This window comes from Glycine max, chromosome 17 (genome assembly GCF_000004515.6).
Source record: "Glycine max cultivar Williams 82 chromosome 17, Glycine_max_v4.0, whole genome shotgun sequence".
In the NCBI taxonomy this organism is placed as follows: domain Eukaryota; kingdom Viridiplantae; phylum Streptophyta; class Magnoliopsida; order Fabales; family Fabaceae; genus Glycine; species Glycine max.
The window spans coordinates 6,901,032-6,966,585 of NC_038253.2; the positions used below are offsets into that span (position 1 = coordinate 6,901,032).

The 65,554-nt window shown below is 33.4% G+C and overlaps 6 protein-coding genes across 12 annotated transcripts; 3 read left to right on the forward strand and 3 right to left on the reverse strand.

Moving 5' to 3' along the window:
• The first annotated feature begins 1,475 nt into the window (after positions 1–1,475).
• Positions 1,476–3,241, forward strand: LOC100526856 (uncharacterized). The gene is made up of 3 exons (NM_001248146.2): positions 1,476–1,804; positions 1,897–1,951; positions 2,934–3,241. The coding sequence occupies exons 1-3, from the start codon at positions 1,522–1,524 to the stop codon at positions 3,091–3,093; spliced, it is 498 nt and encodes a 165-aa protein (NP_001235075.1). The 5' UTR covers positions 1,476–1,521; the 3' UTR covers positions 3,094–3,241.
• Positions 3,242–4,273: 1,032 nt separating this feature from the next.
• On the reverse strand, positions 4,274–5,433 carry ITPK2 (inositol phosphate kinase). The gene has a single exon (NM_001250537.2). It carries the CDS (start codon positions 5,396–5,398, stop codon positions 4,451–4,453), a length of 948 nt encoding a protein of 315 aa, NP_001237466.1. The 5' UTR covers positions 5,399–5,433; the 3' UTR covers positions 4,274–4,450.
• An 849-nt stretch (positions 5,434–6,282) lies between these two features.
• On the reverse strand, positions 6,283–20,334 carry LOC100783244 (transducin beta-like protein 3). 2 transcript variants are annotated; one of them, XR_419043.4, is made up of 15 exons: positions 19,925–20,334; positions 19,659–19,841; positions 18,836–19,006; positions 18,521–18,735; positions 17,691–17,973; positions 16,646–16,780; positions 16,320–16,438; positions 15,317–15,473; positions 14,824–15,070; positions 14,676–14,752; positions 8,740–8,859; positions 7,650–7,780; positions 7,411–7,585; positions 6,502–6,937; positions 6,283–6,417 (listed from the first exon to the last, which is right to left on the reverse strand). XR_419043.4 is itself a non-coding variant. In XM_003549573.5 (14 exons), exons 1-14 carry the CDS (start codon positions 20,219–20,221, stop codon positions 6,608–6,610), a joined length of 2,640 nt encoding a protein of 879 aa, XP_003549621.1. In that variant the 5' UTR covers positions 20,222–20,334; the 3' UTR covers positions 6,283–6,607. The 2 variants fall into 2 exon arrangements, 1 of the variants encoding a protein (XP_003549621.1); XM_003549573.5 differs by having other exon boundaries at positions 6,283–6,937.
• A 5,092-nt stretch (positions 20,335–25,426) lies between these two features.
• Positions 25,427–37,042, forward strand: LOC100783082 (pantothenate kinase 2). Of its 2 annotated transcripts, none has more exons than XM_006600576.4 (22): positions 25,427–25,797; positions 26,378–26,596; positions 26,773–26,825; positions 27,203–27,319; positions 27,515–27,634; positions 27,743–27,837; positions 27,927–28,020; positions 28,180–28,311; positions 28,924–29,036; positions 29,138–29,330; positions 30,297–30,505; positions 30,588–30,632; positions 30,738–30,786; positions 31,845–31,927; positions 32,199–32,315; positions 33,509–33,572; positions 33,882–34,028; positions 34,117–34,275; positions 34,547–34,630; positions 35,243–35,437; positions 35,529–35,600; positions 36,738–37,042. In XM_006600576.4, exons 1-22 carry the CDS (start codon positions 25,539–25,541, stop codon positions 36,825–36,827), a joined length of 2,709 nt encoding a protein of 902 aa, XP_006600639.1. In that variant the 5' UTR covers positions 25,427–25,538; the 3' UTR covers positions 36,828–37,042. The 2 variants fall into 2 exon arrangements, with proteins under 2 accessions (XP_006600639.1, XP_006600640.1); XM_006600577.4 differs by having other exon boundaries at positions 26,378–26,593.
• Positions 37,043–38,252: 1,210 nt separating this feature from the next.
• LOC100783782 (dof zinc finger protein DOF5.6) lies at positions 38,253–41,119 on the reverse strand. 2 transcript variants are annotated; one of them, XM_003549574.5, is made up of 2 exons: positions 40,587–41,119; positions 38,253–39,578 (listed from the first exon to the last, which is right to left on the reverse strand). In XM_003549574.5, the coding sequence occupies exons 1-2, from the start codon at positions 40,638–40,640 to the stop codon at positions 38,640–38,642; spliced, it is 993 nt and encodes a 330-aa protein (XP_003549622.1). In that variant the 5' UTR covers positions 40,641–41,119; the 3' UTR covers positions 38,253–38,639. The 2 variants fall into 2 exon arrangements, with proteins under 2 accessions (XP_003549622.1, XP_040867052.1); XM_041011118.1 differs by lacking the exon at positions 40,587–41,119 and adding an exon at positions 39,815–39,920.
• Positions 41,120–53,443: 12,324 nt separating this feature from the next.
• Positions 53,444–57,666, forward strand: LOC100784311 (probable inactive poly [ADP-ribose] polymerase SRO5). 4 transcript variants are annotated; one of them, XR_005889305.1, is made up of 7 exons: positions 53,449–54,138; positions 54,234–54,475; positions 54,588–54,721; positions 54,814–54,909; positions 56,372–56,439; positions 57,067–57,171; positions 57,338–57,666. XR_005889305.1 is itself a non-coding variant. In XM_041011119.1 (6 exons), the coding sequence occupies exons 1-6, from the start codon at positions 53,714–53,716 to the stop codon at positions 57,357–57,359; spliced, it is 987 nt and encodes a 328-aa protein (XP_040867053.1). In that variant the 5' UTR covers positions 53,449–53,713; the 3' UTR covers positions 57,360–57,666. The 4 variants fall into 4 exon arrangements, 3 of the variants coding, with proteins under 3 accessions (XP_006600642.1, XP_040867053.1, XP_040867054.1); XM_041011119.1 differs by lacking the exon at positions 57,067–57,171; XM_041011120.1 differs by lacking the exons at positions 57,067–57,171; positions 57,338–57,666 and adding an exon at positions 56,689–56,723.
• Positions 57,667–65,554: the final 7,888 nt, after the last annotated feature.

Consider the following 65,554-nt stretch of genomic DNA (forward strand, 5'->3'; position numbering starts at 1 on the left):
TCATAATTGAGCTATTGATAAAAAAAAAAGTCATAATTGAGCTTTTTTATAAACAATTAGACGATGAATTCCAGCTGGATCTGGACCATTACCACTGTACTTCTCTAGACATGGCCTTAAGGTGTGATGATATACACAATGAAATTCATTTGTTGTAACCTTGATACGTTAACCAACAGGAATGGAACATACAAGTTTTAATACACGTGGAAAATCATGAATATATAGCATCCCAAATACTTAATTAAACCTTTACTTCTGATAATTCCTTTCTAGTCTGGCCATCTTGTCCAACCCAGTTGTATCTGTCATTTTTAGCTGATGCAGCTGGAGTTGTGAGACTTCGTTTGTAATCTGCTTTTACCTTTCGGACGCATAAAAAAAAATTGTATACTTCTTCTAGGTGGATTTTTGCTAATAGTCATAATCTAATAGTATTAAGGTGTCTTTCTATTTTATCACTTAAAAAAAAACTTCGTATACTCCTAATTGTCACTCAAATTTAGTATCTATTATAGAATTTTACTGGTTGGTGCATTATCTCCTTCTCAAATTTATCTAAAAAATCACTGTTCTTGTTTGTCTAGTTATATTATTAAAATTATCATTATTTTTCATCTATCTAGTTTCTACCATTTTGTTCATCACGATGCTCTATACTACTATTAGAAGTCATAAAGTCACCCTTTTAATAAAACATTTACATTTATTTTTTCTTTTGGTCAACAAACATTTGCAATTCTGGACCCATGACAACCTACTTCCTGCATTTGCAATTCTATAGAATGAGCGTTATTTGAATTTTAGAATGGGTGCAGGAAACAACGGCACTTAGGGGCTGTTGCTATGCACACCCATCATAATTGGTGGTACACCCAGAAAAACTATGAAATTTCATTTTTTGCCCTCATAAAAATCATACATGTAAACAAATTAATTATTAGATCAAAATTAATTGTCATAAAATTTATTATCTAAATTTACATGTGCATTAAATATATATTAAAACTTTTATTTTTATATATAACGATATTAATTATTTTATAACATAATTGACCTATTAAATCAATTGGTTATATACAGATTGGACAATTCATATGAGACTTATGGATTAACCAATTTGTATTGGGTTTACATATTTACCAATCCATATGAGACTTATAGATTGACAATTCGCATTGGGCTTATGGATTCATCAATTCGTATCAGTTTTATGGAAGGGTGAAAATGAAATTTTACTGTTTTGCTGGGTGTATCAGCAATTGTCAGAGTGCGCATAGCAACAGCCCCATTAGGGACTTGGAAGAGCCCAGCCCATTCTGAAATTAAGAATAGGCCCAAAATAACTCTAAGCAAAGCATCTTCCTAGTTAGCGGTTCATATCCACAATTTTATTAATTAAATTAATTTAGTTCCTTGCAAAAAAAAACAAAATAAAATAAGCGAGTTGTTATTATTTTCCTTCCCATTTTCGTGGCATTCCTCTCTCTCGTGTCGGGTGAAGGGAAAAATCAAATCAACATGCTGAGAGTGGGCGCAAAGAGGGTTTTGGAAACGACGTTGTTTGGGGTTAGGGTTCCGGCGAGGCTGTACCACGAGAGGGTTGTGGATCACTACGACAACCCCCGGAACGTTGGATCGTTTGACAAGAACGACCCGAGCGTGGGGACGGGTTTGGTGGGGGCCCCGGCGTGCGGCGATGTGATGAAGCTCCAGATTAAGGTCGACGACAAAACCGGAAAAATCGTCGATGCTCGATTCAAAACTTTCGGCTGTGGCTCCGCCATTGCTTCTTCCTCCGTCGGTAACGAACATTGCTCTCTGTTTTCTGATCTTCATTTTGTTCTATTCTTTCACCATTGAGCTTGTTTCTGATGTATCTGTATGTATATGCAGCTACTGAGTGGGTGAAGGGAAGGCAAATGGAGGAAGTTCTGACTATAAAAAATACGTAAGTATACATAACATTATACATACACTTATGTAGTGTTTCTCTAAGATACAATGTCGCATAATATGATATTTGATGATGCATTGGATAACAGTATAACACTGGATAGGGTAAAGTTTTATATTTTTTTACAGTAACTTTTATATACTATATTCATCTATGTTTGTTATGTTGTGCTAATCTTCTGGGTAAGACAACAGAACACAGCTTACGTTTTGTATAAAAGAAAAACCTTTGTGGAGCGATGGGGTAGTGATTGAAGATGTGTTGTTTTTAAGTATGTGCTGATCACTTTTGCCTCTGCTTGTAGCTTATTTCAGAATTACTTACACCTTCTGTTTTTTTTTGCTTTTTTTTTTTGTCCTTTGCTATGTACTGGCTTTAGGAGTTTAGTACTGCCAGATAGTCTATCAAGCACTAACACTTTAATTTACTTCATATATCTGCATCCAATATGCATTTTATACCAATACTCTTGGATATTTCACACATACATATATGTGAAGTATCCAAGCCTTCAATGTTGTGAAAATTCAATTACTACATACAACTATTCAAGTCATAGAAGCATCTATAATTAAAAACATAGAAAACTGTCCCTTGATGAATCAACAAAGGAAATTGTCCTCTTTAAGGATAATTTCAAGAAAGGAATGAGATTAATATTAATATATTATTCCTATTTGTAGACGATGGGAAGTGATTTATCAAGACTGATTTATAATTTTTATTTTATTTAGTAATATCCAAGAAGTACGTTTTAAATTTATTATCTTTTATGAATTTGTATACATATTTATATGTGTATATATGGTACCCTATAAAAATTTTGAATAATCGAATCAGATACATATTTTATCAGATAAACGTATCCTCTTTAGGCATCATGGCAAAATAGTTATAGTTTTGGTTATGCTTTCATGATGGATAGTTCTGGTTTGTTGTTGAGATCTTGATGTGGCAAATAAGCAATGTCCTGCAGTGAAATTGCAAAGCATCTTTCACTTCCACCAGTTAAGCTCCACTGCAGCATGCTTGCTGAAGATGCTATCAAAGCGGCCGTTAAAGACTATGAAGCTAAGCGTGCTAAGGCAACTGCTAGCGGAGAGGCAGCAACAGAAGAGAAGCCTGCCACTGCATGATTTCTTTCATATATAGAAAGAATGATGACGAAAACAACCGTTTGTTTGTTTGTTTATTCTTAATCAGTTTCTTATCGAAGAGCACCTTCACTTGAGACTTTGGGTTGGACTTAGCTGGAGAGTATTCACATTCTGTGAACTAAATATTTGAAATGCCAGCTATGGTTTGTTATCTTCTCGGTTTGTATTTAGTAGTACTGCATTATTAAATGTGTAAGAATGCTATAAAGCAGATTTGAATGTTTGAAAGTTCCCCAATACAATTAAGTGAATAGCATGATATTTTCACAAGTTTTGTTCCCGAAGTCCTATTTTTGTAATATATTTGTTTTTTTTCTTCTTTTTATTTGGTGAATTTGCAATTCGACTTTATTATCTTGAAATGAAAATATAACGTGTCCTTGACTAATATGAAGCTCAAGTGTAAGGGTATTCTATATTTTTTGTTTTAAAATTAGTAGAATTGATTTTGACAAAATTAATTTTAAACTAATCAATCAAGATGTGTGTCCAAATTAATCTCAACTACAGATTTTACTTTACAATGTATAAATGCGTGATGGAACATCTTCTTGCCTAAAGCGTGGCCGAAAAAAACCGGAGAAAATTGAAGATCCGTATGGCAGGCGCGACCTGGGGGATGTGGAATTGTTCAATTAAGTGCAGACAACATGGCAAAAAGATTATTTTCTTTTTTATTATAGACGAATGAAAATTCATGGTGGAGTAGTAGAATAAAGCTTATGCATAAAGTAGCAAAGCATAGAACCAGATTCTGAAGGAACTCCGAGTTGAGGTACTATCAAGAAAGACAAGGTCTAGAAGACTCTTGACCATTAAAAAAACTCGAGAGGCGAATAAACGATGCCTAGGATTAATAAGACTGGAATTTACTGTTCCTAAAAATAAAAATGAGGTTTCTGCATTTAGATGGACTAGTATGTTTTTTTGTCAAATATTTTAAAAATGAATCGAGAAATTATCTTAGAAAAATATCAATTCAGTGGGTTTTGGAGTGTTCCAAAGCGAAGGCAAGGGATTCATCATACCAATACAGTTATCCGAGCAAAAATGAATGTGGTACATTTAACATCCTCGTTCCAAACCAAGTTTTATGCAAGGGCACTGGACACTACAGTTGAGACTAGTGAAACTTCAAATGATCAAAACACCCCAAATCAAATATAACAGGTGCAATATCAATTATCAAGTAACACCACCAATCAATATCATTCTCGAAAACGACATACAAAAGAGGAAGGACTTTAAAACAGCATAACAAAAATGATTAGACAACAGTGTAAATGTGTAATAACATCATCGATCATCCTCGGACTTTCAACTATTTGCCTACGCACTACGCAGTCTTGGAGCGTACAATGTCCAACAAAAAATCGGTGATAAAAGGCTCATAAGAGGGCAATTTCGCATACCCGGGAAAGTAATTGATATCAATAACGAGGTACCTTGTCGGTTCCTTACCATCTCTAATGACATCAACGTTAAAAAGGTTAAGTCCCAATGCCTCCCTCAATCCCCTCGCCAACTCACCCACCAAACTCTGCGGAGGCATTTCAGCGTCCTCAACGGCGCCGCCACCCTCGTCTTCAACCCCCAAACTCGACACACGAGAAAACGGCAGCGACCCCCTTAACACTTTCAGCTTCTCTTCCGTTATGTCACCCAAAGACTTGCGCTTTACGCAATTCACGCGCTGCCCAGCAACGTAAATCTTGAACACGACCCCGCCGTGATTCACGAACTCTTGCAGCACCATGGGAACGCTCAACGCGTGGAGTCCCTCCTCGTCGAAAACCAAACACAGTTCGTGAGAGCCGGCGCCGCCGTCAGCCGCCAGCGGTTTCGCAATCACCGGGAACCGCAAGCCCTGTTCTTCTTCGAATTTGTGCAAATCGAAGGATTTGGGTTCGTTCACAACCACTTGCTTTGGAACCCCAATGGTGGCGTTTTCGAGGGAAAATTGTAAGTGGGTCACTGCGTCGAGCATTGAAACCCGGTTGTGCAGGCGATCCACCAGCTCGGGAGGGTCGATGATTACGGTGTTTGGGTGTTTGGATGAGAATTGTTGGAGGAGGTTTTTCCAGTGTTGGGTGTGGAGTTTGTGAATGATGCAGTGGAAAGGACCTTGTTGTTGTAAGGGTGCGGTGGGGTCGATTTGGACGAGATCGATGCTGTGTTGTTTGGCGTGATCGAGGAGTGAGGGTTGAATGAAGCTTTCGACTTTCTTGCCTTGGAGAGCATAGCCCACACGGTACCTCTGACCTGCTACTTCCGACTCGGACATGTCTGGTTTTTGTGGGAGCTGCTGTGTATCAATTCAATAGCAATGCAAATGAAGTACAGAACATAAATGGTATTACATAAATTGTGAAGTACAAGTCACACGAGGACAATTAAAGTTATTCCTCGCTATGATAAATGTATATCAGAATCAATTACTTATAATGCAAAATTACTAAGAACTACGCGTGGGTTTAGGACATCAAAGATGAAAATATATCTTTGACTATTCACTTTGAATTTGTGAGAAAGACCTAAATTTAATCCTGACAAAATAAAGAGACAAAAAACTTTCAAGTGTATCTAAATCTCAGACCCAAAATTAATCTCATAATCAACTCAAACAATTAAATCTTAAAAGAATACCTTGAAATCCCATCATAAAGTAAAAAATCCTAATTAGGGTGGTTAAAAAAATATGAAATAAAATAAAATAAAAATTAAATTTTAGAATTACAAGTTTTCAATTCTAGAAAAGTTGCACTTAATTTTTAATATCACAAGGTTTCAACTACTAAAAGAGTTCAACTAATGGTAACTGCTATCTGCATACCAAGTTTAGCAATAGAGTTTCCCTCATACTATCCATCTATGCCAGTACAATGTTAATGAAACAGGACACGCACCGTGGCCATTAGAATCTTTGCCTAGCTAGCACTAGAACCACGAAACCACTCGACAAAAGTTTCTATCCAAGTTAGTAACGGCGAAACAAATAAAGCTGGTAACACGATATTGTTGAGAACACGCACAACACATTCAGAACAGAAGAAAAATAATATTACACCCTTTTGAAATATACGGATTTTGCTTATATTTGAAAGCTAAGACAAACCAAAAGGAAGTTAGAGAACAAGGAATTGACAATTGATCATAATAAGAATTATGTGGATCAAAATTACTACGATTGCCTTTTCATGCTATCTTTGCAGCGCCTCAGCGTCTCTCACAATAACTTTCTTTTGTTAAGACAGCTGAAGAAACATTTCTATACCACGTGATGAGCAGGACAGGAAAACCAACCTACATGAAAGAATAAATACTGATACAATTACAGTGGCTGGCTATGCTTACATCTTCTTAATTGACAGCAATACTTCGGCTTACATTTTATCAAATGACAGCAAGATTTCAAAATTTGGATGAATCAAAACAGCTCTTCCATCGATCAACCAACATATGTATACATGAGAAGACGATGAAAGCACCAATCCTATGCCTGTAATTGTATAGATTCGACCTTGTTGTAAGCTACATTCTTAACTTTCTTATGGGAACCATGTTTTGATTTGTTTGATTTCCTTTTCTTTGAAGCGGTAATTTCATTAGTGTCATTTTCTTTGTCCGGATCTGGAATGCCAATTTCAGACTGCAACAGTAACTCAGTCTTTGATTCTGTCAGTTGAGCTTGTGGTTCAATAACAGACATTCCTGATAGAATGTAGTCTAACAAAAATGTGCTTCTAACAAGTCTATCTATCCTGCCAAAATGCCTTTGACTATACGGGATAAGACCTTCAAGATATTCACCAATCCCTTTAATCTGAAATGACCCAAAAAAAATGTCAGTTAAACATGGTGGTTTTTCCTTTCCCCCAAGAAATTTAACTAACACGCACAATAGGCCAAAACCCTTGCAAAAATATAAAAATAAAAAGTTAATGCATGGCCAAATTTTAGCATCAGAATTCAATTTAATATCAGCTTGAAGAACATCAATACAGTTTGACTAGTGCCAACTATCATATATTTCTAGAAGATTTTTTTATTTGCATTAGAATGAACAATATAATCTGGCCAAATAATAGAATCAATATCAATGTCTAACTAAATACTTGAAGCAGCATATGCAGTCTTAAAACAGACAGCAGAATGACAAAACCAGTAAGTATAAGAAGTTCAAAACCATATTCAATAATCAGCCTGAGCAATTCAGTCATTAATCATCATAATATGCAAGAAATGCATGATTAGATGAGCAAAACCTCTAAAAACTTGAAAGAGTAAAAAAAGCACCTGAACAATATCTGTTGGAGGAAAGATGCAGAAAACTCTGAAAAGCACGAACTGAGAAACATAACAAAGCTTTGGTTTTGTATTCCATTCTCGAACATAGTTAAATAATATACGAAGTTCTTCACTATCCAAGCCCTTAAGTGCTCTGTCCATATGATCTTCAGCCTCTCTCTTCCTGCAGAAATATTAGTCAAGTGTATGCCAAAACGATGCAGGCAACAAAATAAACCATTGCTAACCTGCAAAGTTCTGCAAATAGCTCAAAAAGCCTATGAGGCCTGCGCAGTTCAAATGCAATTTGGATTGCTTTAGTATAGTCAGCATCTGAGACAGCATTCTCTAGCTCTTGACCTTTCACAACTCCCTCTTCCTGTATCAACATTAGACATTACAATACTTTCTAACACAAAGAGCACTTGTGATTTGGAAGAGAGGAGTATATAAGAAAATCCTAAAAATTACACATATGGCACAGGTAATGCTTTTGCTTGAAATACTCCATGTCGCTAAAATAAGTTAAATATGTTATAAATAAAATTTAAAAAAATGCCTGAATGAGTTGTCTGGTTATGCGTTTGGTTTGGCTTATTTTGAAGAAACAATTATTTTTGTTGCAGCTTTTTGAGCTTTTGAAAAGAAAAAAAAATCCAAAAAAATAACCTTATATGGATCATACACTTAATGCCAAGGTTATATCACTTGCAAAACCATATAATAGACTCTGTAAAACAACCTAACTCAGCAAGAGATTATTGTGAAAATTAATAATCAATAACGTAACACCACTATATTCAGAAAAGGCAAACCCATAGTAGAAAATGCGTCATTAAATGGTTGGAAAGACTTGGAGATTTATGACCCAACCCCTACACCACCCTTTACCACTTTGCTACAAGAGTAAACTATGATTTCAATCTTGCAACATAACATGTACAAACCACCCTGATAATCTAATTTAATATATCATTAAGGTATTGCTGATTTACAGTTAAAAACATCCTAAACACCTGTTACGTTTTGCAAGATGGTTGACATTAGAAAAAAATGAGCAAGATGCACAAATGCACGACAATTAAACAATGGATGTAATGACTTTTAAATTTTAGTGATAGATGTTTCATTCAGATGACTTCCAAGATTGTGACTGATCTTGGTCCTTCATTGTTTGTCTTAAATTGATAGAAACAGCAACAGAAAAATTGGAGCAATATGTAATAAGGAATAATTGTAGATCTTAGCCATCATTATGAACAACCATGAAACATGACCTTTGATTTAACTTTCATGCTATTATGAGGTCACCGATATTGAACGATTGGTTTAACTCACCTCTTTACGGAAAGCCTCTTCTTTGTCAGCTGCAGTGGAGTCAAACCATAAATTGACAACAGCATCTCCGCCACCCGTTGCAAGCTTTTCTGTTTTCCTGCCTACAGCCAAGGCCCAAACCTGCAGGCCAAATTTTGTCAGCAAAAGAAAAGGGCAGAGAAAAATGAATTATTAGTGTCTGGGAAAATTCAACACCTGTTTTTAGGCTCTTTTTCAAAGAAAGTGTCTATTCAATTAAAAGGTGTTTTCTACAATTTATTATAATTATGTAATTTTTTAAAAGAAAAAACAGTTTTAGTGCTTTGCTCAGTAGCTAAAAATAGTATCTTCTGGGGGGAAAATAACTCTAAAAATAGTTGCAAGTGTATCATAGGATGCCATTTTTCTAAGCTTTAAATAAATGATCCCTTTTTGTGGGAAAAGTGGAAACGAGAACCTTGTACAAACCATATAGTTGCAAGGGTATTTTGGGAAAAGTTATGAATAAAACAAGAATCTTGGTATATAACAGAACAGAGTCTATTTAGATACTTACTCAGTCTCAAACTAATTTTTAAGATCCAAACCAGCTAAAATGTTTACATTAATGGTTAATTGTGTACTTAAATATGTGATGACCAGCTATATTATATAAACTATCTTATCTTAGAGAGCAAGAAGAAAACCAAAGATGTGTCATTGCCAAAATATAATCTACACACTAGTGACAGTACACACTCTTTGTTGAATGTTGAATATTTCTTTTGTATTTTAGCTTTGTTTGGTAGCTTAATCTGTAAGCCTTATTCAGAAGGCAGGAGTGAGATGTCACTGTCATCTCTCCTCTCTCTTTTTTGTATCCTATATATATGTAACATTTTGAATCTAATAAAGCTGAGAGAGAAAGTGAGGTTTTGACTCCTCCTCACCTTCATTTCAAGTTGGCATCAGAGCAGGTGTCATCCGCCGTCGCCCGCCGTCGTCGCAACCGCCGCCGTCTGCCGCCGCCGCCGCCACTTTCCGGCGGCCATTTCTCCGGCGAAGCCAGGGTTAGGCTCGCCTTGGGAAGCGCGAGCCAGCCGGCCAACTCGCGTCGGCAACGGAGCAGCCACGCGCCGCCACCGTCCCGCGCGTCCTCCGGCGCGTGCAGTCCACGCGTCGCTGTCCCGGCGCCGGAATCGCGCCGCGCCTCCGCCGTTCTCTTGGTCGGCTTCTCCTGAGTCCGTTCCAGCCCTTAGTTTCCAGTTTCGTCACCTGGAACGCAACAGCCCTATTCTCTCCACCTTTTTGCTCCCTTAGGGTTTCACCTTGTGGGTCAAAATGGCCCTGGACTTGTTTTCTCCTTCTCCGGGACTCCAACCATCACAGCTGCTAAACTCAATTGGAAAAATTACCCCTCATGGTCTGCTTCCGTAGAACTTTGGTTTCTTGGTCAAGGACACCATGACCACTTGGAGAAAGCTTCCGATTCTGTTTCAAGTGACAAAAGAGCCGAATGGGAGAAGCTTGATTATCAACTGTGTGCTGTGTTATGGCAATCAGTTGAGCCGGATATTTTGGATATCCTTAGATCATTTAAAACGTGTCGTTCCTTTTGGAAGAAGGCTCAAGAAATTTTTGCCAATGATATTCAGAGCTTATTTGATGCAACCATGAAGGTTACAGCCCTCAAGCAAACCAGCCATGACATGATTGCTCATGTGGGTAAGGCTCGGGCTGCCGTGGAAGAGCTGAGAAAGTTTCTTGTGGCTGATTCATTAGAAGAAGTGAACAGGAAACTGGACAAGTTTTACATGGTCCTTATCCTGAGAAGCTTACACTCAAACTTTGATCATGTTCGTGATCAAGTACTCGCTGGGGATCAGGTTCCATCCATGGATTCTCTCATCACTAGGCTTCTCCGTGTGCCTCACTTATCGAAGAATGAAAATCCTACTGATAGTGTAGAGACGTCAGCAATGGTTGCATCACGTGGTAGAGGAGGCGGTCGCAACAGCAGAGGAGGCCGCAATGGAAGGGGTGGACGTCCTCATTGCACCTACTGCAAGAGGATGGGTCACACCCAAGAGAATTGTTATTCGTTGCATGGGTTTCCTGACAAGGTTGCACAGGTTTCTAGATCAGAGAAAGCAGAGTCTAAGTTCTCTGATGAGGAGTATCAGGAGTATTTGAAGCTCAAATCCGAGAGACCCAGCAACTAAGCTCAATCCTCATCTGTACCCTGTTTTTCAACAGCTTGTATCTCTCAATCAATTGAAGGTCCTAGTCCTTGGATACTCGACTCAGGTGCCTCTGACCATATTTCTGGTAATAAGTCTTCCTTTTCATCCTTTTCCTTACCAAAAATTCCTCACCTCGTCACTGTAGCTAATGGCTCCAAGGTTGCGTCTCAAGGAAGTGGTCAAGTTTCATTGTCTCCTTCCTTGAAATTAAACTCTGTTTTATTCCTTCCGCAGTGTCCCTATAATTTAATCTCACTAAGTCAATTAACTCGTTCGTTAAATTGTTCAGTAACCTTTACTGCTAATTCTTTTGTTATTCAGGAACATGGGACGGGGCGACTGATTGGAGAAGGACATGAATCACGAGGACTTTACTATTTGGAATCCAGTCTACCTGGGTCTTGTTTTGCAATCTCAAAATCCAAACTTTTGCATGATCGTCTAGGACACCCAAGTTTATCAAAATTGAAGATGATGGTCCCTAGTCTTAAGAATCTTCGAGTCTTAGATTGTGAGTCTTGTCAACTAGGAAAACATGTCAGGTCGTCATTTCCTCAAACTGTACAAAGATGTAACTCGGCTTTCTCTACCATTCATTCTGATATTTGGGGACCAAGTCGTGTTACATCTTTTGATTTTCGATATTTTGTAACCTTCATTGATGAATTCTCCAGATGTACTTGGGTTTATTTAATGAAAGACAGATCTGAACTTTTGCCTATATTTGTGTCATTCTACAATGAAATTGAGAATCAATTTGGAAAAACAATTAAAATTTTCAGAAGTGATAATGCTAAAGAGTATTTCTCTCATGATCTTTCTTCTTTTCTGTCTTCCAAAGGTATTCTACATCAATCCACATGTCCTCACACACCACAACAAAATGGTATTGCAGAAAGGAAGAATCGTCATCTTCTTGAAACTGCACGCTCCCTAATGCTAAATTCGAATGTTCCGATACATCATTGGGGAGATGCGGTGCTTACTGCTTGTTTCCTAATAAATCGGATGCCTTCTTCTTCTCTTGAAAACCAAATTCCTCACTCACTTGTCTTTCCTCATGATCCTTTATTTCATGTCTCTCCTAAAGTGTTTGGTTGTACCTGTTTTGTTCATGATTTGTCTCCTGGTTTAGATAAACTCTCTGCTAGGTCAGTCAAATGTGTCTTCCTGGGTTATTCTCGTCTTCAAAAGGGTTACAAATGCTACTCTCCAACCATGAGACGATACTACATGTCTGCAGATGTAACCTTCTTTGAAGACACACCTTTCTTTTCACCCTCCGTGGACCATTCTTCATCTCTTCAGGAAGTTCTTCCTATTCCTTCTCCTTATCCCCTAGATAACTCAGGCCAAAATGTCAGTATTGTTCCATCTTCCTCACCAAATTCACCTGAAGTCATCTTACCACCTCTGACTACAGATCAACACAGGACAAGGCAGATTGGATCTTCAGTACCTAAAGCCTCTCCTAGTGATTCTCGTCCTTCTTCAACCAGTCCTCCACTCATGGATCCGCCCTCTCCTTCCACTTCTTCTCCTCATTCTGATTCACATTGGCCCATTGCCATCAGAAAAGGTACTCGTTCTACTCGTAATCCTCATCCTATTTATAATTTCTTAAGCTATCACCGTTTGTCTCCTTCATACAGTTCCTTTGTTTGTTCATTGTCTTCCCTTGCCATTCCTTCCACTGTCCGTGAGGCACTTGATCATCCTGGCTGGAGACAGGCTATGATTGATGAAATGCAGGCCCTTGAAAATAATGGTACTTGGGAGCTTGTTCCTCTTCCCCCTGGTAAGACCCCTGTGGGTTGTAGGTGGGTCTACACTGTTAAAGTTGGGCCCACTGGTGAGGTTGATCGGCTTAAGGCTCGTTTGGTAGCTAAAGGCTACACACAGGTATATGGCATTGATTACTGTGATACTTTCTCTCCTGTCGCCAAACTCACCACTGTTCGTCTGTTTCTTGCTATGGCTGCTATTCGTCACTGGCCCCTCCATCAGCTTGATATTAAGAATGCCTTTCTCCACGGTGATCTTGAGGAGGATATTTATATGGAGCAACCACCTGGGTTTGTTGCTCAGGGGGAGTATGGCCTTGTGTGTAAGCTTCATCGATCTCTCTATGGGTTGAAGCAATCTCCTCGTGCTTGGTTTGGTAAATTTAGTCATGTTGTTCACATGTTTGGACTGAAACGAAGTGAAGCTGATCACTCTGTATTTTATTGTCATACATCTCCTGGAAAATGTGTTTATCTAATGGTCTATGTTGATGATATAGTGATTACAGGGAATGATGCTACTAAGATCAGCCAGCTAAAAGAGCATCTATTCAGTCATTTTCAGACCAAAGATTTGGGATCTTTGAAGTATTTCCTTGGTATTGAAGTGGCTCAATCAGGAGATGGTGTTGTGATCTCTCAGAGGAAGTATGCCCTTGATATTTTAGAAGAAACAGGTATGCAAAATTGTAGACCTGTTGAAAGTCCTATGGATCCTAATTTGAAGCTCATGGCAGATCAAAGTGAAGTTTATCCTGACCCCGAGAGATATAGGAGGCTTGTGGGAAAACTCATTTACCTTACCATCACTAGACCTGATATCTCCTTTGCTGTGGGAGTGGTTAGCCAATTTATGCAAAATCCTCATTTGGACCATTGGAATGCTGTCATGCGTATTTTGAGGTATATTAAGAGAGCTCCTGGACAAGGGTTGTTGTATGAAGACAAAGGTAATACGCAATTATCAGGATATTGTGATGCTGATTGGGCTGGCTGTCCCATGGATAGGAGGTCTACATCAGGCTATTGTGTCTTCATTGGAGGAAATCTTGTTTCTTGGAAAAGCAAGAAACAGACGGTTGTAGCTCGGTCTAGTGCAGAAGCTGAATATCGATCGATGGCTATGGTTACTTGTGAACTCATGTGGATTAAACAATTTCTGCAAGAATTGAGGTTTTGTGAAGAGTTGCAAATGAAGTTGTATTGTGATAATCAGGCTGCTCTTCATATTGCCTCAAACCCAGTCTTTCATGAAAGGACTAAGCATATAGAGATTGATTGTCATTTCATTCGAGAGAAGCTTCTGTCCAAGGAGATTGTCACTGAGTTCATTGGTTCTAATGACCAGCCAGCGGATATTTTGACTAAGTCCCTAAGAGGACCCAGAATTCAGACTATATGTTCCAAGCTTGGTGCATATGATTTATATGCTCCAGCTTGAGGGGGAGTGTTGAATGTTGAATATTTCTTTTGTATTTTAGCTTTGTTTGGTAGCTTAATCTGTAAGCCTTATTCAGAAGGCAGCAGTGAGATGTCACTGTCATCTCTCCTCTCTCTTTTTTGTATCCTATATATATGTAACATTTTGAATCTAATAAAGCTGAGAGAGAAAGTGAGGTTTTGACTCCTCCTCACCTTCATTTCAAGTCTCTTAAAGAATTAATTAAAGTTCAGAAATAGCATGTGACCAAGGAAAGCATAATTTGAATGTTCAGCACCACATAGAATTTGGCATCACTGATATTGATATAATTCACTGGCTGAAAGCTAATTAGATCAAAACGTAAGCTTATTAATAATAAAAGAACTCTCCTATGGAGAACATTAAGCATGCAACAAATTTAAACCATGTTTTTCCAGGTATATACATCTAGAAAGTAAAAAAAGTATGACATTAAGAATTGAAAGAAAAATCATCAGAAAATAAATATATCAAAGGATCAACTGGCACCTTGTCTTCATGATGATCATAAGTAGCAACACATTCATTAGTTTTTACAGTCCACAGCTTTACTAAGCCATCAGCACCTGAACATTAAGTTGATCAAACATGCAATCAAAATGTTATAAACAAAAAACAGCTACAGATAGCCTCATACCACAAGAAACAATTTGTGTTCCACGAGTAACAAACAATGCTCTTAACACACTTGAAGTGTGTCCTTCAAATGTCTTCAAACAGGAGCCATCAGATATAGCCCATATCCTTATTGTCTTATCACCAGATGCTGTTACTACACATTGATCAACAGGAGAAAATTCTACTGACCAAATTCCTCTTTTATGACCTTTAAATACAACTACAGATACTAGATCTGGAAGTCTCCAAACACAAGCTGTACGATCCTGATGGGATACAAGTAAAACATAATAATAATGATAAGTACAGTGAAAACACTAATGTTCCAAAAATAAAAGGAAAGATAAAGGAAGGAAGGCCAGTGAAGTAGCTAGTGACTATTCTTTCTTCACTTGGAAGCCAGAAGAAAACAAGAAACATACAACTAAGGTGGCAGTCCTTTTTTCTGCAAATAATAAGATTACTTGATTTAAAAGCCCAAAGAAAGCTGCAAGTCAGATATAATTACCAACCTGAGAACCACTACATACTAAACTATCATTTGGAGCAACAGCTACAGAATTTATATCTTTATCATGAGCTGCAACAACAGCTTTTGCTTTTAAATTAATTGGCACTGTCATATTGTCCAAGAGACCATCCATACTCCACACCTTAAGAGTATGATCACTGAAAAAACATTGACAAAGATTGATGAGAAATGAATTTAAACACTACTATCTAAAAGTCAGCAAGTTTAAAATCAATCCATTAAACAGTAAACTTGGTAACATTACAATACTCAGTTCATACAGTAGAATGAACAGGAAGGCCAAATTGTAATGTTTGGGTAAAGTGGCCCATAGCTAGCAGAATATCTAAATACTAAATAAAGTTATATAAATGCAGCTGCCTTGCAGGATTCAGGGAAAACAAAAGGGAAGGAACAGGAGATTAAATTCAGCACAAATTTTCTTATATTAATTCCAATGCTGAAACAAGTTGAGGTGAATTCATTTATACTAGTAACCATTGGAAGCTTGCAGGTGTTTCCGCTTCCACTATCTTTAAAAGAGACGACAACACACAAAAGGTCAATCATGACATTATTAACTTCTAAAATCAAATTACCACTGTTGCAGACCAGGAAAAGTGGAAGACAGCAATCAAAACACCAAAAGATTTGGAAGCTGCTTTCTAACTAGTTTAAGTCAAATTTCTTATTGGTGTTAAATAAAATGCTATTATGAGAATAGAAGATGAAAAAGTTAGCAATACAGATAAGGTTACTTATTGTCTTCTTCCCTCGTAACATTATATTTGAGATTTGAGAATAGATATAAAACCCTTGGCATAACACATTTGATGTTACAACTTTAATGCTCTTTTCATTTGATAGTAAATATTACTAAAAGATTGAACATAAGAAAAACCCTGATAAAGGGAATCCAAAGTAAAGGAACTTGTGGAGAGTAAAAAAATAGATAAGTTCTTTCAATTAATAATCAAAATTGAAATATATACATCAATACTTACCTACTGCCACTAACAAAGAAATCTCGCTTTCTTTTTGAAAAGGCAATGGCTCCAACAGCTCCCATGTGACCTATACCAACTCCAATGCAGTTTGCACTTTCTGGTTCCCATAACCTAACCTATTTGGCAAGTAGACATTTGTTGTGTGATTACTAATTCCTATGTACAAGACTTGAACATAGTGCACTACACACATATTATGAACTCAATAGAGCACCCGTTGTTAACCATGTAACATTGAACTGAAGCACCTCAAACACTTTTTCCCATAGAAAAAAATTTAAAGACTTTACAACAATGTTGAGATCAAAGGGGAGAAAACTTACACTGTTGTCTTTACTTCCAGTAACAATCAGTGGTTTCCCAGAACTTGATACACAGGAGTCAAGGCATAGAACAATTTCAGTGTGACCAGATAAGACATACGAACATGACATAGATGAAAGGTCATAAACCCGAATCTGCAAAGCTCCAGTAGGTTTATACATTAAAGACCAAAATCTTAAACAACATTCTTGCTAGACTATAGAATGTAAAACACAACAAATTGAAGGTTGAAGAATCAATGCTGAAGTTTTTATATTCATCAACCATTAACAGGATTCAATGTTTCATTTATTCTTTTTTGATAATCATTGTTTCAAAATATTAAGACATATTGTTTGCTCTTGTGATAGAACAAGTTTTTGCAACATACTGCTAAGATTTCATTTTTGTTCTTTTTTACTGTTCTTATTCTTGATAAAAATGCACAATTGTGTGTTGAATCACTTAGATTAGATTCACTAAGAAGCAACAATTAGATAATATTTCGAAAAGGATAAAATATGTTTGTTGTTTTATCCAAATATAAGATTGTGAGGTATTGTAAAATGCTCTACTGACAGTTGCAAAATCGGAAATGGACACCCAACAAAATATTTTAATCCTTCTTGCTCTAAACATATGGCATTTGTCCAAAAGACAAAGCAAACTTAAAAAACTAATGAGCTTTTCATGTCACATCACAGCTCAAATTCTATCAGTGGAATCTCATCCCCAAATTTTATATTTATTATAAAAAGGGCGCACCACACTCACTATTTTCCATCCATATAAACATAGGCATGGATCATTAACAATCATCATATTCAGCACTAGTTACATTTACTTCAAGAACACACTAAATCAAATTGAGGGAAGTGACAAGAACAAACACCACAAAATTGTGCACCAAACAAAAACAATATCCTGCAGTAAAGAAAGCTTAGCTTTTTTGTTTCAGTATTGATATGTTCATATTGACTGGGTTGCTAAAAAAGCCATACTCTACTTGAATCACAACAGTTTACGAATTTCTAGATAAAAATGCACATCCCCATACAGCCATACCTGTTCAAGATTTGTAGCAAGAGCAAGGAATTTTTCATCATCCCCAATAAACTTCATATCTACAATCTCTTCATTATATCCCACAAGTCTTTTGGTTAGATTTAATTGCAACAACTGTTCAGTGAAGTCCAGAGAGTAAAACAGAAACTGCTGATCTGCAGTTACACAAAGCAATCCTTGATCTGAGGCAAGCATAACAGCAGAAGTGAAACCCCTACGTGAGCCATCCTCATCCATGCCGGCTGTAACATCTGAAGTTTTTTGCTCAAAGATGCAACCTGCACTGTCAATAGAAAAAAGAAAAAAAAACTAATGCGGTTGTGCATAAATTCCATCTCGATTGATGCAATTATGAAATTGATCTTTCACTTTTTTCAGTATACTTACATCACAAATCAGAAATTTAAGTGTGTTAAAATATGTACAAGCTGCCCCCATAAGAAAAAATATCCAGTGGCAAACACATTCTGTTTCCAATTTTTTAACCTGAATCATTGCATAAGAGCTTGTTTGTTTCTTTTTCATTAAAAAACAACTTTTATTTGGAAAAAAAAATACTTTTTAATATTTTTAGTAAGTTTAAGTTTTTGAAAAATATCAGAATCTAAAAAATATCATATTTCAAAATAAAAAGAATCATTTATAATTTCCACCAAACAAAAAATAACTTCTGCTTTACATAAAATCTTTAAAAAACAAATCACTTTTTTACACTATCTTAAGATCACTTTTTTAAAAGCTTAAGCAAACCCAAGCTAAGTGTAACTAATGCAAAATGTCATAGAACTAGAGATATTTATAATGATGATTGAGAAATCTTCATATATTACCCTTTGGAATTCCATATGCGTACAATGCCTCTTTCACCAACTGTAATGAAATAGAATATTTCGGAACCATCATGTATTTTTGCATTTTGCTGATATAAATCGAGAGATGAAGCAAAAGGACTCCCAGCACCAATTACACAAACAGCTTCAACTGCCTCATTTGTAATGACAGTCTTCTTGCCACTATAACCATGAAGATCCCACAATGTTACAACCTGCAAATATTCCGCACAACATTTTGTTAATTCAGTGGACTATATTCATTTGAAAAGGTAAAGTAAAACAAATAGTAAGATGGAGACTAATAGAGCCTGCCTTATCTCTTCCAGCACTAAGCAGTGTCCATCCGTCTTCAGATAATGCCAAAGAAGTCACTGCTGAGCTATGATTATCTAGTGTTGCAATGCAGTTCTTTTTCTTGGTCTTGGAAATATCCCAAACCCTTACAGTTGCATGATCACCACCATCATCACTGCCAGAAAAAAGCTGAGTGCACCAATGAAGAAAGGTCAAATAAAAAATTGGGAATAGTTAAAAATGAGGAATAGGGTAGGGTTAAACAAAATCAGATTTGCATTAAAAGGACTAAAAGCAAACAATCGTGTCAACTCCTTTATGTCAGTGTTATTAACCCCCACCCCCATCAATCACTAGATTCAGTGCACTTATTTGACATTCACACTAATGGATTGTGTCATTTTACACCACAAAAAGTATTTCACTTCTCCATTGGAAAAACAGGAGAACAAGTCCAGTCCTCATTCGATTAAGCTCAGATTATAACAAGTGATATATCAGTGGTCCAAAATTACGATCTAAGATCTGTTTTGATGAATTTCTCGATGAACACTAATGGGAGAAGAAAATAAAGATAAACTTTTTCCGCATGTTAAAATCAACTTATGCACCTCAACTCTTGAAGAAGTTAGATGAGAGTGTTTGTATGAGCATAAGTTAATTTTAACTTGTGAGAGAAGTTTAATTCATTTGATCTTCTTATTTTCTTATCTTATTAAGTACTTGTTGTGAAGTTTATACAAACAGGGACTAATACTTCACTCTTGCACAAACATATCAATCGGTTCAGACAGTAAAATGCTCGCTGGCACAACACAATCAAATAAAAGCATTAACTCACAAGCTGCTTCTCAGGATCGGAATGGAACATAACACAAGAAACAACACCACCGTGACCTTTAAAGTAGTGAGTGCAGTAACCACCATCCACATCCCACACTAGAACCTTCCTATCTGCTCCACCAGTAGCAAGCAACCCTCCAGAAGGGTGACACGTCATGCACATAACCGGACCCTCGTGACCCTACACCAAACGCGCACATTAGCAGACACGAACACATTATTATTAATTGAAAGAAATGAAAGGGGAATAATACGGTGCGGTACCTTCCAGGAGCGGACGCACTTAAGCGTGGACAAGTCCCAGACTCTGATTTGGCGGGAGTGGCCGGAGGAGAAGAGGAGGCGGTCGTCGGGGCTGAGAGCCAAGGCGGTGAAGGATTCAGAGTCGGCATCGAGGGTGGAGCGTATGGCGGCAGTGGCTGAATCGACGATCTTGATGGACTCGCCGCAGGCGCAGGCGATGAAGGAGGAGTCCGATGAGACGACGAAGGGGCCGCCAGTGTAGAACTGCTGCAGAGCGGGGACGCAGCGGTAGTTGGTCTTCAATCGTAGGGGCTCCATTGGGCAAATTGCCGCTACTGTGATTCGAAGACAGTGTTGGTTAGGGTTTAGGGTTTTGTTTTGCTTTGAGTTTTTTATGTACCAGCGTTAGTTCACGGTCGGATCGGATAGGATATGGTGAATCTCTCATTCGACTCGACATAATTATATTAAATTATTTTAAAGTGTTCGAATCGAAAATATGATTCAATTAAGATTTAATCATCGATTGAATAATTAGTTATATTTTTTTAAAACAGATCTAACCTTACCCAATCAAAATAATTAAATTTATTATAATAAATTAACTATTAAATATAAAATTCATTAATTTTTAGCACACATAATTTATTAAATTAAATTACTCATGTTTTTTTTCTTTTTAAATTTTTCCTTTTATCCATGTCTTAGATTTTATTTATGTTTTTCATGTTAATACAATATTTTATTTTTAGAAAAAAAAAATTATATATTAATAGTATAAAAAAAATTATATGTTGTTTAATCACAATTCGTCATTTATAATAAGATTATTTATTTTTATGATAATTACTTTAAAAGATATATCAATAATTTGTAATTGGACGATGATATAAAATTATTTTACACGACTGCATGACTAATAAACTCTTATTTTTATTTAAAATAAAAATATCAAATTAATATCAAAATTAACAATTTTATTAGTATAATATTATCAAAGTATGGTCTCTTGTTAATGTTTTTAGTTATTATATACTTACAAAAGTTTTAAAAAAAAAACAAATTATTATTCTAAACAAAAATAATTTTAACAAAATAAATAATAATTTTAAATATTAAGACTTAGTTAATTCAACTCAACCTAACTTGTTTATGATCAAGCTAGTTTTGGTCGAGTATGTAAAAAAAGTATACAAATTCTACCCAATTCATAAAATTTTGATCGAGTTTGATAATGATTTTAGTCAAATCCAACCCACAAATACTTGTAGTCACCACCCTAGAGTGCTTCCTTTGCCTTTTTAGCCTTGTTTTTGTTATACACGAGAATAAGGTTCTTTTTTTTTATTTATTTATTTTTGAAATATTGTTCAAAAAATTTAAGGGTCATTTGGGATGGTTTTTAATTTTGAGTTTTGATTTTTTTAAAATATAACAACTAGTTTTTAGTTTTAGTTTTGAAAAAAATTAAACCAATTTTTAAAATATAATTAGTTTCAAATAAACTCATTTTGAAAGTTTCACATTGTATTAAAATTAGTATAAAAGTATTTTTGTGTGGTGGTGACGATAATAATGATGGTGATGATTTCAACACTAGCATTAACAATAAAGATATCAATGGTGGTCACAGTGGTAGTGGTGTGGAGGTGGTGATGTAGATGGTGGTGGAAGTAACGATGTGGTGATGATAACTAATAATGGTGACGTTGGTGGTGACAGAGGTGATATTAGTGGCGGTGGTGGTGACAACAAGTGGTGATAGTTGTGTGGTGGTAACAATGACAAAAGTGATATTAGTGGTAGTGACAATATTGATGATGGAGGTGGTAGTGACAACAAAAAAGTGTATCATTGTTAAATATGGGGAATTTATATTTTGTTTAAACTAAAAACCAACTTCGCAAAATCTTTTTTTTCTTGGTTTTGAAAATGAGTGTAAAAATGTTTCAAAAAAAATTTAAAAATCATTTTAGTTTCATTTTTGTCAATATATTTTATTTTAAAAATTGCATTTGAAACTCAAAATAAAAAACTGGCAACTACCCCAAATGGGTTCTAAAATTCTTAAGAGTTTTATAAATGCCAATAATTTATTGAAATTTAAGCACTTGTGGCATAAGTCCTAGCATGATAAGAACTTATTGAATAATTAAGTTGTTTTTTTTTTAACAAGTAGTAGATAGTATATAAAAAAATATAGTAGATAATATATTCTACATCTTGGAGGAGGAAATTTTTTATTAATAATTTTATTATTTTTTATATTATTGCAAAAAATGAATCAATTCAAATTTTCACCATAATTTCATTAATTTGCTTGGACTTATTGAATGTTATCAAGTGACATATCCAAAAATCTTATAAAGGGGTTGATTTTTTTTTCTTCTTTTATAATTGTTTATATGTCTAGATTTTAATAAATAATAGTTTTTAAAAAATTATTATTTTACACATAAAATAGAATCTAATTTTTATATTAAATTATGATAATCTTAATTGTTATTATAATAACAACAAACACACATTAATTTTACACTAGTTATCACTTTAATCATTGCTATAAAACAACAATTATAACTAATTTTACACAATTTTATATTAATTAACATTAATCATTATTATAATAACAACATACAAAATTAATTTTATACCAATTACCTTGAGTTCCTGCTCGTCGTCCCCCCTTCCTGCTTCCTAAATTTGTGGTGGACTTGTTTATCTTCTGCAAATGTTGAAGTTTAGTGAAATGTAACTATATAAACATACACACACGAGGAAGGATCAACTTATTTCAAAATAATTCTTTTAGAGTTATTTTGCATCCTCACCATTCATTATCTTGAAGTGTAACGGTTTAAAGTTACTCTCAGAATACCTCGGTCCCACTTGGTATCAAGTGATCCTATTTCAATACAAAGAAAAGTTCAACTTACACAAAGGAATAACTCTCGTCCTCACCATTCATTTCTTTGGATTCTAACGGATAAGATTAATGACTTATTATAACCATGACATTCAAGGGAAATGAATAATGAGGATGATCACTCCCTATATATGTATGTGTGTGTGTGTGCATACATATATTATGAGACTGAGATGATTAATTAAATCTTAACCCTCCATATACAACGATCCAAATTTATTTCTCTCACTATCATATAAAATACATTCATCTCATATGATATGTCATATATGTATATAAATAATAATAATAATAATAATAATATGCATTCTTAACCAAGAATAGCCTTTTGTGGCTAATGTGTTATATTGTTTTGTCTTCCCATCTACCTGGAAAAAAATAAACAGATAAAATAATTTGAGAATTTGATTTTTAAAAACATATTATATTCAATATTATAATACTTAGTAGATTTTTTTAAGATAAATACAATATTCTTTTCTATCTATCCTTTTCCAAAATTTTCATTTGTTCAATTAATATCTTAAAAACTTCAGCCTTACTAATAAAAATAGTAATATATATATATATATATATATATATATATATATATATATATATAATTCAAATTAGTAATAAATATTTATTTTTAAATATGATTTTTTAAGGTCTTAGATGATATAGAAATTAAGGCAACTACCTATATATATATATATATATATATTCAATCTGAGGCCAAGAAATTAAAGAACTTAGATAACAATAAGAAATTCATTAAATCATCCTATCTCATCTTGAAGAACAAAATGATTCAGGGTGAGGAAAAGGAGGTTAAAAATGAAGATCGAGAAGATCAAAAGTTTATGGGATTAATCAACAAGATTAAAATAAAAAAAATCTATATCAATACTAGAATCATTATAAATGATTTTGTTTTAGATATAATGAGCATATTAGACATTGTGGCTGATTCAAATTGTGTATGTTAGAAGGATTAGTTCCTATAAAATTCTTTGAGAAAACCTCAGAAAAGCTGAGTACGGCGAATGACTCAACATTAAAAAATAATTACAAATTATCAAGCGCAATCATAGAAAATCAAGGTCTTAGGATCGAAACAATTTTTTTTCTGGTAAAAAACCTTAAGAATGAAGTTATCTTAGGAACACCCTTCATTAGATCTTTACCCCCTTCAGATATCCAAGGAAGGAATAACCACTATCCATCTAGGAAGAAAAATTACATTTAACTTTTCTACTAAACCTATTTCAAGGAACATAAACTTCTTAGAAAAGAAGATTAGCCAAATCAATTTTTTTAAAAGAAGAAGTATTTTTTTAACAATATTGGTGGAAAACCCCCAATTAAAAGAGAAAATCCAATCTCTGTTGCAGCATATTCAATCCACTATTTGTTCTGACTTGTCTCATGCATTTTGGAACAAGAAAAAATATATAGTCGATCTCCTTTATGAGTAAGAGTTTAGAGAAAAACAAATTCTCACCAAAGCCAGACCAATTCGAATGAACGAACAACTCCTTCAAGATTGTCAAAAAGAAATTAAAGATCTACTTGATAAAGGTTTAATTAGAAAAAGCAAAAGCCTATGATTTTGCACTGCTTTCTATATCAACAAACAAGCGAAACTTGAACGGGGTACACCTCTTATGGTGATAAATTATAAACTGCTGAATCAAATCTTACAATGGATTAGGTATCATATTCCAAACAAAAATGATTTACTCAATAGATTAAATTCTCCAAAGATATTTTCCAAATTTGATATGAAGTCAAGATTCTGACAAATTCAAATACAAAAATCTCATAGGTACAAAACTGCCTTCACAATACCTTTCAGGCAATATGAATGAAATGTTATATCATTCGGTTTGAAGAACGACCACATATATATATATATATATATATATATATATATATATATATATATATATATATATATATATATATATATATATATATACATTTTCTATAGAGAAAAAATGAAGAAAAAACACTTTTTTTTAAAATTTAAAAACCATATAATATTTATTAAAATAATAAAACATTAAAACATTAAATTTATATTATTATTATTATTTACTTAAAAACGATTAAATTATAAATAGTTACTCTTTAAAAATGACAAAGTTGTCTTCCTTTTTGTTTTGTTTAAACGATAAAAACATATGTGATAGAAATAGAAAAAAAAATATAAAAGATGTGGATAAAAAAATATAATTTATCTCCAATGTTGGTTGTTTTTCTTTCCTTTCCAAACACGCCATAAAAGACTAAAATACATTCTTGTTTTACTTCTCTTTTCTCACTCAAAAAATAAAAAAATAACCATCTCCCACGCATGCTGACATGATAAAGAATCCAACTCCCATACTGCTATGAAATAATTTTAAGTGGATTTTGTTCGGTGTTTGGGTCAAAAACTCAAAATTCCACTGAGAGTATCCAAAATGAACGTTTCATGCATTAATGTGATTGAACGAGAGAAATTTACTATCTGTTACTGCAAAGCGGCTTCACTTGACATTGACATTAGTAACTAAAAATAACTATTTAATTTTGACCAGGAATTAAATTAGGTTAGTGAGGGATAAAAATTACATCGCGTGCGTTTTTTGATTCATTGAGCACGTAAGCTTGCGATCGAGGGAGTGAGTTAGGTGGGGTTATGACTAATGAGCAGATGGTTGACTTGCTTGTCAATATGAATGAATGAATTTTCTTCTACAAAAGGAGGGTTTGGTGAATTTCATTTCATTATTGGATTTGAGGTTGAAACTTGAAACTTTGAGACTCAGAGAGAGAGAGATGGCGCACACGGGCAGCAACAGTTCAATGCACCGGTCGAGTTCACGGCCTCAGCTGGATCTGAGCAAAGCAGAAATTCAAGGAAACTTCGAAGAGAAGTATCCAACCATTTTGCTACCCAATCAGTCTCATGATATATCTCACCTCGCTCTTGATATTGGAGGTATATGCATATTATTATAATAACAATTTCAGATTCTTATTTCGTCTTATGAATTATTTGGCTTCAACCTTTCTTTTATTTGTCAACAAAGGCTAACTATGTTTTATGCCCATCATGACCATTTTATTTTCTATTTTTTTTGTTAAATTTTTGGATGCTGAGATTATTACATATAAAGAATAATAATGTTACGCTGGTCCCTGGACTTCCTCCTTCAACCCAAAAGTAACTGGAACTATAGAGAGCTCATGAATTAACTGGCGGTAGTATACTTAATTGTTTCAAGATTGAACCTTAAATACTTGGAGGAGAGCTTTGTCGTCTAGGGCGATCCTATCCGGTTCAAAGATGATTGTCTCCCATCCTGTGTCGAGGATTTCGTAATCCCCCCTAAATTTCTTTGTTATAGTATTATCCTTTTAGGTGGGTGAAATAAATAAAGAAAAGAGGATTGAACGGTAGCAATGGCAGTTTCTCCCCTCAATGACGTGTGACTGTTAATTTGCTTGTTAATTTCAGAGGAAAAGGTTGGTAATATTTGAAATATGGCTGGAACTTACGATTGAAAATATATGGGCAGGATCTCTTATAAAGTTGGTGTACTTTTCAAGACACCAAGACCAATCAACCTATGACAAAAGGGTGAAAAATGTGAAGAATCGACTGGGATTTCCACCCAATGGTAACAGGAGAAGCTATCCTATTCTTGGTGGAAGGCTTCATTTTGTGAAGTTTGAAACTAGCAAGATTAACGAGTGCCTAGACTTCATTAGCTCAAAGCAGCTTCACTCTGCTGGTGGTATTACTGTCTTGTTCAATTTACTTCTTTTATGTATGCTTTATCTGTCTTTTCAGTACCACATTGGATTGCTAAAAGAGTACTGCATGTTTTGATTTTGAATATCATTTATGTGTTAGTTCAACTACTTTCAGACCTTAATCAATTCAAGATTATGGACTTTTTGTTGTTTATAGGAGGGGAATCACGTTATTCTGATGCCAGGACTGATTCAAATGCCATAATTAAGGTAACTTAGTTTCTCCGACTATTTTTACATTTTCAGAAGCTGAGTTATTTTTTTCTTTAGTTGAAGGGATATATCAAATTTCCAAAATGCAAGTTATTTTATTTTAGCTTGATGCTTGCATGCACAAGTGCCATAATCTATGCCCAGCTATCACATTTGGAAGTAGTTATTGTGAAAATGATAATAAGCCGAGTCTCTTTTCCCTTTTGTATAATAACAACAACAAAGATGCTTCCATTTATTCTATATGTTACTGGTATTGTTTATGACACTATTTTAAGAGTTGTGATTATTATAGATAATTGTGTAATTCATTACTGCTTGTTTAGTGTTAATTTCATTGAACTACTCCGTTAATGGATTCATTTTGTGACAAGGCTACTGGTGGTGGGGCACACAAATTTGCTGACCTTTTCAAAGAAAGACTCGGACTGAGTCTTGACAAAGAAGATGAAATGAGCTGTCTTGTAGCAGGAGCAAATTTCTTGCTGAAGGTGGATCAAACTCATGGAATTATCTGTTTTCTCTTTTATTTTGTTTAATAATGATCTTGATAGTTACAAGACCATCTTGCGAGTTGAAAAATTTGTGCAAGTCTTTATCTCATGCATTTCTTCCTTTCCTTTCAAAATATTCTTGCTAATCTATATTGATAATTGCTAATTAGATGTTGTACCTCTTCTTAGTAGGCAATTCGTCATGAAGCTTTTACACACATGGAGGGCCAGAAAGAGTTTGTTCAAATTGACACTAACGACTTGTTTCCTTATCTTCTAGTTAATATTGGATCTGGTGTTAGTATGATCAAGGTATATTTGTTTAGTTTCCTCTTTTTATTTAACTTGCCGATCCCTTTGGTTTATGTTTTATAAAGACAAACTGGTGGTAATCTATTATTTTAATCTGGGTTAATACAGGTTGATGGGGACGGAAAATATGAGAGGGTCAGTGGGACTAATGTTGGTGGTGGTACTTATTGGGGCTTGGGAAGGCTGTTAACAAAGTGTGAGAGGTCATTTTTCTGATAATTCTCCATTTTTTTCTCTTTATCTACTTCTATATTTGAACTATTGCCAAAGGGTTTCTTAAAATGAGTTCCAGCTTTGATGAATTACTTGAGCTGAGTCAGAAAGGAGATAATAGTAATACTGACATGCTTGTTGGGGACATTTATGGTGGCATGGACTATTCTAAGGTAAATTTTGCAGTTGATCATTGCTGTATGATAATGATATTTATCTGATATAAGAAAATGCTCTAAATTTACTTATTTTCTGGATTAAATTGATATGAGTCATTTGATATGTTTTCTATCAATCACAACTTAGTATTTACCGGTGTTAAATAACCATAGATTGGCCTATCGGCTTCTACCATTGCTTCAAGTTTTGGCAAGGCTACCTCAGAAAAAAAGGGACTTGAAGATTACAGACCTGAAGATATATCGCTCTCTCTTCTACGAATGATTTCATACAATATTGCCCAGGTGAGTTGACAATCGTAATTTTGTCTTTTTTCCAGCAAAAATTCAAGCTGGAAAAGTGCAAGCAGTTTGTGATACATTTATGCTAATGATTCTTCTGTTTCATTCAGCTTTTTGGATAAATTAGATGTGTAAATAATATTCAGTTCTCTGTGTTTACTTATTGAATATTGTTAAATTTCAATTTAAATATACACGTACTGAATGAAAGAATGTATCCTTTATAGAGTTTCTCCATAAAAGTACTTAAACATTTAATTTTTGTTGTAAAATAGCTACTCATTTTATGTTGAAAAGTTCACATTAGTTTTTTCAGAAATTGTAAACCTTTTTTTATTTGGCTAAAATTTAAATGATAGTCTACTGATTTTGAAACATTTTTTTTTCTTTAGAAATATTTTCCAGAAAAAGGTTATTTTGATCCACCTACAATGAGAAAAGACATGAATGGAGACACATCTCTAATAATGAAGATGATCCATGACACTAGTTCAATATCATGCTTTCTGGCATTATCAGGATTATCTTCCATCTGTAGTTTTCATATTCTGTTCCACTATTTGTTCTTCCATTGTGTACCTGACCAATTCTGTTATTTTTGTCTCTTCTGTGTAGATAGCCTACTTAAATGCATTGCGGTTTGGGTTGAAGCGTATCTTTTTTGGAGGATTTTTTATAAGGGGTCATGCCTATACCATGGATGCTATTTCTTTTGCAATTCATTTCTGGTACATAAATTGCCTATTGGTTTGACATAGCAAAAACAATTATTTCTTTGCTTTTGATTTAATTGTTATATTGTGTCAAGATTTACATATTTGTCATGCAGGTCTAATGGGGCTGCACAAGCAATGTTCTTGCGACATGAAGGATTTCTTGGAGCATTAGGTGCATTTATGAGTTATGAAAAGCATGGTTTAGATGACCTAATGGTGCATCAGTTAGTTGAAAGATTCCCAATGGGTGCTCCATATACAGGAGGCAAGATTCATGGCCCCCCACTTAGGGATTTGAATGAGAAGGCAAGTGAGAGGAATTGGAAAACCTTGATGTTTGCTGGTCACTTGTTTAAGGAAAATGATCAAATTAAATGTGTTCTAACTTCTAAGCTATGGTGTAAATTTGAAGTCAAATTAATGGAAATGATTTTTTTGGCTATCAATTTTGGTACCATAAGGAATATTCCACTATATTGTGTTAGGGCTCAGGTATCTCTTGAAGCAATAATAAAATTACTAAAGTAACTCCACTAGTGAGATTCTCTGGAATAATTTGTCATGTCATCCATTGAAAGGAATCATATTCAATGGTGTTCGAATACTTGCTTACCCTCTAAAGACAGAAAATGTTGAATGTAGAAATGAATAATGATAAAACCTTTAAATGTGTAGGAAGTGATTATAGTGTGAATTGAAAAGGAGTGATTTTTTTTTAACCGTGTCAACATCCTTGGTAGTTTGTAAAGAGTTTGTCAAACACTCCTTTTCCTTTTATGTTAAATTTGATTATTATTCTGTTAAATTCCTAAAAATTTTCTGGTTCTTGCCATTTTTGAGGTGGGTGTATTAATTTGACTTTTCTTTCATTAGGCTTTTTACTATCCTGTTTAATACTACTCTAGTGATGTAGTAAGAGGTCTCTGTTTTGTTATACTTTTGAATTTTCCTGTGCTATGGTTCATTTCAAAGCTCTTGAATGAATGAATCAATTAAACAATGGATGGTGACAAACATTGAATTAGAATGTATGAAAAAAAACGGGGGCTAGATTGTAACTGAAAAGTATGCCTATGCAGACAATGAGCAGGGGACTGCTAAACCTTGTTGTTGGTTTTGAATACTTGCCATATTGATTGCATGATATTGAGTGAATTTTAGATGTTTTGGAAACCAGTATGCCATCTAGAGGCATTTTTTAGTTCTTTTTCTTATGCTTGGAAGCAGCTCAATTTGTTAGCAAATATTATGTTTTAAGCAATTCTAGTGCAGATTTCATGGATGGAGAAGTTTCTACAAAAGGTAACTGAGATCACTGCCCCTGTGCCGATGGCTCCTCCTGGAACTACTGGACTCGGGGGTTTTGAAGTTCCTTTGTCAAAAGGAAGTACTCTGCGATCTGATGCTAGTGCTCTAAACGTTGGTGTCCTACATCTAGTACCCACTTTAGAGGTGTTTCCATTGCTAGCAGACCTGAAAATGTATGTATCATACTCAACACACTGGCCTTCTACTGACAGTATTGTATTTCTCTATTTTTTAACATAAATTATGTCTCTACAGGTATGAGCCTAATACTATTGATCTCTCAGATCACAGTGAATTAGAGTGAGCACAATATTTTAAATAAATTTTAACTTATTGCCAATCAAGGCTACCATTGTCTCTAGTGCTTGGCTTCTGTGGCTAATGCAAAATTTGTATTTGATGAAGGTATTGGTTCAAGATTTTGTCAGAGCACTTGCCAGATCTTGTGGACAAGGTAACTGTTCTGTCTTTTAACACCTAGACTTTTATCATTTTTTGTCTCTTCATATGTTACAAAGGCAATAGAAGGAACATCCTAGCACATGATAAGAAATTAATGAATGAAATAACTCTACGTTCTGCTTATAAAAAGTTAAAATGTATTCCTGTAACAAGATGATATTTAATGAGTAATAATATCTTTTACATCAATATATCATATAAAATTTAAGAGACAATAAAGAAAGAACAGTACAAAGCAAAGCATGGGATCAGGCTTTTTCTTTAAACAAACCAAACCAATAAACATAAAAACCAAGGCAAATCTCTCTGTAAAAAACTTGACAACCTTACATTAGCACTATAAAGAGGCCCAAAAAATCATGTGAGCAACTAAAGTCTTAAAATTTGGGTTTGAGCCTAACTCAACCCTAAAAGTTCCTCATGAGGCGAGGGTTACCCCCACTTATATATACCATTTTGGTCACATCACTAGTCAATGTATGATCTCCAATACTCCGTCACATCAAGGATTGAACATCTCAAGCGTAAAGTATATAGAAATGGACATTTGTGGGTGGTCCAATAACGGTTGGTAACAAGACCACCCACAATGTTCGATTCTACAAACTTCACGCTTGAGATGACTATTAGTCTTGGAATTTATGTTATTAGATGGATAGTGAACTATCCAACATATTTTTGTAATTCATTGGGTCAAGTAGTCCAAAGTTCATTGGTTGAGCATAGTCTTTAAGGAATGAGTGCTGAACTCTACAATGTTTGGATTCAAAAATGTGTATAAATATAGAACTTTATCTAATAAAATTTTTTTTTTGAACAAATAAAATATAATATACTTTAAATGGATGGGTTGGATTTCCATCCATAAAAAATGGTTAATGGATGGGTAGGATAGTTTTTTTATTAAATGAGTCATGGATGAATTGGATTTTTTAATACATGTTTAATGGATCATGAATGTATTATTGGTTTATTTTTAACCCATCCAATATAATTCAATTCAAAATTTACCCAATCCAGTCATTTGACACCCCTACTAAAATATGATAGGCTGTAGCAAGTGAAGGTGGGACTGATGATGCCAAGAGAAGGGGTGATGCTTTTGCTCGTGCATTTTCTGCCCACCTGGCTAGGTAATACATGATGTTGCTGTTTTCACGGCTTACTACTGTTATTTAAGTCATGCTATCTATCCTCTTATACTGATGCAAATTTATAAGAACAATTCAAGACTATTTAATTAGTTTATGGTTGATCAGTTGCATTAGTTTTTACTCCTAAAAACCATTTGTTTTGTATCATTTTTGTCAATATAACACTCAATGAGCTCAATAGGTGTTTAAAATTTATTAATTTTGGCTGGCAATACACTTCTCCAACTGATCAACTTGCATAACTGAATAGGTTAATGGAGGAGCCTGCTGCATACGGGAAGTTAGGTCTGGCCAGACTACTGGAAATGAGGGAAGAATGCTTGAGGGAATTTCATTTTTTTGATGCGTATATAAGTATAAAGCAGAGGTAATTATGTTTGAAGAAACCAACACATTCTTTTCCAACACTGGTTTTATTATTAGGTGAAATACATATAGGTTCCATTAGAGTGGGACTCGCATCATTCAGTGGGACCTACATGTATTTCATTCAATTTTAGTTTGTTTGAAAGTGTGTTTTAGAAAAAATTTTACTAGCTTTTCTCATATATCGTCATTGAACCATATGGATGAGATCTTGGAGGACTCTAGATGTAACTGGTTTTTTAAGCCACTATATGTCTATTTACATGTGCAACTTCCACAAAAGCAATTTACTTAGATAAAGAGAGGTTGGCTAGTCGTGTGATATGATGCAATGCCATTATTCTGTCTCACTGAAAGGTGCAGAATGCAATGTTCCTCTCTGTTATCAGATGGTTATCTAAGGAGATAGTGTTCAATTTTAATTTCTTCATTATAATTATAAAAAAACTGGGAGAATAAGGGCTCTTGACCCTTCTGTTGTGTTTACACTTTAGTTTTCTGTTTTTTTTACTCATTCTCCTAATTGGGAGAGGTCTCTTCTTGACAAACCTACCTGAAAATCCAAATCTCCTTCTCAGGTCAAATTGTAAACTTGACCATGGTACTCAATAGGAATAACATCAGGGGCACAACCATTTGGAAATCTGAGTCTCCTAAACCCTATAATAAAAACATTTGGAAATCTAAATATCCTTTTTTTGGTTGATCTAGGGGTCTCACTATCCTGCTTTCTTGTACATCTGTAATGTGTACATCTCTTGATTTTCTTAATTATTTTTTTCCCCTTATTGTTAGGATTTTTCTTATTTAGTTCTCTCAAAAAATTTCAGAGTTATTTGTGTTTCATTACCCAAAACCTGATCATCATGACTAGAGTAGACATGAAAACCTGGATTTTTTTTTTATGTTTATATTTTATCTAAATGGACTAGCAAAGGGTTTAGTTGAAGATAGAAAACAATGGTGTCTTTTGATTTATGCAGCTAGCCTCACCTAGTGAAAAATACTTCATAGCTGCTTCATCATAAAAGATACAAGCTTTAGATACACAACTCAACTCTTAAAACAAAAAGAAGAGAACTTCCCTTCTATCAATGTTAATGTAGTTCATGTCATCTCTAGACCTATATTATCCTCAGAATGTCCTTATTCTTGATCACTTAAATTTGTTATTTGTGTTTATATCTATAATAGGGAAAATGAGGCATCACTTGCTGTCCTACCTGATTTGTTGATGGAGCTTGATAGCATGGATGAGGTATGCCTTACTATTACTATAATCCTCTGAATTTAACATGGTGGGAGGAGTCAATATTTGTTCCTTTTCGTGTAGTACATGAGATGATATATGCAACTAATACATTATTCCTTTTTCAAGTCAATATATGTAAAGTGAGTAGAAGTGACAATGTACCAGTGAGTTTCATTTTCATGGCATGCAGAGTTTAAAACTTTAAATTCAATATGCCAGTAGTCCTTTTTGCATTTTGGTTCATAGCGCCCCTATGCCACTCTAGTTTCTCATAAATCATGTTGGCTATTAATCTGAAAGCCTCATTTCTTTCAGGAAACAAGACTACTTACTCTCATTGAAGGTGTTCTTGCTGCAAACATTTTTGATTGGGGATCTCGTGCATGTGTGGATCTCTATCATAAAGGAACTATTATTGAAATTTACAGAATGAGTCGCAACAAAATGCAGAGACCTTGGCGTGTAGGTGTAGTTCAACATATTCATGATGAGGGTATTGATCTCGTGCATGGTTGATAGTTGAATACTGAGCTAATTTTTTGCCATTCAGGTGGATGATTTTGATGCCTTTAAACAAAGAATGTTAGGAACTGGGGACAAGAAACCACCCCCACATAGAAGAGCTTTACTTTTTGTGGACAATGCAGGTGCTGACATTGTTCTTGGGATGCTTCCCCTGGCACGAGAGCTCCTCCGCCGTGGAACTGAAGTGAGTTTACTTTCTTTATTGAAGAAAATTTGAAGTTACTATATTGGAATGAATTTCCCCACAGGAAAATATTTGATTTTAATTTCAACTATTCACGAATCATGAATTCAATAAACGTTTTGATTGAGTATAGATGTCTGATGTTGTAGAATTACATTTGTTCTCTTGATAGAAAAGTAAACAGTCATCCAATAAAGGGACAAATCAGCATCCTTATAATGGGTCCTATGCCCGAGTTGTGTAGTACGAATATAATAATGCATGAGTGCAGGTGGTCCTGGTTGCAAACTCCCTTCCTGCTTTGAATGATGTGACCGCAATGGAGCTCCCTGACATTGTTGCTGAGGCTGCCAAGGTTTGTGTATTTTCATGAACTTTAATTTGTTGGTCTCTGTAATATTTTGTGATGTTAGATAACTCCTTTGTAAAATTCATATGAATGTCTTTACTACCTCTCTTTTTGTTTTCATGGTAAAGTCTCATGCTTGCGATATTCCTAGTAAAGAAATTTCCACGCACACAAATTTGGCATGTAATGATGTTATGTAAAACACACTTTCCTACTGTTGTGCATTGTATGAAACACCTGTATTTTTACAACTTCCCTTTAATTTTTTGTATTCTAAATCCAAATAAACAGCTGCATACATTTATAAAATGCAATTGTTATTTTATTTTTCTTGTCTTGTAGACCTTCCTTTAAAATTTAAATGATCAAGTAGGCTAGCGTTCACAATGATTTCAACAAGAATGGTTAGAGAACATTTGTTAAGTGTCAACTATCTGTTTCTCTATCACATCATTGGTAAAAGTACTTGCTGTGGTTTCTCATTGAAAGTGTTATTGGGAAGATCGTGATATCATTGACCCTGTTTTTTATGTCAATTTCTTTATTTCACCACGACCACAGTATCCATGATTATTATGCATTAGTTTAAACAGTGGAACTAATTCTTGTATCTTACAGCACTGTGACATTCTTAGGCGAGCTGCTGAATCTGGTGGCTTGCTGGTGGATGCAATGACTAATACCTTGGACAGTCCTAGAGAAAATTCTTCTTCTGTTCCCTTGATGGTTGTTGAGAATGGGTGTGGTAGTCCATGTATAGACTTGAGACAGGTCAGCTCTGAGCTGGCTGCTGCTGCAAAAGATGCTGATTTGGTGGGAAAGCAATTCTGTTTATATAATCAAATTACTATGGATTTAATAAAATCAAGAAGCAGATTCTAATTAAGCTTTCTCTATTTGATAGATAATTTTGGAAGGGATGGGTAGAGCTCTTCATACCAACCTCAATGCCCGATTTCAGTGTGATGCTTTGAAGGTAAGTTCATCTGGTTTACTATTTAAAGGGTTTGTCTCAGTCAGATGAATTTTAATTTGGCATATTCATCGTTGTGTTTCAGTTACTGATTTGATGCTTTTCCAAGATTTCTTGTTGTCTTATCTAAATCATTTTCCTATTAAACTCAATTGCTTTGGTTGTTAGGTGGATTCTTGAACTTGTTAGGATTCATTAAATGGAATATCTTTTTTTTTTTTTCCTATTTCTTTTTGTAACCACCGAGTGGCGGATCCAGAATTTTCTTTTGGTGGGAGCAAAAAAAAATTTCAAGCTTTTAGATAATGCATAATATCATGACAAATAAATTCAAAATACCTATATTTTTACAAATTATAATTGTTCTCTACACATTTTCATATTTCAAAAATATTGTATGATTTTAAATCGTCAATACTATAATATACAATGCTAAAATTAATATTAATTTATTCTCTCTTTTATCTCTTATAACTTTTTAGATTCATTTTTAAAAAAATTATCTTATGGGGACAACACTAATTTTTTTGAGGGAAAAAATAAAAATTATTTGATATATTCATGTGACAAATAAAATCTTGTGGGGCAATTGCCCTCATCCCCTTGAGTGTAGATCCACTACTGTAACTTTTCGGAGGGACTTTGAGGTATTCTCACAATTTTCGGTTCTTTGAACTAGCTATGGATTAATTCTCGGTTCAAAATTTAGTCACATTTAAAGATCTTCACCCTGCCATATCTGTGATTATGCATATACTGTCTTCTCATACACCCATTCTTTTAAATCTTTCTATTTGTGCATTTGCCTCTGAGCTGAACTGGTTCTAATCATCATAGTGAACAGGAAACTGCACATTCATATCTTTAGATTTATGTAACATTTTAATGGTTTCTTCTTTCATTGCTAAAGGCATTCGTAAATTTTCTTTACTAGAGTCGCGAATGTGCTATTTAAATTTTAAATATTCTATGTAAATATGAATGAGAAACTGCACCCTTTAATTACTTTAGATTTTTAATGAAGCCTATTTGGTTTCTGTCCCCTGCTTGTGTGCCATATTGTTGATAAGATTAATTTAGGTCGAAGTGGCTCCTTTGACACAATTTTTTCCCTGTCCCTTCTTATATACTTTTTGGTAGCTTGCAATGGTGAAAAATCAAAGGTTGGCTGAAAAGTTGATTAAAGGGAACATTTACGACTGTATATGCAAATACGAACCTGCTAACTGAAAGCTTAATAGCATCCTTGGAGGGGATGTAGAATAAACTTCTGAGAGCAGAATGCTGTGTTTAAATTTGACTATTACTTTTTTTTTTGTATCATTGTGCTATATATAGTTCTCTCTCTCTCTCTCTCATATATATATATATATATATATATATAACTAAGAATTTCCATTCTCTTTATTTTGGTTCAATGGGTAAACAAGATTTGAAACCTTTCATCTCAGACACTCAAATGATTAAGGTGTTAGGTGTGCCTTTGAAGAAAGGATTAATTTACTTTAAGCTATTTTTAATTTTAATTACATGAAATTGGAATTTCATTGTGCTAAAGAATATGCGAAATTTTAACATGCTTAGTATTGCACTCAAACTCAGATTAAAAAGATGAAGCAACTGGTTCGATCAAGAAATTGGTGAAAACTTCAAACAGACAAATTGGGTAACAGTCAAATTTGTGTTCAAATTACCTATCTACTCTTATATTACAAATATAAAAATTAGGCTAAAATATAATTTGGATAATGAAAACTTCATTCTCCCTACCCTATCAATAACATTTTCTTAATATGCTTTCTCTTCTCTTCCTTGGAAGAATATTTTACATGCTCCACAACTAGATAAAAAGTTTCCCTTGTGGCCATTTCAAACCATTCCTTGATGTTTTTCATGCTGTCGTATAATCGCTTATCATTTTCTTCTGAACCTTTTCAAACTATCCTTATAATTTTCTTAATCGCTTATCATTTCAATATATCTTTTTTATTTTCGTCACTGAATTGAATTTCAATCGTACCTAAAGTTTTGAAAATGGATCGAGATCTTGTTACGAGAAGGGATGATATATATGTAAGAGGAAAGAACTCAAGTCATAGATATTTGGCTTTGTTTAGGTAATTTTTTAATTATGATTATATTTTTTTTGTTATAATTTTATATTTTTGATTAATGTACATTTTTTAATTTTTTTTGTCACCATAACTAACATTGATACAAAATATTTATTAGTTTACTAATGAGTAATCTTTTACCGGAAAATCTAGTTAGATCTTTAATCAAGTTTCTTCTTCCACATATTTTTCAAATTCACAAAATTCAAACAAAAAATTTTATTTAAAAGATTTGAATTTTTTTTACTGGTAGAAATTGAGTACAATACGGTATTGGTTAGACTCTCTTGATAAAGAATTTGAGTTTACTTTTACGCGTACCAACAACACTTTAATAGTATACATTCTCTAATTAAAATTTCTTAATTTTGTAAAAAAATCTTAATAATTCAAATTCATTAAATATTCATAATGCAATTAAAAAAAAAAAGTCCCGCCCACGAAAATTTAGGTTCCATGGAAGATATTACTCAAATTTCTCACGTACAAGGAGTTAGCAAATGAATAGTTAAGGAAGCATAATGAACCCTACAAACATAGAAACAAATATAATATAGCACTACTGCGCATTTTCTTCAACATGAAAAGAACTAACATATCATCCTCGAAGTTACAACAAATTCTAAAGCTTTCAGAGAGCTGCTGCGCACACAAAGACAAGAAGAATCTAAAGGCAGTTGGACACTGAAGCTTCCCCATTCACACTCTTTTTTGTTAAGTCAATACCAAACAAAGACCAACTTGGCAGAAAGAAACACTACCAAAGATAAATATAAAGAAGTAAACGAACCCTCCAACCAAAAAGGCTTTAATGCTTTATTATTAGCTCATTATACATACCAAACCCAAGCCTGGAGAGAGCTTATCACCACCTTTGATCATGTATCTGCATGATTAATTCATGATAAGAGAAGATTAATTATTAGCTCTAGACCAAAGGGTTTGTTGTGGAAGATCCATAGCCGGTCCATGATGACCCTGATCCATCAAGATATCCCAATGACACTTTTTCAGCACCAGAGCAACCCTGATGATCTTGCCATTCAAGGGACAACAGCTTAGGGTTTGGCTTCACATCAATTGAACCATTAAGGGTGTTGTCACCTCCATCATAGGGCAACATAAGTCGCTGGCAAGAGTCCATTATATAAGTTCCAACATTGCTAATGTTTCCATCAAGGGACATACCTCCAAATGCTGAAGAGGAAATAGCTTGATAATTCAATGGCGATCCATTGTAGCCACTCACATCACCAAACCCAACAGTCATATCACTATTTTCAAGAAGCTCAAAACTCCTAGTGGAACCCCTAATCATATTCATACCATCCAACCTGCTTTCCATGAAGTCAATAGGCCTAGGGTTCTCAAGCATGCCCATGTTATACTTACTCTCCATAAAAGTAGGGTTTCCAAGTGCACCAGCATTAGTCCCAAGCAAATTGTTGAGGTGAGAAAATTGCACATCAAGGTAGGGAAGTTGAAGATCTTTGTGATTATGAAGATAAGAGGGTCCAGGGTGGTGTACTTGGTTTTGAGTACTAATAGCTGGTTGGTGTTGGTCATTAATGATTTTCTTAGTAGAAACTTTCTTGTTCTTTCTGCAACCACCACCAACAGGAATGTTCCTAAGAGTGCCTCCTTTGGTCCAGTACCTTCTACATGTCTTGCAGAAGTACCTGGGCTGAGTGAGGCTGTAGTTGTTGTAGTAGCAGAACTTGGTGTGTGTTGATTCACACCTAGGGCACTTGAGGGATTGCTCTTGCGGGGGTCTTAGCCTTCTCTCTGTCATTGGCCTCGAGCATGGAAGCATGTCGCCAGAGGGTGAAGAAGAATCCACCCCACCACACTCCTCGTGAATTATTCCCTGACATTTCGTATAAAGAAACAATGATTAATGAATACGAAAGGAAAAAGATAAAAGAACACACCCAAATGCTATTAGATACCAAGAAAGAAATAAGAGAAAAATATAAGTATTATAAAATTTATGAAATAATAAAAAGAGAGATAAAAAAATATTGATAAAATGTTTAAAATAAAAAATATTCATATATGATTGCTCATAAACGTATGAAATTATGTGTTAACATAATGACGTACTGTCATAGTTTCTACATGCTTATCTCATTTTGGATTGGGTCCCTTTTCTTTTTATTCTTCTGCTAATTCTCCAACTCCTTCTCTCTCCCCCTTGTCTTTTTTCCCTTTCGTGTAGAAAAAGAAAAGAAAAACATTCTAATTTAAGAGAATAAAAAACAGATAACTAACTGCATATATAGTGCAACGTGACACAATATATATATATATATATATATATATATATATATATATATATATATATATACTGTATGCTACTAGCTTCTTGATCAATACTACATTTTAAAGTTAAATATATATAGCTTAGCTAGCAGCTTACTTTATAACTCTAATTATAAACTTTGATAAGCTAAAACTCTCTCGTCAAACCGTTGTATTTCATTGCTGTGTTTTTAAGTGTGAGAACTTAATGGAATTCATTATTCATCACCCTAGGAAAATGATACTAGTAGCTAGACATCAAGGAACACATATAGAAGAGAGAAAAGTGTATTATATATAATAATAATAATAAAAAAGACAAAAGGAGAAAAATATGATAGAGATAAAAAGGAAAGAAGTGTAGATATAATAAATAAAATGATATGACAAAAAGAGAAAAATATATAGAGAGAAATGATGAGTGTTCTAAGAGAGTAAGAGTGTTACACCGATAGGATATCCAAATATAATTACTCCCCACTAAAATTAAATTTGCACACAATTAAGCATATGAATATGGTTAAGATGAGTTTGAAAAGTAGAGATTTCATTTTGATATATGCATGTGGTATACCTGCATCCAGTGATTTGATGAGTCCATGCAGACGTGGAGAGAGGAAAAACCCATTGACAAACCAGCAGCTGGGAATTTATCACTTCTCCTCTTGTGATAAACAAGTTTGTTACCTATAGCAGTATCAGCATGTAAGAGGTAAAGAAGAGGGCTAATTAGGAAGTGGGGAAGTGTAGGTGAAGAGAAGGGCAGAGCGTACGTTGAGGGAGTGGAATATTACTATATTGTGTTGTGTTATGCGACAATGTGAGTGTTGCTTGAGAAGTGACAGTGAATAAGAAGGAAGAAAAAGATGGGGTGAGGTGAGCAGACATGTTGTACTAGTACTGCTACTGCACTCATATATTAGTGAGCCCGTCGGTGACAAAACAATGGGTCCAGCCCTTCATATGGTGGCCCCACTGCTTAGGTCAGCTTGACCAGATAGATAAATATTCACTGTCACAGTTAGTGTCAGTGGTTGGTATGTATGGGAATGAGTGAGATAAGCATAAGCATAGCCGTTGATGGCATGGGGATTTGGTAGATTAGTAGAAGAGGATAGAGAGAGGGGTGTGTCAGGTAGAAATGACAGGAGCAAGATACACACACGTCCCACTACAGTCTTGTCTGAATGAAGTGACAGAAGCTGAGAATATTTGGGTCCTCGATAAAGAACACTCTACTTGTGGACCCCAAAAGCACTGGACCCACTCTCCCTCCTCCCACAAGCAAGGGATATATTCCCTTCCCTTCCCACACGCTCCTCACGTGCCTGCCTCCTATCTAATTTCTCATTTTTATTTTTCTCCCCCTCCCCATGCCATTCTTGCAATGCACTAAGCTCATTTGCATAACACACGCAGTTTGTGGAAAATGACATATGTTTAATCCTGAAATAGAATATATTTTTAGAAAATAATATAAATTTTAATTGATGATTATTTTTACAACCGATTCAAATGATCAAAATTATAGAAATACCTTGGATATCATTGAAAAATCTAACACTATAATTATAGTAGTACCAAATAAAAAATTGTTCCATTGCACTTACCTCTCTACCTCCAATATTGCTCCTGCTAATTAGGACAATTATCATCACACTAGTGTCTTTAGTTTCTATATATACCATCACAATTATCATCACACTTGAGAAATACCTATTTATTTTTATTATTTTTGTAAAAAAAAAATTAAAATAAATGAGAGTAATAATTTCTTTTAGATAATATTAATATTTTTCAAATGTATCCTAATGATACCATGTAAATTAATTAGTGTAAGATTATTCACTATTAAAAAAGATTACTTTTTAAGATATAAGATCAAGACGGTTGTCGAAAAATCATCATCATTTAAGTAGTGGTGATAATTTTATAAATACTACGAACATTTCAAACACAATTTTCACAATTATTTTTGAAACCTCAAAATGATAACAATTTTTAGAAAAATGACATTCCTGAAAAATAAATAAATATATATATATGACAAATGACGGATGTAACAATGTTTTTTTAAGTCTTCAAACACTTCAAACCATTGCTTCATCACTATAAATATTCACATAGGTAAAATGTTCAAACATTTAAATTTTTGAGATATATAATTATGAAAAATTAATTAATCCAAATATGATAAATATCAATGAATAAAATTATTAAATTAATAGAAATAAAAATATTATGTGAATATAATTTTTTTCAAAATAAAAATATTATATAAAATAAAACAAGTGAGGATAATTTATATATATATATATATATATATATATATATATATATATATATTTACTAAAATGAAAATTACACTCGAGGATGAATATTTTTTTATGAAAGCAAGGAGATAAGTTACACTTGATTCACGAGAATAATATTTTTAATATATATAAAAAAGTATTATGAAAAAGTAATTAATCCAAATATTATAATTATCGATAAATAAAATTATTATGTGAATATATTTTTTTTCAAAATAAAAATATTATATAAAATATAACACATGGGGATAATTTATATATATATATATATATATATATCACATGAGGAAGAACATTTTTTTTTATAAAAGTTAATAGATAATTACACCTAAATACAACCGGCTTTCAAGCTCAAAGTTTGAAGTCATCAAATTGATATTTTGAATATCATAATTTGCCTAAAAATATTGTATTGTGTTTGTATTCGGTTAAACCTAGTGATTATTTAATATTTATATCATCTATAGATATAATTATAGTATAACCATTGCTCTTTTTGTTTCTCTTCGGTACAGTTGGTATCATATGTCAATGAAAATGTTTTCTTTATTAATTTTTAAATAAAATTTATTGTTTAATTTTTTTACAATATGCTTAATCATCAATGTCATCCCTGCGTATGCACGTTATAAAAAATATGATTTTCTCACAACTTTACTTAAATATGTAAAATTAGATATGACTTAAACATGCAAACACATAAATGTGATTTTCAAGAAAGTTTTCCAAAATCTATGATAAGTATCTCAACATTGATTCATTGTATTTATAATATTTATCTCTCTATAAACTGTTAATCATATTCCAGTTAATTATCACTAAATATATTATGGTAAGTGCATTTTGAATTAACACTAAATATATTATGGTAAGTGCTTTTAGAAAATAATGTTCTCTGATTGAGTACTCTTGCTTCCAATTCACAAATTCAATAATTATTAGCAATACACTTTTTGATATAAAAATCTAAAGAATGATAATGCCAACTATTATACTACAAATTCTGCTAATAAATATTTTTAGAGATATATATTTATGCCGACACTAATCAATCAATATTCAAATTTTTTATTACATAAAACACTAATTTACTAATATAATTTATCACTAAATATCACTTTACCACAACAAATTCAATCAGGACTATACATGCAACAGACTTTACATTGATAAACTTTTATCAATTTGAGTTATAAGTTTCTTTTAAAAAGGATTAGTGACAGTTGTATTAGGACATCCAAATACAATTATGTTATTTTAATATTTTATTATAATAAGCATAGTTATATTTAAAATAGGAGATTTGATTAAATTTTTTTCTTAATATTATAACTGTGTTTTTTACCATACAGTTTACTGTCAATTCTAATTATGTTACATATATTCATTTAAAAAAATAATCACTAACAATATTTTGTTTTTTAAAAATTTAATCAATAATATATCTTTGTCCTATATATATATAGTTTTAATTAATTACTCATATCACATATATATTATTTATCAGTTAAGTATCTATCATGTTGTAATTCAAGTGAGTGAACTGATACGCCAATGAATTGATTTAGAGACTATTGTCATTCAATTGAAAGCCATATTCTTCGACTAGGCAGGTTTTTGGGAATAAACTGACAAGCTTCTATCGGAAGGGTGTGACACATGAAAGAACAACGAGGAAGCTTTATCCACTTATGGTGTGTGAGGAACACAACCCAAACCCGAAGTACACGCTGTGTCAGGTGTATAAAGTGAGAGTGTGCCCACGTTACCCTCGTACACATGACTGCGTTCTTCTTGTAGTTGTAGATGAGTATGTCGTGCTGGATGTATGTCTTTCTCAATTTAGCACAAAGATGGATGAATGGATTACTACTGTTTCAATCATCCTCAGCATGATATCATTGCTCCTTCAGTGTATTCTAGGTCTTATTTCTTTAAATTATTTGCTTTTGTGTTGTGGAGTGTACCCATATACTTTATAAGTAGTTTTAACCTACTTCGGTGTGCGATGATCATTAGGGCTGTTGAAGTGATATTCACTTCTTCCATTTATTTTACATGCATACAAGTCTTGACTCTTAAATGTAAAATTTACAATATGCGTATGCATGTTTACGTTATATTTGAAAAAAATAAAGAAAATGTGTTGGAATATGTATTTTTTTATTTTATTATCTTAAAAAAATGTAAAGGAAAAACATCATAATACCATGAAAAATGTTAACAATACATTTTGAACACATTTTTTTTTATTTAATAAAGTTTATTAAAATTACAAATTTTTATAGGTCCTTACTATTAATTAATTTAACGAGTACATCTTTTCTAATTTGGTATTATCAATAAATTTTAACTGATAATTATAAAATATGTGTTACAAATTATGTTTCTGACACTCCTCGTAATACCATAGTACGTAATATCATATTCTTGCAATAGTTATAACAGTAAAAGAGACAAATTAGTGGTATAAATATTTTTTGGACTTATCAGAAAAAAAGAGTTTTTTTTTCTTGTTCTTTTGTCATAAAAATGATTTCAGTTGATCATGACTTGTCCTCAGCTAAAGGTTTCTGTACGTATATGATTTAATCACATATTCAAATATGCTTTAGTGTTCTTTGGCTTTCTTCCATATGTATATCATATATGCATATGTTATGCCTTTGTAGTTTGTACATTAGTAGGACAGTAAATTAACATGAGTATATCTCCTTTTGAGATATGGGAAAACTTCAAAACTGCCAAGAGCCTTCAATCTCAAGCTACCTATATCTTTACTGCAATAACATATTTTGCTTTATTTCTTCTTTCTTTCCTTGCCTTCTTTTCCTAAAAAATAAATGACATTTCAGAAAGGCCAACTCAATCTCTACTTAAATTTAAAAGGTGCTGTTTTTCTCAAAAATATTTAAAGCTAATTTTTTTTAGGGTCATTTTTTTTCTTCCAAATTTTTTAATCTTTTTTGCCCCATTAGATACTCCTCCTCTTTATCTCATTATATTTTACCCCCTTTCTTTTTGGTTAATAATAGGGTATTAATTATTAAAGTATGTAGAACATACCACTCACTTTTTTTTTACCTTTTTCAATTGTCAATTTGTCATCTAAATTTTAAAATGTCTTGTGAATGGAAAGAAGGCATGTTGAGATTAATAGAAGGCAACTGAAAACCAGTTCATCCCAAAAAGAAAAAAGGTATTTATAAGTGGTATATTATAAGATATGTAACATAGGCCTGTCTTATAAAAAGTAGTTAAAGAAAATGTATATAGAAAAGTTTTAATAAAAATATTTATTCATATTAAAAACCAAAAAAATACTTTGATATTTATTTCTTTTAAATAATTGAAAGCATTTGATTTTTTTTTAATTTCCTTTATAACTAATATTTTTAGATCGACGGTCGTTATTCAGCAAAGCTCGTAAGATATGTGCAGATTAATTGTGCCCTCCATATCACGGTCTTGTCAGCAATGTATGATTGTAGAGTAATGATTTCTTTTCTTTTTTAAACATAGACCAATGATATTTCAACAAATTTCATCCCCATAATTTTCTCATGATTTTGATATAAGCTAGTACTTTGATAAGTTTACCTTAAAACTTTACATGTATATATAGTTATATACTGTAAGTGTTAAGTTTGATTTTCTATCATGATGATTATCCTTCCAATAATAGGTTAACAAGCTACATGCGATATGTGTGGTCCGCGGTATGATTTTGGTAAAAACAAAAAAATCGAATACTCATCCCTCGTAATGAGTGCAGTCAATTTGGAATTCTTTGCGTCAAATTAATCCAAAGGATCAGCCCCCACCATGAAAGTTCTTTTCAACCCTTCCTAAAGTTTTCCTTCAGAACAGAACATGTATAGCAATGCAAAAACAAAACCCAGTTTAAAATCCCCAGCACCCTTTATAGCTAGCACCATGTATAGACTATAGTTTATAGTATATAGCAAGCTCCCGATCCCTCACCCACTTATTATCAGCGACCAATGTGATACATTTTGATGGCTAGTGTGAATGAACATGCTAGTGCAAATCAATATCTTTATATAATCAAATCCAAATTATTATCTAATCCTGTTATGCATGTAATTAAAGAGATTACGAATCTGCCACTTTTTGTTTATGTATAAGCAAATAAATTAAATTTGATGTACGTTATTTTTTTCTTCTATATGATATGCGCATGCGCGACACTGGCAAGGGCCAAGGGTGACTGCGGCGCAGTGAAATGAGTAAACAAAACAAAAGGGGAATAATGATAACTTCTTCAGAGTTCGAAGTAAGATTTTGTTTTATATATAGATGGACGAATCTATAGGGCCAGTGACAGGATCTTTATCCAGCATAGCACTATATATTATTTTAGCCTTATTATGTGTTATGTGATGTTTGTTGGGTTGTTGGCTTTTGTCCCCTTATTCTGATTTGTAATCTACCTAGCCATGTACCTCAGCCATGACAGGAATAATGATTAGTGTTTCTGTTATTTTGCTGTGATCATTGAACCCTTTATATGTTAAGGACCCACTTTTTTTCCAAGTCTCCGACCGTATATGTACAATAAAGATTTTCCCGCGTTTCATTGGCATCATCTTCAGCTGTCATGGGATGGCCTTGCAAGTTAAGGTTTTAGTACATATTGTTGTTTTCTTATTTGTATTTTCTTTCTTCTCTCTCTTTTTCAACAGGAAAGGAGTATATACACAATAGAATATCTGAAGTTTAAATTGAAAAGAAGGGACGATTAGGTGTTATAGAACTCCTAGTCAGGTGAGGTTTATTCCACGATTTAAATTTGTGACTTCATTGTCACATGACATCAACTCTAATCATTGAGAAAAAGCTTTTCTTCATTGGAAGTTTAAGTTTGAACTATAAAAAATATGTTATCTTATAGTGCAGTCTATTTATTTAAATAAAACAATGTATAGTTTAGGTTTGATCTGTTTAATTTGCCTGTAATTAACTTGATTATTTTCTTATTTATTTATATTTTAATAAAATTAGATTATAAAAAAGTTAGTTAAAAACCTGAAAACTTATTGTTGTGCCCAGCCATAGTCCACGGTGCATTTAATGCACAACATGTCTCTTTGAAAAAATTTCACTAGCCTTAGAGTTATAGCTAGGGGCACAGGTAATTTTTGAAAGGCATGAAAAATATTTTTACGGTGCAGGCTTTGTTGAATGCTTAGCAAATTGCTCACTACTTTTTGCCTTCTATAAAAAGAGGGCGTTGCAGACGAAGGAATGCATCGAGAGCAAAAGCAAAACAAAGCTTTTGAGTAGTTGTGAGAAAATAGTGAGAGAAAAAATTGAGTGTTGGGTAAATCCTAAATTTATACCGTGGTGGATATCAACTTTATATCTTTTTGGTATTGTAAAAATATAGTATTTGAATGAAAGCGAATCTCATGAGAAATATTATATTGTATCTTTTGTGTGTGAAAAAATATTGTAATATTCTTTAATATAATGAAATATTTTTCAAAATCTATCCCATAATTTTTTCCTTTAATACGGGAAGGTTTTTTACATTAAATATTGGTGTTCATTTTTATAGTTATTGGTCTTTAATTTATTTGCTTCTGTTGAGCTGGGAACTCCAATTTTAATTTACACTCATATTTTGCTTGTTGAGCCCAACACTTATAACTAACTAGCTTATTGAACTGATTATATCCTTTTATATAATCAATTATTTGATTAAAAAAGTAAAAAAATCAAATAAATTAATGAGGATAAAGATGAAAAAAAAAACTATTATTTTTATAGTATTTATTTAATAGGTACAGTTGATTCATGTTAAAAAGTGCAATAAAATGATTTGATTGAAAATGATATTAGTAAATATTCTGTACAATACACAAATATTTATTATTAGAAAAAATTAATTATCAAAGAAAATTATAGATAGAAATTTTCATCTCTATTAAGGACGAAATTAGAGACTGAAAACATCACTAAGGGGCACTGGTAAAATTTTAAGCCTTAGAACTGTTGGGGACAAAGTTAAAACTTTAAGCTTTAGAAACGATAATTTCTATCTTTCAGTCTCCCTTTCTAAATCTCTCTAATCGGCCAAAATAACATTTAATTACAAATGTTCAAATACATTTAGAGACGAAATTTAGAGATGGAATTTTTGGTCTCAAATACTTTCTGTTCTAATGTTGCCCTATCAGGTCAAAATAGTACCAACAAAGTCAATATGTTTTTTAACAAATTTTAGAGAAAAAATATACTTGAGACGAAAATTTCTGCCTCTGAGTTTCATCTCCAAATAATGAAGTTTTAATTTTATCAATAATTTCTATCTCTATTAGCTCATGAACAAGCTTCTCTTAAGCTTTGTTGGGACTTCTATTCCTCTAACAGCCAATGGGAAATAACTCTCAGAGCGATACTCCTTAGACAAAACCACCCCATAAAAGTTTATGTCAAATCAATGTGGTTGAGTTTGAAAGACTCTTTTAATACTATCAAGGAAAACAAAATTTGGCTAATTGGAGATGGTAAAATAATAAACTTTTGGTGAAATAAGCAATTCTCTTCTTGTACTGTTAATGCTTTAGACGCCTCTCCTCATGTACCATTGCTCCTAACCGTTAGAGTTAAGGACTTCATTAGCCATGACTCTTGGAACATTCTCCAAATCTAAATCTTATTCCTCTTCTTGCTTAGAAATATTCAAACCTTAAATATCTCACAAATTTTAGTATGTGTTGTCAATTGAGTTACACTCATTAAGTTTAAAATAAACTTAATGATGCATATATTAATTTATTTCTTAAAGTAACTTTGGGATGTAATAATAAAATTGCATAGGACTAGTCTGCCTGGGCCAATTTTGTTATTGCCTTATTGGCCCAGCCGAAGAAAGAGTAAAAAAACAATGGCTTCAACTAAAATTTATTAGATCATTGGCCGACCGTGTGGACTTATACGGACTGATCAACTCGCATGGTTCATACTGATTGACAATCTGTATAGATCTTATTGATTGACAATTCATATAGACTATACATAAGGGTGTTTTTGATTTTTCACTTTCACTGTTAGGTGTATGAGAAATTTGTTGGGTGTAGAAAAAAAATCCCTCAAGTAAATGGGTTGATCTACTTTTGGTCAAAAAGTTATCAGCATAAAAAAAAAGACCTTTCCGTTTTGGGTGTTGCTTGATGCATCCAACACAAATACTTGTGCACCCAGCAAAATATGTGAAGTGACAAAAATATCCTTCACTTAAATTTTAAAAACCTCACCTTCTCCCTCTTGTTCGTACAACATCGTGTTGCACCTTCTTTCATTAACAATCTGTAAGTTACTTATGGATTGGAAATCCGTAAGTACCATACAAATTGACAATCCATAAGGTTCTTATGAATTGATCCGTAAGAATCTTATGGATGATTAATCCGTATGGTACTTACGGATTGTTAATCCATAAATATTATATAACTTACAAGTTTATAATCCATAAGTTTTATTCATAGAAAAAAACTACCAAAGACATGTTGTAGCTTACCTCTACCGTTAACAATCATACCAACCACCACCATAACCACCACTTGTCGATGTAGCTCCGTAAGGCTTTCACCTCGACCAAAATGGACACAATGGACCTCTCCTCTTACGAGAATGAATAAACACGACGAAACTAACAGAATGAATGAATGAGTCAACAATGTGAAAGAAAAAGTTAAAAGGAAGAACACACAATGGTATTTTTGGAATATCGTAATATTGTTGGGTGCACAAGCAATATGCCTAGTGCACAAAGCAATAGCCTTCAGTTTTGGGTCTAGTATTAAGATATCATTGGGCTAAATACAACAAACCCAAATTACCTCTCAAATTGGTTAATAAGTTCGGTTTGCATAAGATTTTGGACATCCAGTATTGGAATTATCTTTGCCCGTTCTTGTTATTCCTCAATCTTTGGGTGAAGATGGAAATTCCTTAAAGGAGTATTCGAGTACTGGAAAGAAAAGGAAGTTTCACGAATAGAAAACTTGAACACATACCCTAGGTTACTTTCAAATCCTTATAATTCAACATAAGGTAAGAGAGACGAAAGGTTTGGAAGCTTATGGTGTTTTGAATTTGAATCTTGAAAAGGGATTAGAGAAGTGGACTTTCAACCAAGTAATTAATGCTTAAGTTGTTGAAATTCACCCTATTGGCTAACAAGGAGCTTGAGCCTGAGCCTACTCGTACGTTTCTTAATTAATGATTAACCATCACGTGATGTATACTCTACATTCACTTGGGATAATATGACAACCCAGAATCCTTTTCTTGCTTTACTTTTTAAAGTTCTAATCCCTTTAGGGGAAAGATGTTAAGCGAATAAGATGCCATATATTGTAGTTTTTTAGATGGCAAACAGGCATATAATCTTGGATCACATTAAGCAACTAATAACCAAATACGTAGTTTAGAAAACGAAAGGCTAGAAAGGAGCAAACAATAGGGTTCTTCCTTATAAAGACTTTAGAATAGATTCCTTATTCAGTATAAATGAATAACCCGTGACAAACCTTGGAGAATAAGTTATACGCCGAGACATGCATGTCAGCCTGTACTTAATTCAACAGAATAGGCAAAGCCTCTTTTATTGTAATAAAAGATAATTTATTACTATAAAGAAGAGGGAAATAAGTACAATAATATATAGCGGACACGATAAAGATAATATTCTCATTTCTCATAAAAAAATAAAAAGGAAGAAAGGCTAAATAACCCATATAAATTGATTAACATAATGTTTTTCCCTTGCGTCAAGGACATTTGTTGTACCGATGCTCTATGTCCGACAGTTTTACTTAATAGACATGAAAGTAGTATTCCATAAAAAAATTGAGATCAAAGCTTGTGAATAATAGAAGTCAACTCCATAAGATTATAGGATGCCTTGATTTTGCTCCAAGGAAAGTTTTTGGTTAAGAACTTTAATCTATATGACTTTTCCTATCACAACTTCTTAAGCCAATTTGAAGAAATTCAAAACTAGCATTTTTAGATCTAACCAAAATGACCGACCTAAATAATCAAAATCAGTCAACCTTCTAGAGATAACCGTAATTATAGATATAAAAAGTGATAAAATTATTTGAAAACTATTAAAAAAACAAGAACAAGATGCATGGTTGTTATTATAAAAGGAAGAACCAGACAAGAATACATAACAAAAAAAAATGAAATAGAAAAAAAATCAAGAATCTAAGATAGTTAGGGTAAAATCGCCCCAATCCCACTCCAAGTAATTAAATTTTCTCTCTATTGAAGTTCTAACCTACAATTGGAAATCAACCAATTTTCTAATTATGAAAGTGAACTTATCAATAGTCCATGATTGATCAATCCGTAGAAACATCATGGACAAAAGCAAATACTTAATTAAAAGATAAACACATTAATTAAGATGTAATATAATCTAATTTAAAAGAAATATGGATTGTGATTAATGATCTCCTAACCTAGCTAGAGAATTATTTACACATGATGGAAGAAAAGAAAAATAGACGAAAGAAAAGAGATAAGAAAGCAAGCATTAGGATTTGGTGGATTAATATTTTCAACCTGATTCCTCAAAAATGAATCATCATTCACTCTATTGTTGTACGAGGGAGATGAAGTTTACAGAAATTGAGTTTTAACATGGAAAAATTGATAATTCAATTGAATATAAGTAGTTATAATATGTTTTGTTGTTATTAGCATTGTCATGCATGTTTTTCTCTAAGCATGCTAGCACACAGGGTAGAATCAATTGTGTTTTCCGACATGTTTAGGCATGCCAACACACTTCTTCCAGTCAAGTGACAACATGGTCATTCTAAAGTAATTTCCCTTCAATGTGCTAACACTAAAGTTGGGTGTGTCAATGCTTGCAAAGCCTTTTTCAATTCTCAATCTTCAACCTTTCCAATGCCACAAAAACATAGACACAAGGAGTTGTTGATTAAACATATGAACCTCAGCGAGCAAGAAAAAAAGCGGGATGGCAATTCTCAGGTATCTTGAATACCATGCTATTATGCAGCGCCAACATTAGATGATAATCTTAATGCCTATGATGGACATGTATGATGGTGTGACTGAGGCAAAAATGACAATGATTTAGAATTCCAACATTAGGAGAATAAAGGATTTCCATCATCAAGGAAAGAATCCAACTCTTCTCTCACCTAGTAAATATAGTTGTGGGGCATATATGATTAATGATTTATATGAGGAGTGTGAAGAGTTTAAGTAACCTCTCATAAAAACCAACTAAAAGGCTATTCGTATTTCACTTCAAAAAAGAAAAAAAAAATCAATTGTAAGAATCATATTTAGATGCTTACATAACCCTTGCAATATGCTTATGGAAAGCTCCAACTATTTGGGTGCAATTGACTCAGAAATGTTTATAAAGTGGAGTAAGTCGTCTTTGAAAGTATTAAAAAGGAAGTCTCACTCCTATACAAGTAAAAGTTGTCTCAAGTATAAATAAGAAAAGCAAGCTTTGAAATGGAAGAAGGAGCCATCCATATTTGATTTTCGAGGGAGCAAGGGAAACATAAAAACTTCTTTAGAAGACTAGCTAGTACTCGAAATCTGCACTTGTTTTCTAAGGCTATTTATAGAGTTACAAATATGAGAAGGTAATAGAATATTTCTAGATGTCATACTTAACTCATTGGTAATTTCTAATACTGTCCAAAGCTTTAATAGGAAAAGAGATTTCTAAAATGGAATTTGAAGTATAGTTATAGGACCTTGACTCGTTGGGAAGAGGTTCTTTTGAAGTTCATGAGCGAAAATTTATCGTGGGTAAAATTTATGAGAGTGATAATAAATAAAAAATTGGCACGTGAATGAAAATTTTAAGAACGACAAAAATTAGAGAGCATAAATGAATAGATCAGTAAGAGAAAAACATGATACTGAATAGACAGAGATGAATTTTTATCCAAAATTAATTATTTTATTAATTGATGATGATTTTTTTACATGGTGTATTTCCAAAACTAAAAGAGAAGCATTAGAAAGCGACATATAATAGGCATGGCATAAAAAAGAGATATTATTAGAAGAAGAGGAAAGAGCGCGATACAAGTAATTTAATAGGTTGCAAAAATTGACCTTTGCCTTAATGCCCAAGGATGCACGTTCCAAAGTCGGTCATTCCTTCCTTCAATTAACGCTTTCTTCCACCGCCTAAGCCAGTCCTTTTTTCTTTCCATGCCGGTTTCCGTTACCTCTTCCCCTTTTCTTCTCTTTTCATTACTACCAACTCTTTTAATCTAATTTCCCCCAAATTCTTTTATTATTTTGCTCATAACCCCAATTTTCAATTTCCTCTTTCTTCCCTTACGTTATGGACCCACCAATTCACCATCCACTTGGGAAACGCCCTGCCGCCGAGGACGATTCCGTAATTTCCGATTGCGAGAGCGGGGTTTCCGGGGGCGACACGGCGGCTGGCTTTGTGCCGGCCGACGAAAACGCCGACCTCGTCCGGACCAGATTCGTTCGTGGCCTGGCCGCGCACGGGTTGAAACCCGAGGTTTTGGCGGTTGGCAGAAACGCGTGTTCCTCCGTTATGGCGCAAGCGCGTCAACATTCCTTTCACGTTTTTGCACGTGCCGTGGCCAAATTGCGCGACGGCAATGCCAACGTCAAGTTCGCCTGGTACGGTGCGTCCAGTAAGGAAGAGATAAGCGACATCGTTCAGAATGGTTTTTTCGGTCACGCTCACGGTAACGGCCTGCGTCTCTTTCCACAAGATTCTCCACTTGAAAGGTACGCGCAATTTCACTAATTGTTGTTATTTTACTGTGTGATTATTTTTCAATGTTGATTGGTGATTTTATGCATTTTGTTGTGTGGAATTGCAGTGTGAAGAGTTCTGTTGTGGACAAAGACGGTTTGAGGCACTTGTTGCTGTGTCGCGTTATCTTGGGGAAGACAGAGTTGGTGCCACGTGACTCCAATCAATGCCGTTCGAGTTCTGAGGAGTTTGATTCTGGTGTGGACGATCTTTCCAATCCAAAGGAGTATGTTATTTGGTGTAACCAGATCAACACTCATGTTTTGCCCGAATATGTTTTGAGTTTCAGATTTCCTTCACCATTGAAAGGTGTGGTGTTTGTGTGTGTTTTTTTTTTTTTTTTTTTAATGATTGCTAGTTTTGTGATTAATTCCTGATGTTATTTTGAAATGCAATGTGTGTTTGATTTTGTAATTTGTAGGGCATGTGAAGATTGGGGAACCTTTGAGGCCTTCTTCGCCGTGGATGGCATTCCCAGCTTTGATTTCGGTGCTTTCGAAGATTTTACCTCCCCCTGACATTGCCTACATTGCCAAGTTCCACAAGGATTATAGAGTAAGTGCTTTTAGAGTTTGAGACAGTGGCTAGTTTTTTTTTTCTTTAGCTGAGATGGTTATTTATTGAGTGAGCTTTCATCTGGGTTACAGGAAAAGAGGATTTCTCGACATGAGCTGATACAGAAAGTGAGAGTTATAGCTGGCGACAAATTGCTATTTTCCGTCATCAAATCTTTCAGAGCCAAGGTACACCTATTCTAATCTCTTTCTCAGAATATTGTTCTGAGTTCAGTTTAAGGATGTGTTTGATGTGGCACATTTCCTTGTATAGGAAGTTACAAACATCGTGCATACTTGTCTTGTTTTAGATCAAAATCAATGTCTTGCATTATGCTTTCTGAATGCTTTTGAAATTGCTGAGCATTCACTAAGTACCTATTATTTCTTTTTAAACTACGGGTGTGTAAGTTGGAGAGCAGATATTATAAAGCCCAATTGCAGTTTTCTTCAAGTAAAAATATTGAGGTCTTGAAAAACTTGACTGCCAAAATTGTTTAAATAATGAAAGTGTTTAATGACCCTAGTCCACATTACTTTCTTGCTATTGCCTTTATTAATGTGCATGTTTTTGCTGGTTGTCGCTGCTGGATCATTTGGGGTCAATCAGTTTTATCTTCCATTGTATTTTTGAAATTCAGAAAATGGAATTCCATATTCACGGAAATATGAAATGTGCCTAGATATAAGCCAGCAAATAGCTGCTATAGCACTATTGCATTGCGGAATTCCTTGGATTTGCACTTGCAACTCCATCAGCTATTGTGGACGCTATGAGTGTCGTTGTTGCAGCATGTGTCTCGCATCTTCTTGTCATCTCTAGCGAGTCTCTGGCCAATTGAACTTTTGATTTAATATGCCAATTTTTATGCGTTTTTTTTATTTGCATACAACTTAATTTATATATATATATATATATATATATATATATATATATATATATATATATATATATATATATCACTTGCAATGTGACTTCTTCTATTTGTCCATGAATGGTAGCTATCTGCTATATGATATAGCAGAGTATTGGCTTTCCGCCATTTTTCGCTAACCGCAATTGATAACACATAAGCTGGATGTGAAAGTGGTTCCTACTTCTTGATTATTATGAAAACCCTGGAATTGAATTTGGCTTCCAAGTGATTATAGAGTTTGTGCTGGAGTTTAGTTTAACATCATTATCAAATGATGAGTTGGGAAATAAGAATATGATCTGACTGCTCATATTGTGGAATGTACAATTGAATTTATTTGGCTGTGGTCACTTGCCAATAGCATAGAATGAATTTTAATACTGAAGCCCCCCTCCTTTGGAAAGAAAGATGAAGCTGATTAACAAATTAGTCCAGTAAATTCTGCTGTCTCCTTTATGTGTATGAACAATTGTCTGAATTGTGACTCTTAAGAACAAGAGCTAGCCTGTGTCATAGGCGTAGGCTAATGAAGTGCAGGAGTAAGATATTATCTACAGTCTTTTGTAGGAAACTGTATTCCAGAAAGAAAGAAAAAATCTAACTTGGGTAGGAAACTGTGTAGCTTATAATTATAATAGTGCCTTTTGACAGTATGAGATATATTTTTCATGTCTTCTATTTTCATTTCGGCATGCATAGGTTTTCTAACCTACCTTGGTGAATTTGTCTTTCAGAAAATACCTGCAAGCTTTAAAGCAAACAAGGGGAATGAATGGCAGGCGGAAAGCCAGCAGCTCGAACGGTATGATTGTTCATATGGGAGTTCTATTAACTATTACAGGAAGTGAATAGAATACTTGAAGAAACACAATGCTCAGACTAACCAAACATACATTGAGGGTGCAAGTGCAACCACTGCTTAAGAAGTAGAGCGTCATTTGAGACCTTTTAAATTGTTTTTAGGGTGATATACTGATATAGTTGATTTATTTTGATGATGATGATGATAGTGTAGCAGAAGAAATAACTTTTGCTTTCTGGTTGGTTACAGTTACTGGTTGAAATAAATATACTTCGGTTTGGACATTTACCATAGTTACTCCAATTTGCCGACTTTAAATTTTCCTATATTTTCTTTGCACATGGGATAGGGGACATGGGTGCTCATTGGTTAGTTTGGTAAATTCTGAAAAATCAAATCAAACTGAGTTTGTTCAGTTTGGTTTGTGAGTTTAGATCCAAATTGTTTCGTGCATTTGTTTCATGATTTATAACTTAATGACCTCTTATAACTCAGATTCAAGTCTTTTTTACTTACATGCACAAAATGACTTACTTTTAGTAAGTCTATTAATTTGGACTTCATTATTATTATATTTTTACTTGCATAGGCAATTGAAACAAATATTCATGTTTTGGGATTCAACAGATAAAAGCAAAATGAATACAAAAACAAGGGTTATGATCTGTTGGCTAAATTACTTTTGTCTCGAACGTAATTTTGCAACTACAAATCAAACATGCAATTAGTTTGGTACGCAATTTCATCTTGCCCTCGTTTAACTGTCAAGGTCATCATTTTATCCCATTGGTGTAGTTATATTTATAAACTTACTCTCTTCCATCTTCTTCTCCACCCCATATGTTGATAGAGTACAATAACTTATACTAGTGGATAATACTAGTCATCGATGCCACAGGTTGCAGCATCAGTGGACATAAGCATTGCAAGTTGCATCCTCAGTGGCACTAACGCTGGTTAAGCTTAGAGGATGAAGCTAGGGGCTATGGCAGAACGCTGGGAGAATTTAGGTACTTAGTATTGAAGAAGGAAGAAACAAAAGGATGTTCTAAAGTTTAGGAGGGCTTCCTGAAAGGTGTTATCTCAGAAGGTCAAAATGTGTATAGCTTAGTGACTTGGACGAGAAGGAAAAAACTAGTAAGGACAGTAAAGTCTAAGTGATGGGAACATAAGCGTTTCAGACACTTGGACGAAAAGTCAAAAACTAGCTTATTAGGTTTGACCAAATCTTACCCGACTGCTTGAGCTAATTAAGTATATTGCTTCAATTTAGAACCAACCCAATGAATGAACTCTAGTATTGAGCATCAAGTGGACGCGGCAGAGATGGGAATATAGCGTTTCAGACACTTTTTTCTCTTATTAATGAAGGGTTTCTTGACCTAAAAAAACCAACAATGGTATTAGTAGTATGTGGCAGAGCTTGATATAAAAATGTAAGGGGGCTAAAATAGTTAAGTTTATAATATGTATTAGAATGGAGATATCTCATTTTGATGTACACATAATTGCTCATTGTCATGTTTTATTTAACTTCTTTTCTTTTCTTCAATCTTTTGAAAAATGTAATAAAAATAGTTTTTTAGTATATGAAAAGGTAATTAATTAAGACTTAATTAAATTTTTCATACTTAGAATATAGGATATTTTTTAAAAATGATATAACATTCATTCTTTTTCCTTTAGTTACTTGAAAAATTGTTGCCTTTTATTTTAGTATCCACTGCATTCGTTAAAGTGATGATCTGGTTGATGAAATTTCCGTCATCATACAAAGTCACATGCCACGTCAGTGCTTTTTTTTTTTCACATCATTTTTTTCCCTTCATTGTTGCATTTTTGCTACTATTCACCTCACAGGAGGTGGTTTCAGGAGTGGTGGTGAATGGTTGAGGAAGAGGGGGAAGAGAGATTCCCCCTTGCAGAGTTCCTTCCTCGGTTCTTTCTCTTTCTAGAATCTTCCAATTCCAACATTATTTTCCTTCAACAACACAATTAACTTACTAAGTAGCGAGAACGAGTCATGGAATCCAAACCCGGTCAAACTATCAAGCTCCTCTGCAGCTACGGCGGCAAGATTCTCCCTCGCATCACCGTTGAAGATCAAAGTCGTTCTATCGTCGCCAAAATCGTCGAAGAAGACTCTATCTGCTCCATCGTCGGCGTCATCCAGCGCCATTCACTCTCCGTCCAGATCGCCGCACACCTCCACCAATTCGTTGCCGTACGCGGTGTACTATTGCATCGGTCGTCACAACCGGCGAAAGCCTCTTGCTACATGCTATCAAAGGACCAAAAGAATAGAGAAAGGAGTGAACTCTTAAATACAATTAATTTTTCAGAGGCTTTCACATAGAAATAGATGGGTTCATAGTATTGTAGCTCAGAATGCAAAGTAGCATACAACAACAGTAGCACACAAAGAGAGTCAGGAAGAAAGAAACCGAAACATAAACAATGAAGAGCTTCAATGGAGCCCCAATCGCCACCAAAATAAACCCAACGACATAAATTTCATTTTTTAAATATTTAAAAAATGAAAAAAAACTGACGTGGAAAAGAGTTGAGGTGATAAGTGACTATGAGTGATGATATAATATTTTCAGTCATGCCATCATAAAATAAAACACAAATTTTTTTCAGGTATACACCAAATAATTCAGTTTGAAACATCATATCATGTTATTTAGGTCTTGATCACATAATATTGATTTTTAAAAATTATAAGATTGATTTGATGATTAAGAGAGAAAGAAAAAAAAAAAGAAAGAGACAATGAATTTGAATCCTTTTTACTAACAAAAACAAATAATTTAACATCTAACATTAATCTCTTAAAAAAATAAAACATTAAAGTTTTCAACACATCATAAGATATCATCATGGTCATTAGGTACCAATGATTCAAACAATAGGCTATGCTTCCACTTGACTCAGGAAGCTAATTTACTAGAGTTTAAAACCATGAAAAAATCTTGAGAAAATAATTTGATATACCGAATATAAAATCATGCCTTTAGTTGCTCATGACTTGCAAAGAAAATAATTTATTAATGGGGTGTTGTTGGGGGGTGGCAGCCTCACGATAAACTAAACTCTGCCACTGTTGGTATATGACATTTCAGTGAGTAACATACTAAGCCCCTAGTTAAGTGGTGCTTGTCATGTCATTGAATAATAAAAATCTCTTAAGCAAGTTGTGGATGTCATTTTGGTGAGATAAAAAAAGCATTCTAATCAAGTTATGCACATTATTTCAGTGAGTATTAATAAAGCAACCTTCTAGTCAAACAATATATACCATTTTCGTAACAACCTCTCGGACAAACGGTGCAACTCATTCCATTGAGAAATAAAGCAACTTCTTAGTCAAGTAGTGAATGTCATATTGATGAGTATTAAAACAATGTCCTAGGCAAGCGATGCACATTATTTCTGTTAAATAGTAAAGCATTCTAATCAAGTGTTGCATATCAGTTCAATAAGTAATAAAATAACTCCTAAGTAAACCGCGTATGTTATTTCGGTGAAGAATAAAGCAACTTCATAATCAAGTGATGCATGCCATTTCGGTGAATAATATAATGTAGCAGAGAATAGATAAGAAGCGCACAATCATAGTACATTATCATAGTACATTGGTAAGCAAAATCAAGAGAATATATTAAAGAAAATTTAACAATTAAAAGTTTAAAATTGTTTCTAGATGAAGAAAAAACAACACCTTCTTTAACTCCAATTTGATTTTCCTCGACTAAAAATAATTTCATTACGATCACTAAACATATTATTTTAAAGTCAAACTTAATTTAACTAAAATCAACGACGTTGATCAGAATTCCACCAATAATGCTATAGCTTATGTAATTTGACTGCCAAACTCAAGGAGATATTTTGATTTGGGCCCAATTTTGCATGTGTTGAGATGTTATGGTGTGTTCGCATATGATTTTTTGTCCTACACAGTAGTATTACCTTTTGGACTCATTGAGCCCTGTTTATTTGTACCTTGAAGCTGTAAGGCACTTCAAGTGAATTCTTTTGATTCATTCGTCTAACACAGAGGACATATGATGAAAATTTTTACGATTGATGTGTGTTATACCTAGCTAGTCTTTAAATGTCGTCCATGCTATTTTTTTTTTTTTACACTTCTTGTATGGTATCAATCAAAACCTCACGAAATTCTGTTGATTTGGAAACTTGATGCACTTTACTTATTCGCGAAGTTTAATCCATTCCAAACCAAAACGATAAAAATACAATGAATGACCAATTATAGGAAAAGGTTTTGATTTTCCATAAAAAAACGGAGATGAAGCAAAAGTAAAAGCACGAGGTGCATGACAAAGTGGGAATGACGTGGAACGTGAGAGTGCTGTCGATGGTTTTGCTATGTGCAAGGTGGAGCAAGGAAGATGTGGTGTACTCATTTGGGGTCGTTTGGAGGTGAAGCTAGGAAAGTTGGGATTGGAATTCCAACAAGAACAACACACTATCAATATAAAATGACCCCTCACGGTATTAACCCTTCATAATATGGACCTTTCACAGTATTAATCCTCCCTTAAACTCCTGGAATTGTGATATAGTCTCATTATTGATCTGAAAATTGCTAGTTGGAGAGAGTATTTGTCAACATGTCATTTTAACAAAAGTAACTTTTTAATTAAGTGGTGCATGTCATTTCGGTATCAGTAACAAATCAACCTCCCAGTAGCTCTAATACCATGTTAAAGTGCAGCAAAGACATTCCAAAGATTTCCTTAAAAACCGGTTCATAAGGTGGAGCAAGGAAGATGTGGTGCACTCCCCCCAGCTATATAAGCACTTATCATATTCATTAATCACCCGATGTAGGACTCTCAACACACTCCCTCGACGTCATCACAAAACGAGAGTTAACGGCACTATCCACCATACCACCAGGCAGAACCTAACTCTAATATCATATCAAAGACATCAGAAAGGTCCCCTTAAAAATCGATTCATAAGAGAATGACCTACTCAGCTATATAAACACTTATCATGTTCGTTAACCACCAGCTATAAGGCTCTCAACATAATAAAACAATTTCTTAGACAAGTGATGCACGTCATTTTAATGAGTAATAAAATAACTTTCAAATCAAGTAGTGCATGTCAGTAGTGAAAATATATAAAGCAACATCCTAGTCAAACGACACAAGTTATTTCAGTGAGTAATAAATTAAACAAACTCCAATTCAAGCAGTGAAAGACATTTTAATGAAAAATAAAGCAACTTCTAAGTCAAGCCGTGCATGTTATGTTGGTGAGTAATAAAACATATGTATCATTTACTAAAAATAATTATCTTTGACTTGAAAAGGATTAGTATGAGTACCAAAATTCTGCTTTCAAATATTTAATACACACAACTACATGTATATCTAATATTCTTCAAGATTTTTATTAAACTGAAATAATCTCATTTATTGAATTTAATTGGTAAGGATCAGATATATAAGAAAGTAATATCCTTGTAAAGAGCTAAGAGGTGCATGTTATTTCGGTCATTAGCAAAATAACTTCTTAATTAAGTGGTGCAAGTTATTTTTATGAGAAATAAAGTAACTTTTAGTCAAGCGGTGTCATATATAAACGAGTAATTATAAAACAAACTCTCAGAGAAGTCATGCACGTTATTCCGCTGGTGTACGTGCGGTATTTTGGTTAGTAACAAAATAACGGTTTCCTAGTTAAGTGGTGCAAGTCATTTCGGTGAGAAATAAAGTAACATCCTAGCCAAGGGGTGCATGTTATTTCGATTAGTAATAAAGCAACCTTCTAGTCAAGCAATGCATGTCATTTCATTGAGTAATAAAACAATATTTGGCTGTCTAGGAAGAAGCTGATTTTTGAAGATTATCAATTTTTTGTTAAGATTAAGTTTCTTATGTATAGACAAACGCACCTGTTGCATTTGTTTTAGTATCTTGATATATGTCTTTTTGTATTAGGGAGACTTTTGATTTTCTTTAACCGTGGGGTATGCCCCGTTTATTATTGTATCATTTTGGATTTAATATAATTTACATTTTTTCCAAAAAAAAAATAAAACAATATCTCCTAACCACGTGGTGCAAGGAATTTTAGTGAGTAATAAAACAATACCATAGTCAAGCAGTGCATATATATCATTGCAACGAGTAATATAGAATGTAACTTCACACATTAGACACAAGCAGTGTACAGATAAAGCATATTTGGGTAAGTAATATTAAGAGGGAAAATTAGAGAAAATATAACAATTAAAAGTTCCTAGATAAAATAACAGCAACACCCTATTACTTTGACTTCAACTTGATTTTTCTCAACTAAAAAATAGTTTTATTTCAATAACTAAACATCCTAAATTTAAGTCAATCTTAATTTAACAAAAACAATGTAGTTGACCGTAATTCTGCCAATAAAACAAAGATGCACTAAAACAATAAGAACAACTAATTAGAATTGATTAGTTTAAGGTAGGTGCAAAGCATATACAGGAAGTAGCTCATTTTATGCCACGACACAAACTAAACTTTGAGACATGCAGGTCGATGATGGCGAGGAGAATAAGGTTTTTGTCATAGCGGAGGATGTGCACGGCGGGCGGCGGTGGAGTGATGCGAAGGAGGAGATGGGTGGTGTGGAGGTTGAGAGAGGGAGACTTGAAGGAGGAATAGACAATGAGATATGATGGTGGAAAAGGAGTGGAAACAAAACCATAAAGGGAAAGATAAAGAGGCGATAGTGTGGCACGTGAAAGTGTTCTAGTTGATTTTGCTACGTGCAAGGTGGGGCATTTTTACCAAATGAGTGTAAATTATTTACCAAAAATGAGGTAAATGACTTCTGAGTTATTTTAAAGTTATTTATTTTAAAATTTAAGTATTTTGTATTATTTATTTCATTTACAAAATAAATCAAATTCAATAATATTATTAAAAAATTATCTAGATTTTAAATATACAAAATATATTAAATGAAAAATATTCAAAAATATATAAAATGTTTTAAATAAAATAATATTAAAAAATATATAACATATTAAATAAAATCATATAAAAAATATATAGAAGATATTAAATAAAACTATAACAAGTAAAACTAAAATTATTTATTTAATATTTAACTAAATAATAAAATTATTTATAATTTTGTTAAAAAAATTGAAAGCAAAACAAAAGAAAATAAAAAATCCTAAAAAAAAATTTACACCCAAAAAAAAAGTTACAACTTCAAAGTCATTAAATAAAAAAAATATATATACAACTTCAAATTCGTAATTAAAAAAAATTAAATTGAAGTCATAAAAAATTTTACAACTTCAGTTAAAAAATTAATAAGTTATAACATATATTACAATTTTTAACTTAAAAATTATAACATCTATTACGACTTATATCATTTTTAATAATAATTTAAAATCGACCCATAAAAAAAAGTTTAAAAAAATTTACACTCATTTCATAAAAAAAAAGTCACAAGGTGGAGCAAGGAACTTGTGGAGAACTCATTTGGAGTTGTTGCTGGTGAAGGAAAGTCATGATTGGAATTTCATGAAGAACAATAATACTTCGGCAATATAAATGATCTCTGGGAGTGTATCAAAGGATATTTTTTTAACATAATTATTTAAATATTTAACTTTGAATAAATAATGAATTTAAAAATATTTATTATTAATTTATAAATAAAATTAAAGATATGATCTATTATTAATTTTTTTTTAAAACAAATGTCAATTTTAAATTTTTTTTTCTTATATATATTTTTGTTAGTATTATTTTCAATTTTTTTTTACATATATACACGAAGGTTCAGTGTTCATCCTCCATTAGATGTGGACTTTTCATAGAATTAGACTATTAGTCCTCCCTCGAAGCTAATGGAAAGGTGATACATAGAGACTCAATCATTGATGTGGCAGTTTCTAATTGGGGGACAAAGAATGAGGCAGGGAGATGAAATAGAAGATTTTGATTCCAGAGTGACATCCGGCCATTTGATTTTCCATGTGTAAGTCAGAAAACACAACAATTTTTTTAAACATTTTTATTTTATTCAACAATCATTTTTTATTTAAAATCTATCAAGTTTAAAAAAATAGGATTTTTACCAGTGGCACCTTATACAGCACCAATTACAACAGCTTGGTTCAGTGGAAATCCAGAACCCATAGAAGTAGAGACATGGGGTGTTTTGCAAGCTCTGACTTGGCTCAAAGATACCGACTACCATAACATTGAATTTGAAACTGACTACAAGCCACTTGTAGATGGTCTCCAACTCCCAGTTTGGGGTCATTATGTTCTTCATTTGTTATTTTCTAAATGTAGTTAGCTTCTCCTTTTATCATTAAACTCAATGGTAAGTTTTGTAAAGAGACAAAAAATATTATTGTTCACATCTTAGCAATGGCGTCAATCTTTAATGCCTGCTCTCATATTTTTCATCAATCTCCATATTATATTTGAGTTTATTATGAATAAAATGACGTATGTAAAAAAACATCAATTACAACCGGTCTATACAGAGGCAGTTTGACTTCAAAAAAAATAAATAAAGAGACCAGTTTTACAAGAAATGAACACCTCCCTTATCCCCATTCCCTACATAACTTAGCCCTTCCGATAAGTTTCCTTTTTCAAACCCATCATACATAAAAACAGCCCTATAAACAGAATTAATTACCTACAAATGAAAAAACATCACGGACAGTTTTCCTTCAAATGTAGTACTAGCTCAAATGTGTGGGTCATTTCGAATGGTGTTATATATATGTAGTAAAACAGAACTCATTAGGGTTATTCTAGCTAGTGAGAAAGTTTGAGTAGCATGATTGTAATTTTGTCGTCGCTAGTATAGACATACAAAAAATGTGATGAGCTAGACACATATATGAACCTTTTTTTTTGTGCAAAAGCCACATGAGCTTTATCGTAAGTGCCTGTTTTCTTTATTTTTTATACAAAAAATAGTTTTAAAAACTAGAAATTAAATACACCTAATTTGTTTCTCTTTCTTGATTATTAAATTTAATTATAAGTTCAAAAAAATTGAATTTCAAAATAATATTCAAAATTTTAAATGTATTTAGTTCTTAACA

What these genes read in the sequence shown, in the direction of transcription:
- LOC100526856 (NM_001248146.2), top strand. Translation starts at nt 1,522, where the DNA reads ATGCTGAGAGTGGGCGCAAAGAGGGTTTTGGAAACGACGTTGTTTGGG. An exon ending in CATTGCTTCTTCCTCCGTCG is followed by an intron (nt 1,805 to 1,896) that starts GTAACGAACATT and finishes ATGTATATGCAG; the next exon opens with CTACTGAGTGGGTGAAGGGA. An exon ending in GTTCTGACTATAAAAAATAC is followed by an intron (nt 1,952 to 2,933) that starts GTAAGTATACAT and finishes AATGTCCTGCAG; the next exon opens with TGAAATTGCAAAGCATCTTT.
- ITPK2 (NM_001250537.2), bottom strand. Translation starts at nt 5,398, where the DNA reads ATGTCCGAGTCGGAAGTAGCAGGTCAGAGGTACCGTGTGGGCTATGCT.
- LOC100783244 (XM_003549573.5), bottom strand. Translation starts at nt 20,221, where the DNA reads ATGGAGCCCCTACGATTGAAGACCAACTACCGCTGCGTCCCCGCTCTG. An exon ending in CCGATCCTGAGAAGCAGCTT is followed by an intron (nt 19,007 to 19,658) that starts GTGAGTTAATGC and finishes TGGTGCACTCAG; the next exon opens with CTTTTTTCTGGCAGTGATGA. An exon ending in CGCATATGGAATTCCAAAGG is followed by an intron (nt 17,974 to 18,520) that starts GTAATATATGAA and finishes TTCTATTGACAG; the next exon opens with TGCAGGTTGCATCTTTGAGC.
- LOC100783082 (XM_006600576.4), top strand. Translation starts at nt 25,539, where the DNA reads ATGAATTTTCTTCTACAAAAGGAGGGTTTGGTGAATTTCATTTCATTA. An exon ending in TCTTTTGCAATTCATTTCTG is followed by an intron (nt 29,037 to 29,137) that starts GTACATAAATTG and finishes TTTGTCATGCAG; the next exon opens with GTCTAATGGGGCTGCACAAG. An exon ending in TTGTTGCTGAGGCTGCCAAG is followed by an intron (nt 34,631 to 35,242) that starts GTTTGTGTATTT and finishes TGTATCTTACAG; the next exon opens with CACTGTGACATTCTTAGGCG.
- LOC100783782 (XM_003549574.5), bottom strand. Translation starts at nt 40,640, where the DNA reads ATGGGTTTTTCCTCTCTCCACGTCTGCATGGACTCATCAAATCACTGG. An exon ending in CATCAAATCACTGGATGCAG is followed by an intron (nt 39,579 to 40,586) that starts GTATACCACATG and finishes ACGAAATGTCAG; the next exon opens with GGAATAATTCACGAGGAGTG.
- LOC100784311 (XM_006600579.4), top strand. Translation starts at nt 53,714, where the DNA reads ATGGACCCACCAATTCACCATCCACTTGGGAAACGCCCTGCCGCCGAG. An exon ending in ATTTCCTTCACCATTGAAAG is followed by an intron (nt 54,476 to 54,587) that starts GTGTGGTGTTTG and finishes TGTAATTTGTAG; the next exon opens with GGCATGTGAAGATTGGGGAA. An exon ending in AGTTCCACAAGGATTATAGA is followed by an intron (nt 54,722 to 54,813) that starts GTAAGTGCTTTT and finishes TCTGGGTTACAG; the next exon opens with GAAAAGAGGATTTCTCGACA.